The sequence below is a fragment of the Triturus cristatus genome, chromosome 3_1, assembly GCF_964204655.1.
Source record: "Triturus cristatus chromosome 3_1, aTriCri1.1, whole genome shotgun sequence".
Classification (NCBI taxonomy): Eukaryota; Metazoa; Chordata; class Amphibia; order Caudata; family Salamandridae; genus Triturus; species Triturus cristatus.
In genome coordinates, this window is record NC_140583.1 from 610618765 (window position 1) to 610690853 (window position 72089).

The window sequence follows — 72089 nt, forward strand, 5'->3', positions numbered from 1 at the left end:
CACTGATTGATTTGATTTTAAAGAAAAGAGAAACAAGATAAAAGGAAGATAAAACTTTTCTAATTTTTCAAAATCTCTGGTGTGGCGTCATTTTTAGTGGTGGTACGCTGATGTGCTGAAGTGAGTGTGATGCAAGCACGACATGCTACTCTGGAACAAGGCCTTTCCACCTGAGCCAAGCTACCGTAGGTCCCTAGGTCCAACAAGTTGGTGTTCAGCGGTGGGATTCTGAGCTTGTGCTTGTGTCCACTCATCAGCAGTTCAGTGTGCGCCACGCACCCTACACCTGATTTTTGTTTTTATTGGAGTTTTCTCCAGGTTGTCTCCCTGATTGGATTTTTTGAATTTTCCAAAAGTATCCCTGTCCTGTGGTGGGTTTTTATTTAAAAAAAAAAAAAAGAAGGTTCATCTTACCCTCTGAATCCTGTTCCGCATTGTTTAGGGCCCCATCTGGCGGGATGGAGTTTGAGCTGGATAGGCTAGAAGAGTATACTGTAATCCAGCTAAAGGAATTCTGCCAGGAGAGGGGGGTATTTCTCAAGCAGGGAGCAAAGAAAGTGGAGCTCCAGACTAGCTTGAGAGCCTGGGTGATGGCCCACCATAGCGGGGAACGGGAGGAGGAGGGACCGGAACCAGAACCGGACACCACGGAAGGGACAGAATCACTTTGCCCCCCTGAGAGCGGCAATATGGATGTAGGACCGAGGCCACCCTCAAGGGCCGGTAGTAGCGCTTCAGGGGGAAGCCTGTCTTCGGCTGATTTAGCCGACAGGAGGGAGGAGAGGCAATTCAGAATGGAATTAGCCCGCTTGGAGAAGGAAAGGGAAGAGCGGAGGTTCCTTCATGAGCTCCATTTGAAGGAATTGGATCTCAAGGCCCTTCAGTTCGGAACCCCCAGTAGTCCTGTTGGTGGCAGCGTACAGAAAGAGGTCACCAGGGAGCCTAGACCCCACTTACCAAAGGATGTAGTTGCCAGCTATGGTGTTGGGGACGACATCGCCAAGTGGTTGGCTGCCTATGAGGTCTCCTTACGAGCCCATGGGATTCCGGAAGCTCTGTGGGGGGGTGGTCTGTACAGATACATGCTTCCGGTGGGGAGGGATGCCCTTTTAGCCCTAGAACAACGGGAGCAGACCAATTACCCCACCATGAGGGTCGCCTTGATTAGGAAATTTGGGCTGACCCCTGAGAAGTACAGGCAGAGATTCCGGGGTAGCCAAAAGCTAGCCAACCAGAATTGGGTGGACTTCCTGGACTACGCCAAAAAGGCTTTGGAGGGGTGGGTGCAGGGCAGCGAGGTAAAAGACTACGAGGGGTTGTATAACCTGTTCTTGAGGGAGCACCTCCTCGAGAAAAGTTTCTCGGAGCTGCGTCAACACCTGGTGGACAGCAAGCTGACTAATCCTAGGAAGCTTGCAGAGGAGGCGGACATCTGGGCTAGTACCCAGGTGTCGTCAAAAGGAACTGGGGGGAATTTCCAAGGGACTGGTCAGGGCGCTCCCCAGAAGAAAGGGGGGGAAGACAAAAAGAAGGAGTTCCCTAAAAGCCCCCAAAAGAATTTGCAGGGAAAGGGATCAGGATTCCCTCCTAGGGTTGGCCCCCACAAACCCCCTTATCCTGACCGTGGTCAGCAGCCTAGGGTTGTCCGTTTTTATGAGTGTGGCGAGATTGGGCACTACAAGGGGGATACCAAGTGTCCCAAGAGACCACACCCTCCCACTGGAGGAAAGACCCCTGGGGTGGTGAGTGTAGTGCTCGGGGAGGAGTTGCCCCTAGATAAGGGAGGTGAGTGGGCAGGGCTAACATTAGTGTCCCTGGGAGATTGCGAGATGGTTCCTAAGACCCATGTGCCCTCGAATACTGCTAAGTACAGGCAATGGGTCACCATCAATGCCCAGAGGGTGGAGGCTCTGAGGGATACAGGAGCCAGCATGACTATGGTAAGGAGTCAGCTGGTGTCCCCAGAGCAGGTGGTTCCCAACGTAGTCCACCCAGTTGTGATGGCTGACAACCGAGAGGGTCTCTATCCGGTGGCTCAGATTCCCTTTGAGTGGGGAGGGGTTACGGGTCCTCTACGAGTTGCGGTAAGCCCTGCCATGCCGGTCGACTGTTTGTTGGGAAATGACCTTGAACATACGGCCTGGAAGGAGGTCGAGTTCAAGGCTCATGTGGAGATGTTGGGGTCGCCCGAGTGGACTTGTGCCAACACGCGGTCCGTGACTGCCCGGAGAGGGAGTTCACAGAGGTTGGAGCCTGGGACAACGGCCCAACCAGCTGCCAAAAAGGGTAAACGGGGACAGGGGAAGCCTGCCCCGGCATCTGTACCTTGTAAGATGGATGGGGCAACTGAGGTGGTCCCGGAGTCCACAGAAGGGGATGTGACTTCCCTGGAGGGTTTGCCTACCCCTGCAGAATGGCAGGTGGAGGGAGTACCTACCAGGGAGGAGTTTTGTCGGGCCCAGAAGGAGTGCCCTACCCTTGAGGGCTTACGGCGGTAGGCCGAAGCCCAGGCAGCGGGTAACGATTCGGGGAACTTCCACATATATTGGGAAGGTGGTCTACTCTATAGCGAACCCAAGGCTCCGGTGCATAGATCATCCCGGGACTTGGTGGTTCCCCAGCGTTACCAAGCCTTCCTTTTGGAATTGGCTCACGAAATACCCTTGGCAGGACACTTGGGACAGGACAGGACCTTTGCTCGGCTTGTCCCTCACTTCTACTGGCCTCAGATGAGGATTTCGTCCGACACTTTTTGTAGGACATGTGTCACCTGCCAAGCTAGTGGGAAAACAGGGGTAAAGCTGAAGGCTCCTCTGGAACCACTCCCTGTCATTGGCACCCCCTTTGAGAGGGTGGGCATCGACATTGTTGGGCCATTGGATCCACCAACAGGTTTATCCTGGTTCTGGTGGATCATGCCACCCGGTACCCATAGGCTATTCCTCTGAGGACCATTACCGCACCTGCGGTGGCACGGGCCCTGATGGGAATTTTCACCCGGATGGGGTTCCCCAAGGAAGTTGTGTCTGACAGGGGTACCAACTTCATGTCGGCATACATGCGGGCTATGTGGAAGGAGTGTGGGGTCACCTACCGGTTCTCCACCCCTTATCACCCTCAGACCAATGGTCTGGTGGAGAGGTTTAATAAAACCTTGAAGGGCATGATCAGGAGTCTGCCCGAGAGCCTGCGGAGGAAATGGGACGTCCTCCTGCCTTGTTTGCTGTTCTCCTAAAGGGAGGTACCACAGAAAGGAATGGGCTTTAGGCCCTTCGAGCTGTTTTATGGACACTCTGTTCGTGGACCCCTCAGCCTGGTGAAGGATGGATGGGAAAAGACTCCCAGAAAACTTCCCCCGGATGTGGTGAGCTACATGCTGTCCTTTCGTAGCCAAATGGCTAGGTTGTGGAAGCACAATGCAATAATAACTTCCTAGGCAATTGACATTATTAGTAAATTGATATTTAGGACGTGTCCAAATAGTATAGCCAAAACAGTTTTTTTTAAAAAAAGTTCACATTAGTGTTTATTGTTAATATGATTCTCACAGAATCAAGGACCAAATCAGTAAAAAAAGCAATTCAACAGTGCATTTATACATAATGTAAACATTCAATGTAATAATATTCATCAAACAACAGTTAAAGTTAAAACAAATCAGTGGCCATATGGTTATCTTCTACGCGCGTTTCGGCGAAAAGTACGCCTTCGTCAGGAAAAGCCACAATTCCTGTACATTAAAAAATCAAGTATTTACAAAATTGATGTTACATGAATAAGTTTTTCACATCTTTAACATTAGATTTGGCTATAGACTAAACAGGACACTTTACATATAGTGAGAATCATTTGTTCTCACACGAGGATGGAGAGAAGGATGATATTTACATATAAAATAGTTATACGTGTGAATGATAGATATCTATCTAATAGGTAAATATGAAAATGATGGGATATCTAATAATGAGTGAGGATAAAAGGATGGCGGGGGGAAAAGAAAAAGAAAGGGGGAGGTGGGGGGTTTTAGAAAGAAGAAAAAGGGAAAAGGAGGGAAAAAAGAAGAAAAAGGCAAAAGGAAAAAATTAGAAGGGGGAAAAAAGGAAATACAGTGAGAAAGAAAAGAGAAGGAAGAGAAAAAGAGGGAAGGAGAAGAATAGAAACTGGATGTGAAAATGATTGGGTAACTGGGAATAAGGTTTCAGATATCGACACAGTGGATTGTTTGTGAAAAACAATAATCAGAATAGATGATCAAGATGGTAAACATTGGAGGGATAACAAAACAGTGCTTACTTCAAAAGGCAGCCTAGCGTATGGATAGCAAATGAAGGATTTGTCAGGAGGTAGCACAAACAGCCTGTAATGACCAAGAAATAAGGGATAAGACAAATGATGGTAATATTAGATAGAGACTACTGCACTTGGAGAAACCTCCAGTACCTGATAGTTGGTGCAATGCTATTGGCAATGTAGTTTCATGATAGATGAAAAATGTTGCAGGGTATTACTAGTGATGATCGTAAAACCTGTAAGGATAATAACATGCATTTATGTGGGTATAGATCAAACAATGTGAGCATCCCTGGCAGGTATGTATGAGTCTTCTTGGTGTAAAATATAATGAAAATACCAGTTCTATTTTTTGGATGACTTTTCAGGTATAGAAATCAATTGATTTGAACGGACTGGGTATTCATACATAAGTTCAGGATATTTTCTTTATGCAGCAAGATTCTGGAGTAAAAAACCGCAAAGTGTATCAATGGAATACGTTAGTTTCTGTGAGGGTCAAACATAATTAATATCATGGCTGTTTCCCTATTTACCTTTTGCTGTGTTAAACGAATGAACAGTTCGCTGATTGATGTTTAAAATGATGCCGTGTGGATGACGGGCGTCTCGTTTTAAGAACAGATATCTTAGAACAAATGAAACAAGGGGTGAAGGAGGGGGGGAAGTAGAAATGAATAGAACTCGCTTCAAAATAATGTGTGTGTAGCGATTATTTAATAAGTTAAATGGGTAGGTGTGGCTGGACTCAAATTATTGTTGTTAATTACGGTATGTTTATAATAATCTTTTTGAGGCAAGAGATAGTTAAATGTCAGCCACGAATGAGAGGAGGGGAATAATGTGAAGCTACGGAAGGGATGTGATGAGCAGATCTGTTACATGAGTGAATTAAAGTTATACGTAAATGATTACAGGGTTTCTAAGAAAAAACAGGGTTTGCAGGTATAGCTTCGAGGTGCTGGAAATGCTTGTTACCTGATCTGCAGCGTGGTGAAATACTGATTGCTTCTTCGTGAACGCTAGCTCAGCAGTAGGTCGGGCGGATAGGCGACGATGGCGCGATTCACATTCGTTTAAATATTTAGGTTAGGCTAGTCTGATTGGATGTGGCTAATTGTGCATATTACGTGGGTAATGTGTGGGAGGAGTGATAGTTTGTTTCGTGATGAATAGTGACGTTTGAACTGAATCGTGGTTTAATTAAAGGTACATGGGCAGGAATTTTGATAGGGCTACTGCTGCAGGCTAAGGTTTGATACCCGAGCTGCCTTTGGATTGAAATATGTATATGTAAATATTCGTGATGAATAGTGACGTTTGAACTGAATCGTGGTTTAGTTAAAGGTACATGAACGGAAAGTTGATAGGGCTACTGCTGCAGGCTAAGGTTTAATTGTGGAAGCAAGCTTTCGAAAACCTAGAAGCCAGCCAGATGGTCATGAAGGAATGGTATGACCAAAATGCTCACCCGGTGGAGCTGGAGCCTGGCCAGAAGGTGTGGGTCATGGAGCCTGGGGAGCTTAGCGCCCTCCAGTATCGCTGGTCAGGCCCCTTTGAGGTGATTGAGAAGAAAGGCAAGGTCACCTATGTGGTGGATCTTAAGACCCCCAGGCAGCCCCATCGGGTGCTCCATGTCAACTGCCTCAAGCCCCACCAAGAGAGATCAGAGGTCACTTTGATGCTGGTAACTGATGGGTCAGAGGAAGAGGAAAGTGAACCTCTCCCTGATCTTTTCGCGTCCCAAGAGAAGGATGGGTCGGTAGAGGGAGTGATCCTCTCACCATCTCTAACTACCGAACAGCGGAGAGACTGCCGCCAGGTTTTGGAGCTGTACGCTTCGCTGTTCTCACTTATCCCGGGAAGGACTCATCTGTGTACCCATGATGTGGACACAGCGGACAGCCCACCTGTGAAGTCCAAGTCCTACCGTTTGTCGGATAAGGTGAAGGATAGCATCCATGGTGAAGTCACCAAGATGCTGGAGCTTGGAGTGATTGAACCTTCAAGCAGTCCCTGGTCCAGTCCGGTGGTACTGGTACCCAAAGATGCCCCGCCGGGCACCACTCCAGAACTCAGGTTCTGTATGGATTACAGGGGACTGAACTCTGTGACGAAGACCGATGCTCATCCTATCCCGAGGGCGGGTGAGCTCATTGACCGGTTGGGAGCTGCCCAATATCTGAGTACCTTTGACCTTACATCCGGGTACTGGCAAATCTCCCTGACAGATGGAGCAAAGGAAAGGTCAGCCTTCTCCACACCTGAGGGTCACTACCAGTTCTGCGTGATGCCCTTTGGGCTCAAGAACGCCCCTGCCACTTTTCAGCGGCTGGTGAACCAGGTCCTCTCCGGGATGAAGGCTTTCTCGGCTGCTTACTTGGATGACATCGCCGTCTTCAGCATCAGCTGGGAGGACCATTTGTGTCACCTTCAGGCCCTGCAGCAGGCGGGTCTGACGATTAAGGCCAGCAAGTGCCAGATCGGGCAAGGGTCGGTAGTGTACCTCGGTCGCTTGGTGGGTCGGGGCAAGGTGCAACCCCTCTAGGCCAAGATTGAAACTATCATTGCCTGGGAACCCCCCAAGACTCAGACGGAGGTCCGAGCCTTTCTGGGCTTCACCGGTTACTACCGACGCTTCGTCAAGGGGTATGGTACTATCGTAGCTCCCTTGACTGAGCTTACATCAAAGAAGCACCCTCGATGGGTAGTCTGGACCGAGGTGTGTCAACAAGCCTTTGACACCTTGAAACAAGCAATGTGTGCGGCACCTGTCCTCAGGGCCCCAGACTTCTCCAAGGAATTCATTGTCCAAACGGATGCGTCGGAGCACGGCATCGTTGCGGTGCTGTCGCAGCTCAATGAAGAGGGTCTGGACCAGCCTGTGGTTTTCCTATCTAGGAGACTACTCCCCCGGGAACAGAGGTGGAGTGCGATTGAGAGGGAGGCTTTTGCGGTGGTGTGGGCTCTGAAGAAGCTGCGGCCATACCTGTTTGGCTCGCACTTCCTGGTTCAGAGCGACCACCGGCCCCTCAGGTGGCTGATGCAAATGAGGGGCGAGAATCCTAAGTTGTTGAGGTGGTCCATCTCCCTACAAGGAATGGACTTTAGGGTGGAACATCGCCCAGGAGTGGACCACGCCAATGCTGACGGTCTCTCTAGGTATTTCCGCCTTAGTGAGGAGAACTCCCAAGGGATTGGGTAGCTTTCCCCACTTTCAGCTGGGGGGGACGTGCGTTAGACCTGTCAGCCCTTTGACTGTTTCCTCCTAATTTTTTTTCCCTTTACCCTCTGTCCACTAGTTTTTTTGGGTGTTGACGTAGAGGCTCTGGGTGCCCCATTTTCACTAATTGAGGGTGAGGCGCAAGGTGTTCCTCTAAAATGGAGGGAGGGAGAGAGCTCCACCACAAAATGGTGGCCTAAACTGCCACCTCAGAACCTGGGCCATAGGCTGTCATGAGGGGTTCTAGAACCTTCTGGGCCACTCTGGCCAGTCAGGGCCCAGGCTATAAATAGAGGTGAGGTGCCTCGGCCATTTTGTGTGGAAGGTGTGAACTGAGGTAGTCAGGAGTGAGGCACCTGAGTGGGAGGTAGGAGTGCAGAAGGGGGGGAACTGACTGTTCTTAGGGCCTGCTTTTTCACCCCCCTCGGTTGACACTACCCCCTACCTCGTGACCTAGCCTTGCCTTTTACCTCTGACCCTGGGATCACGTTAACTGGTTGTGATCCCCGCCTAGCCAGGACCTCTGAGGAGAATTGAGGGAGAGAGTGGCCATCTCCAACCTTGTCCACCATTTCTCTGACTTTGCTTGGGTCCTCCCTTAGCTGTTCTGCCACTGGCGTGTGGCCTGCCACCTCTCTACCTATCTGCCTTGAGCTGGGGCGTTACTGAGAGAAAAAGGGGGCGCTGTGCGCCAAAGCAATCGCCCCCCTCACGCTGCAGGCCAACCCTTAATTTCTACCCCCCCTGTTAAGGGGGACCCGAAGAGCGCTCACCGCTGTGGCCCGGGGTCGAGTAGATCATCCCCTAACATTCCTGGGGCCCCCGGGGAAGACCGGGGCCCCACCGCGACCAAGGACGTCCACGCAGCGCCGTCCGTCACAAAAAGAGGGCCACTGAAGGGTAAAGCAGGCCGCGCTAGGCCTTGAAGCCGAAGTCAGGGTCACCTGACGGGGGCGGGCTCCTCTACGCCGCCCCCACCGCTTCAGGATTGGTTCTCTGGGCCGCGCCCCCAAAGCCTTCCCTGCCCCGGACGAATCCGGGAAACTCATCCAGTGAGCGGGAGGGGCTCTAGGAGCTAGAAGAATAAGGTAACCCCCCCCCCCGGGGAAGAGGGCGGGAAGCCTACGTAAGGCCCGGAGCACGCCCCTCCCCCGGGGTGATTCACCGTCAGATCGTTGGCCCCACATCACCCGAAAAGGGCCCGACACCGGCCGAGAGCGGCCATAACTCTGGAGGCATATTTTGAGGGATAGAGGAGTCTGTACACCCCCGCCGGGTAAGAGGCCTCGGGCCAACTCTACGACCAGACCCCGGCCTCAGACTGTCAGAGCTTAATGTGCCAACTCAGCGCTCTGCTTGCATACCAGGGTTAAGGCCCAAATGAAATGCTGGGGGGGACCTCTGGCTCTGATATAAGGCCTCATCCAATGCTCGGAGGTAGTGCTTTGATTCAAGGCCCCGATGTCATGCACTGTCTCCCTATTCTAACTCCATGTGCGGTGGAGGTGATGTTGAACGCCTCAGGGAACTGTGATGCCTAGTGCCTCAGGGATTGTTAATGGTTAGCACTGCAAAGTTCTGTAAGGTTAGGGCTTATGTTGAAATGCCATGGTATAAAGCGCTATATTTATTGACTCTATTTGAAGCACCATGTCATTGCTATGTGCGGCGCTATATTTATTGACTCTATTTGAAGCACCATGTCATTGCTATGTGCGGCGCTATATTTATTGACTCTATTTGAAGCACCGTGTCATTGCTATGTGCGGCGCTATATTTATTGACTCTATTTGAAGCCCCGTGTCATTGCTATGTGCGGCGCTATATTTATTGACTCTATTTAAAGCACTGTGTCATTGCTATGTGCGGCGCTATATTTATTGACTATTTAAAGCACTGTGTCATTGCTATGTGCGGCGCTATATTTATTGACTCTATTTAAAGTGCTAAGTAATTGCTATGTGCAGCGCTATGATTGATGACTTAATTTAAAACGCTAGTGAATTTGCTGTACTGTCAATCTAGTTACAATGAAATGTTTTGACCCAAATGTGTTATAACAAACAAATGATGGACGGAATGCTGACAATGCAGACATTCTCCCCCAGTCAAGAGATCTGGGTTAAATCCATCATTCTTTTGCCCACTACACCACCCCAGTTTAGACATGGCCATATGCAAATCAGTCTTGACCCTGTGCCTCATGGGAGAGTGGGCTAAAGAACGGCTTGGCAGTTCGGGCTGGACTGTTCCCATGAGGCACAGGGTCAGACTGATTTGCATATGGCCATGTCTGAACTGGGGTGGCAGAGTGGGCTAAAGAACGGTGATGGATCAAACCCAGATCTGTTGACTGGGTGTGAGTGTTTGTATTGGTTCTGATGCTCCGTCCATCACCACCCCCTTTTGTTCCGCTTTGTTCGCCATAAGTTGGCAGGGTATGCTCAGACGTGAGTCCCTTGCTCACTCTGCCACTGGATTCGAGCAAGCCTGGCTGAAGACGGCTGAAATGCCAGAAACCGGTCCTAGGAAGCTTGTTTCCGGTCCAGGGAAGGCATGGCTTGGCAGTTCGGGCTGGACTGTTCCCATGAGGCACAGGGTCAGACTGATTTGCATATGGCCATGTCTGAACTGGGGTGGCAGAGTGGGCTAAAGAACGGTGATGGATCAAACCCAGATCTGTTGACTGGGTGTGAGTGTTTGTATTGGTTCTGATGCTCCGTCCATCACCACCCCCTTTTGTACCGCTTTGTTCGCCATAAGTTGGCAGGGTATGCTCAGACGTGAATCCCTTGCTCACTCTGCCACTGGATTCGAGCAAGCCTGGCTGAAGACGGCTGAAATGCCAGAAACCGGTCCTAGGAAGCTTGTTTCCGGTCCAGGGAAGGCATGGCTTGGCAGTTCGGGCTGGACTGTTCCCATGAGGCACAGGGTCAGACTGATTTGCATATGGCCATGTCTGAACTGGGGTGGCAGAGTGGGCTAAAGACGGTGATGGATCAAACCCAGATCTGTTGACTGGGTGTGAGTGTTTGTATTGGTTCTGATGCTCCGTCCATCACCACCCCCTTTTGTACCGCCCAAATGTGTTATAGGCAAACACTGATTGATTTGATTTTAAAGAAAAGAGAAACAAGATAAAAGGAAGATAAAGCTTTTCTAATTTTTCAAAATCTCTGGTGTGGCGTCATTTTTAGTGGTGGTACGCTGATGTGCTGAAGTGAGTGTGATGCAAGCACGACATGCTTCTCTGGAACAAGGCCTTTCCACCTGAGCCAAGCTACCGTAGGTCCCTAGGTCCCATCGAGGCACAAGGTTTAATCCCTAACATCATCCTCATACTGAACAATGGGTAACACACGTACATAGACTGAATAAATACAGCACCTCTTGCTATCAGAAGGCAGGAGGGACCCGAGACTTCAAGGCCGACACACTGACCAGAGGCGCTGCGGCTCCGGCATGACATCGCTCCAGCTGACAGTGGTCTGACTATCCCTTGCGGGGTGTCCAGCTCAAGTCCAGGATGAAGTCCCACATTCTCACTATCCAGGTATGGGGGTTCGACTCAATCCTAGCAGGATTCTTGGCTCTTAGATTCTAGGCTATCAGGCTTCTAGGCTCAGTAGCTCTTTCACACCTACTTACAGGCTAGGTACACTCAGGTACATCTAGTCAGGCATCTTAGGAGTACGCACTTTATTTTGATAAATGCATTTCATATTAATGTATATGTTCGTGACTATTGCAAAAAGGTAGAACAATACTATTCCTTTTTATTCACTGTACTGCTGGTTCTATATCTCTGTTACTGTGTTACAGTTGTAACAGCGCATTTATTCTACATGAGAAGAACTACGGTACAATAAATTCTTATTGTAAAAACGCCCGACTGTTTTTTCTCTGTATCTCTCAGAGCAAAACAAGCAAGCACGAGGGACTGGGTGAAAAGTAATATATTGTTTCCACGAGTCTGAGATTATTGTGTTCTGAGGTTGCAAAAACAAATCTCTCTGATAACAGGAGATTCCAGTGGCACTACGAGCTAGCTAATGCGAAAACAGGCTAACATATTCGGTGGGGGTGTACAGAGTCAGTCTGCCACCAGGCCCACAATTTATGTTATCCTCAAATGCGTAGGTCCTGCATAAAGGATACTATTGGAACTACACTACATGGCGCCCAACATGGTATATTGATGGCGCACTTACTCAACAATAGAATCTGAGTAGCCCAGTCGTCCTTATTCTCAGAGACCCTCCTTACAAAACCCAGAGACGTCTGGAGTAAGTGGGCAAAAAACTCCGCCACAGCTGCATAGGCGAGATATCCTATGTATTGGCTGTTGGTTAATCAAGCTTGAAAGGACAATATTCCCAAAATTGTGCATAAAACCTTTGCATACAGCCTTTTTATCCTTTCTTTGGACAATAATTCTGTGTCTTAAACACAATGGCGGACGAGGAAGGAGTTTTAAACTAAGGACCTAATCAGACTGGTGAGGTCGATGCAGATGCAATACAAATTGCACCCAAAGTAAGACAAATTCTGACAGTTAAACTTGTCAAACATGGGTTATCACCCAGAGGAGGTGTAGTAATATTCGTGATAGAGGCGCACAAAGATTTCAAAACAGAGGTATTCTACTCATGGGTTATATTCCCAGCAGCCGATGCTGTAACAAAAACTTTTCATTATTACATAGATGATGACATTCCAGCGGTCTACACTCCTTTTGAGGAGACTGAGATACCGCTTACTTTCCAGGAACATATTTTCTGGTTTAATGGCGCTCTACCCCACATAAAAACAAGAGCAAGGCTTGGACCTTTAGGGATTCCAAGAGCAACATGACCGATATTAGCGACCTATGCACCACATCCAGACATTGACTCAATGCCACAGGATGAACTACTTCTTCAACACAAAGAGTTGATAAAACTCTACAGAAACATGACACACTTCGTCTTGAGGACTTTAGCGGTCCAACCTACAGTAATTGCACCTACTGCAGCTCCTACACAGAGCTCAGGTACTAAAATGACACCACAAACATTATACGCGGTAATGGGCAAAGTGCCCACAAAACGTAAACAAATTCCTTTCTGGATAGCTCAGTTAGAAGCAGTATTCCCAAATACCACACCATTTGAAAAACACAGAATGTTAACAATCTGTTTGCCCATGGGGATTACACCACAGTTAGAGGATTGCACCTCTTGGGGTATGGTCTTTGCTGCCATATGTACCAGAACTCATGGTATTCCTTCAATAGCAGTAGTACCAGATGTATTAAGATAAATACAAAATGACTATGGAGCAGAACCTGCCCTGAACTTAGGGATGAAGTTGTTAAACAACTATGACCAGGTATCAGCCATAATACTAGCTAACATTAAAGGGGAAGCAGCATCAGTGGCAATACTCTAACTCCTAAGGGATTTCTCTCCATTAGAACAGGAGAATGAACTAACCAAAATAATTGACATTGCGTATGCAGAATTAGGCAGGGATAGTTTGGGGGGGAAAGCTTTAAAACCTCAACTACAGGGCAGTCCTGAAAAGGACCCTTTTAAACAGACACCTATATTTTCTAAGAAGAAGTGGGATAAAAAAAGAAAACTCTAAAGTCAAGAGATCTCAGTCTCGAGGTAGGTCTCCTCAACAGGAGCACTCTGAAAAGAGATACAATCTCAGGAATAGGGATAATATTAGGAAACCTGACAGTATACTGATACACGTTCTTCTCGTTCCTTTCAGGGCTCGAAGAAAGGCTCCGAAAGAGAAGGACGGTCAGAACACAGAGAGGAGCGCACACAGTCCAGAGACAAGCAGTGCGCTCAAGACTTTACTTCTAAAAAAGAAGATAAACAAAATCAAAAACCTGAATTTAAGAAAAAGAAAGTTGCTGGTCTAAAAATCAGACATGCCCAGAATTCTGAGGACACAACTTCTGAACGGGGAATGGGCTCTGACGATGCTAGACAGTACGGCAGAAGTAACAATAGCTCACCTGAACCTGAAGGAATTTCTGGTGACAGCGAAGTTGAATGATTACCTCACAGTGGAAACACCAGACACCAGGGTGAGCGTCCCACATAAGTTATTTGAAATAACACTCCGGATGGAGGTGGACAACCCCAGTAAAGTAAAAGGTCTTTTTTGGAAGAACTTATCATCTAGTTATGACATCCTGTTAGCAGAACAATATTGGCCGCCTGCATTCGAAATAGAGTGCCCTAGGGGAGAAAGTATCATTTTTCCTGTATTTTCCAACCACTTTCCCGTTCACCTTAAACATACATATGCACAGGAGTGGGCAGTAGCCCAAGCCCCTGCATTGTACAAAAATCACGCAGAGTGGGATGAGAACTCAGCCTACCACGTGATTCCATTTAAAGTTTCACCTAATGCTCAGAGGCAATACTCAATAAAGCAAGAAGCTAAAAAAACAGGTCAGGGAGATCTTAGATCAACTTGAATAACAAAGGGTCACTGAAAAATGTACCCCAATGAACAATCCTTTGTTTCCTGTTGCTAAACCCGACAATACATATCGTCTAGTACTAGATTACAGACATTTAAACTCATGCACAAAGATATTTATTGTCCAAAATGCACATAGTGCCGCATTAATGAATAACATTGTGCGCAAAAAATTCAAAACCACACTTTATATCTCAAATGGATTTTTCTACCAAAATATAGCGCCTGAAAGCAGGTATCTAACAGCCTTCAGTGCGTTAGGGTCCCAACGACAATTTTGTCGGCTGGCACAAGGGTTTAAAAACAGACAGCCCAGGTGTATTTTCAGCAAGAGTAACAGAGTTACTTCAAAAATTTGATGAAGAAGCGTTGTCCTATGTGGATGATATTTATCTGACTGACGACGACTTAGAGAGGCACTTGACCAAGGTAAGCACCATTATTATGGGATTTGCCGCAGAAGGCAACAAATTCAACTTTAAAAAGTCAAAAATAGCCCACCTCAATGTCCTATTTTTGGGATATGAGCTGTCAAGTGAAGGCAAAAGTCTGTCAGCTAACTTTTTAGAAAAGTGTGCGCTGCTCCAGCCTCCAAAATCATTGAAAAATTTACAAACAATACTAGGATTCCTAAATTTCGGCCGAACATACATTTTAGATTACACCCAGAGGGTAAAACCTTTCTATGAATTAATCAAACCTGACTTTTCAGCCTGAGTTTGGACACAAGAACATACTAATATTCTTTGTTTACTCCAGGAAGACATGATTTCTTTCAAACACCCGTAAACGTACGCCACTTGGTGATCCGAATGATTGCGGGTCAAAGCGGGTACACTTATTTGACCTTTAATGAGGGAGAAACTGTACCAATCGCATACAAATCACACCTGTACACAAATGCAGAAATGCGTTTCACTTCAACAGAAAAAATCCTGACAGCCGTTCAGACTGCTGTAGCAAAAGAAAGAGCACTGGCTCAGGGGAAAAGCATTATTGTCGTAACTCCGGTACTATCTTTAGAAGCTGTTACAAAAGCCAGCATCCCGAATGCGAAAGCGTTACATCCAAGATGAATACAATGGGCTAATTCTCTTCCTGCAACAGATGTTGAATTCAGATTTGATCCAAGTTTAAAGACACTAGCATTCCTGCAATATGAACAAGAATATCCTTTACCAAATGAAATATTGCCTCTTGACCGGTATGAATATATTATATACACTGCAAGCAATATTTTTCGGCATGTGCTATCGTTAAAGGTCGCATGCGTGATGGCAAGTACCATCCTAGCTGCACAAAGGCTCTCTAGAAGACTGCACGGCTCAATTGGCAGAATTAAAAGCACTGATACTGGCACTTGTAAATACGGATCACGAATTGAGTACTTACAACATTGGGAACAAAACGGGTTTAAGGATGCAAAAGGTGGCACAATTAAGCACAAAATGCTATGGGAACAGGTAGCTGCGTTGAAAACTGAGCTACCGAGGACTCACGTGATCCATACACTGAGTCACCAACGTGATGGCATTCACGTTGAAAGGAATTCATTGGCTGATGAAGCCACAAAGGGGGCTGTCCGCACAGCTTCAGTATCTGCGCTGACTCGTTAGAAAATGACAATAGACGGAGATATAATGGTAGCTGTCATCGCTTCACGCAAAGGCAGCACAGCAGTACCTAAAACATTTCCACTGAAATACTCCTACAAGTTAGATGCACAAAACATTCCATATGCTCAGATTCCTAGAGTGGGGGATAGAGTAATACCGGATATGGATCGTAGGCAAAGTTTAATACTAGCTGCACACAAGGGTTTGGGCTCTGCGCACACAGGCGTTACGCCGACTATTTCTTTACTGAAACAGCGCTATTGGTGGCCAGGGCTATCCAAGCAAACTAAAGACTATGTCTTGAAATGCGACATCTGCCAGCAGATGAAAGGCTCCACCATTGCACGCCTGGCACAGACGCCATTACTAAAGTCAGACAGACCTCTCGCATGTGTGTACTTGGGCCACTACGGTCCCTTACAAACAGACGGGGCTTACAGGTATATCATGGTGGCAGTGGATTCATGCTCAAGATTCCTATGGGTTTGGCCTCAGCGTTCTGCTGTCGCTCGAACTGTTATAAAAGATTTGCAAGACTTTATCGGTACATATGCAGTTAGCACATTACACTCCGGCCCTGTATTTAGCTCACAGGCTTACAAAGAGGCCATGGAAGGAATTGGCGTAGCATTGTGGTTCTCGTCTCCGTATAATCATCCTGAGGGAAATTCTGTTGTGGAGAGAAAAAACCGAGACCTAAAGCAATCTTTAACAGCTAGGGTATTAGGCAAGGGCGGTAGTTGGGTCACACACCTTTATGGGGTACAGTGGGCATTAAATAACCAGCCAAGAAGCTCTCTAGAGGGTGTTACTCTATATGAGGTCCTCTTTGGGGCACAAATGTGGGTACCTGATCTTGATTGTGAATGCACAGTGGCGGATGACAAAACATTTGATATCTATGACCGTTTGGCTGTTTTGCAGGATCTACAAGAATCCAGGACAAATCAGGCAATCTCCATCTGAAGCAGACCACCACTGAAGAAGTCAAGGTAGTCACGGCAAGACCTGTCTGGATCCCAAAAGTCTGGTCAGAGAGAAAATTGCAGACGAAATGGAATTTGGACCCTCTCACAGAAAACCTGTATCAATCCTTGCAGTACACAGAACAAGAACTATGCTGCTCACACCTCTTGCCGGTAAAAAGGAGAAAAGATTTGTCTCAATTGACTTAATCAAACCACACTATGTGGCCGATACTAAACAGTAGGCCTAGGGGGCTCCAATGTAGCAGACGTCCTCCTCTAGCTACAATCCAAGAAGTTCAAACGGAAAGACTCATCACATTTGAAGAGCCACCTGTAAGGAATGAAGGACTAAGCAACAATGCTATGGAACTTGTTCCACTTGAACCAGACATTCAAATTCTAAATGAAAAACAGAATAATTCACAAGTTGCAATTAGACCTAATACAGACGTCTACGTCAACATGCATTGTCAAGTTGAAAATAACATTTCAACTAATCCCGATGCAATTCCAACAATAGATCGAACTGCTTCTGGCTATTTCATTGCACAGAAATGTGCATACTTTTCAGGATTTAACACAACAGATCCATCCTCATTTTATTATAAGGTTGTACCAACAGCAGCGCTGAAAATGATGTTGACAAACACTAAACAGATTTACTCTGCTTCCTTTTTAGCCCAATTGTCTGAACAGGGTTTCGACCTATGGCAAGACGAAATTGACGCAAAATCTATTTGAGGTTCAAAGGACTGGCAAGTCCAGGGTACAGAGGCACTATTTAGAGCATGCCTTATTCCACAGCAGATGATCTTTTTAAATAAAACTGTGTGACAGACATCCTGTCAAGATAAAGGACCTGAACGCTCCAAGGTTACCTACACCAACACATGGTTGGCAGAATTCTTCTATAAAAGAAGGGGCAATAGTTGATGACATCCTGAAGTACAATAGAACAGACCCCAATTGGAAGTAGTGGGTGGTTTGGCCCTTGGACACAAACACATCTAATGAACGGTTCCTGCATATCACCGAGGGACTCAGCATGCATAGGCCAGACCCACGTTATGTACAGAGAGAACATCCAGGGGTAGTGACATCCTATTGTGTTGGGAAGTTGTGCCTACAATAGATAGAAACCTCAACACTTGCAGAAGTAAAACAACACTTATATTTACTCTCACAAGACATGGATCTTAGAGACTTTTTACAAGGACCTAGGAAACAATGTCTTGTGCCTTGGTGTTTTATAAACAGTACATCTGTTTTCAGAATACAATCTAACTGATACACATATTGAAATGGCACAAAGGGGAGCTAAATATACAATGCTGCAAATTGAAAAACTGGGCAGACTACCATTTACAGTAGCTGAATTACCATCAACTGAGTGGCTAATCCATAAGTGATGCGCTAATGATGTTTAAATGGATGTATACTTGTATGTGAAAAGAAATAAAAATGCCAATAAATTCTGTTTAAAAAAAAAAAAAAGACGGAGTGGGTAATCCATGGCTAAATAACTCTCCCGGTCACTACATTTCAGTTCCACTATTGCCTTGAGCAAAGGCAGGCCGGCAGATATGAAAAATTGGGTAAAGAGTACATTAAGTCATCCTGGGATTTACCATATAGATTTTCATGCCGGAGTGGGGATCGAGAAGTGTTTCTTAGTGGTACCAACAGCAAGAACGCTTTAAGCGGTTCTCTCATATGCCAAGATATCGCTTTGCACGGAGCCTGTAATGGTTCAGGTTCGAATCTGTCTTGCCGCATGAAAGGAACACAGCTGCCGTAATATCGCCAGTGTTCGAGTTACTTTGGAATGGGAGTTACTTGATGATGAACGATCAAGGTTGTTGTGGCATGCTTCCAGGCATTGCATATCTGGTCACCGTGAACACCACGGTTACTTGCTGTATGCAAGTATTGTTTCCTCCGACAAATACAGTCAGGGAGGCGCTAGTATGGCCTTCACTGAATGTTTCGTTGACACAGTTTGATGCTTTGAGCAGAATGAAAGCCATGCTTTTACAGAAAACCGTGCCACTGACCTCCGCTCGAGAAACCTTTGAACTTCAAGTTGTAAGGACCTCAACCGAGATACAGGTGCTAATTCAAACAAGCTCCCCCTACATTTCGTAGAAATGGTGGGACGTATCTTTAACATGTCTGATACGAGTGGCATTATACACCTATTTAGGACCATAGGGTCCGGATCCCTTAGCACTTTCCAGACTTGGAGTTATTCCTAACTTCATACACTCCATGTTTGGAAGCATTTTCGGGGGTCTACCTCTGATCCTGCTCGCTGCAGCTGGAATCCTGATTATCGTCTACCTGCTGCGCAATGGACGGACCATCTGCCAGCGAGATTGCGAAGGCTCTCCTGGAAAGACATTACCGTGAGCGCATCTCGGTGCACCTCGCCTACGAGAACTAAGTGCTTCTTGGTTCTTATCCTTCAGAACAGTCTTTGAGGACTGCATCATACCTGTCTTCCGATGCATGTTCTGCAGAAGTGAATGTGAGTTGGACATCTGTCTGACACCTCTGACGGAGACGCCAGCGGACTTAGACTCCATGCTGGAACCCTTGTGGTCCCATGCACGACTCTGTCCCCAGTGTATTCCCATCTTGACGCATGCCTTCCTTGAGGAACCGCAGGTGCCTTTTTACGACTGAATTAAATTTCAGCTCCAGCATTGACACCGAGGTTTTGAATGCAGTACCGGAAGCCTACACACCAGCTGTTGGCACACTTGATGTACTATGCGAGGTATTGCAATGATTGTCCCCTGCTGTAGCAGGCAGCGATAATGTTATGTCTCCCAGCTAGGACATTTATTCTGAATCTACCTCATTGTGTGCTGGGAACAAATTCTGAACTTTTCCCCTTTTCGTTTTCAAAATAACTTTTCAAATTGACACTTTCTATCTCAAAGCATGGCCTTTTAAGTACGCTTGCAGTAGTTCAACTTGTTTAAGACTGTGATTTGCGGGACTTTACAACAATGTCAAACATTACCAAAGAACATTTTTCCTAGTTTTTTAAACTGTTTTTAAATGATTTTTAAAACATTTTTAGATACGTTTTAAATGACTGCTTGATAATTTTATACACTGACACTGTTGAGAAAATGTGTATCTCAGAATGTGTATTATTATTGTTAAGTATAAGGTGGAGTGGGTGTTATATTTCGTAACGGTGCCCTACTATAGGTCCAGGGAACATCGTACACTTTCCCTACCTCAGCTCCCGTTATTTCATATGAACGAGCCTTATAAGGACATAACTCCAAATAAGGACAGAATGCCTTATAGGGACATCACGCCTTATAAGGACTGTAGCCTTTTATGGAGTAAACCTTTCACCTAGTTCCATGCCGAGGGTGAGTTTTTCCTAATTGATATTGCTAAGACGTCATCCTTTGCACATATGAATAATTGATGAGTACAATCTCCAGGAGGTATACTTCACCTCTCCCATTGATGCACAAGGTTTAATCCCTATCATCCTCATACTGAACAATGGGTAACACACATACATAGACTGTATAAATACAGCACCTCTTGCTATCAGAAGGCAGGAGGGACCCAAGACTTCAAGGCCGACACACTGACCAGAGACGCTGCTGCTCCGGCATGACATCGCTCCAACTGACAGTGGTCTAACTATCCCTTGCGCGGTGTCCAGATCAAGGCCAGGACGAAGTGGCTCTTAGATTCTAGACTATTAGGCTTTTAGGCTCAGTAGTCATTCACACCTACTTACATGATAGGTACACTCAGGTACATCTAGTCAGGCATCTTAAGAATACGCACTTTATTTTGATAAATGCATCTTATATTAATGTATATGTTTGTGACTATTGCAAAAAAGTAGAACAATACTATTCCTTTTTATTCACTGTACTGCTGGTTCTATAGCTCTGCTACTGTGTTACAGTTGTAACAGCGCATTTCTTCTACATGAGAAGAACTACGGTACAATAAATTCTTATTGTAAAAACGCTCGACTGTTTCTTCTCTGTATCTCTCTGAGAGCAAAACAAGCAAGCACGAGGGACTGGGTGAAAAGTAATATATTGTTTCCACGAGTCTGAGATTATTGTGTTCTGAGGTTGCAAAAACTAATCTCTCTGATAACAGGAGATTCTAGTGGCACTACGAGCTAGCTAATGCAAAAACAGGCTAGCATATTCGGTGGGGGTGTACAGAGTCAGTCTGCCACCAGGTCCACAGTTTATGTTATCCTCAAATGCGTAGGTCCTGCATATAGGGTACTATTGGAACTACACTACTCAGGTCATGCAGGGAGCCAGACTTGCAGGCTCTAAGAGATTTTAAAGAGTCTTCCAAAGAGATGCTAATAAACTCTGTCAGAGAACAAGAGTGGGCGATAGAAACAATTAAAGGCTGAACCTCCAATCCTCTGCCCCTCCTACCGTCAAAAGTTGCCAAAGCCTGGATGTCAGTTTGACTTGCGGCATCACCATGGGCAATGGTTCCAGCAACATTTAGGGACTCAACAATGTTTAAAATCTTATGTTAAAAAAATTAGAGCGCTGAGAACAAAGTTTCGAGGAGGAGGATGTCACTGATTGAGAGAGAGGCATGGGACTAACAAGCTTGTTTGTGATTTTAAAAATCTCATTAGATTTCTTACTGGAACTGGCAATTTCCTTAGCAAAGGACTTTGCTTGAGCATTTTTTTATTTCTCGATGGTATGAACTTAGCTCCATTTTGTAGAACTCTTTATCCTGAGGACACATTCTTTCAAGTTTTTTGCAATTCTGACGCATAAGTCTAAGTTTGTTATTAAACCAGGTTGCTGAGGGGCGTCTGTGGGCCTGAGACCTGGACTTAATAAGAGCCACTTGATCTGCCATGCTCCCCAGCCAGACATTTATTGACTAACACATCTGCTTCAACACCACCTGATGGTATCGGGGCACTGTTTTTGAGAGTACAAGTGTTCATGTTCAAAGTTTATTGTGTGATTACTTAAAATCATTACAAGGTACATAAAATGCAAATATCACAATAAGAACACCCAAAGTGCCACTGGACCGTGACGTAAGTATTTGTAGGGCAGCTACTAACAATGTACAGTTTATAAAATACAGACAATATGTAAAAATGAGTGATGCATGTTTAAAGCTAAGGGTAAAGTGCAAAGTTCTGTGCCTGAAGGCATGTATCTTTCTAAGTGCAAATAACGTAATGAAGATTCATAAACAGAAGCCATAAGCGGTCACTGTTTGATGAAACACAAGCAGCAGGGTTGGTTAAATACTGCCACGACAAATCAAGCCGTATAGTTAAAGTGCGAACGTGCCTGGGAGAATAGGGTCTGTAATGTGCGAACAGCCTATGATGCTTCATATATCAATCAATCTTTATTTGTTTAATTAATAAAGCTCATACTAAAAGTCATTTAAAAAAAAAAAAAGAATCCTTAAAAACACGAAGTTCAGTGCATTTTATTTTGTTGAATGGTTAAAATATTGATCCTACTTCTAAACCTGGTGTGCATATGACCAATAGTTACTAGTGCCTAAGACCCTTTCCAAAAAGCTATTCCTTCAGCTAAAACTCTTATTTTCTGAGTCTTCTTGCCAGAGGAGTTTCCTTATTTGTGTAAAATATTTTACACCCCGGCAAGACAAAATAATTGAGGATCCCTCTATCCAGCTAATCACGGCTTGTCTACATGTGCGAATGTTTAGCTCATTGAAAATAGATTTTAAAAAGGATTTCCTTAAATCCTTAACTGCGGGACATGCACACAACAAATGAGTTATTATTTCTTTAGAGTAACCACACAACAGTTTGCAGCTTGTTTTTTGCATTTCCATGATGGCAGTAGATCCTTCGAGTCATGCATTCCTAAATGGTGATGAATGAAGCTGTTTTTTATCTCAATACAGAAATGGGCTGCTAGATAAGCTTGGGGCTTTGTATGTGTGTAAGAGTTTATCACTGTCCACACGTGATGTCGTTTGGACAACGTTTTTTTGTCTTCCAAGAGGGTATTTTTTTTGCAGAATCATTGCTGACTTTGTTAAATTTTGCCTTTTCTACTGTTCTCTCCCATACTGGTTGAATATCTAATTCCACCAAAGATAAGTGAGAGAGTACAAGTGATTTCAGCCATATTAGCTTTAGCCCAGTTGCAATAAGGCAGGGGAGGGGTAAGTCCTCTATGACTGGGGCCATGTTCCAGAGACCAAAGAAATTGAATAGAAGAATGATCTGACCAGGAATTGCTTAGGACCTCTACAACATTAATATAAACAAATTAAAAAACGGGATCCAGCAAATGACCTGCCGAATAGGTAGGCTTTTCCACAAATTGCTTCAAATTCCAGTAGGACATAGCATCTAAGCAAAGGCTGGCTTGTTGGTGCTCTGTAATATCAAGATGAATATTGAGATCATCTAACACAGAAAAATGTGAATATTTTAGCAGGTAGTTGGACACAATTCAGTGACCGAGCAGGGTGGCCAATAGATTAGTACACTGGCTACCAACTTCTTAGCTGTGGGAAAAAGGCAAATGCCCAATGATTTAGCCCCCTGGAGCTCAGGGATTGCAAAATGTGTAAGCTTTAGTGAGTATTTTGTGACAATGACAATTCCTCCACCTTTATTACCCACCCTATCCTGATGATCAATCGAGTAACCGTCAGGAACTGCAAAATCAGTATCCGGCACGGAACTGTAGTTCTTCCAGGTTTCGGTGAAGAAGGACATGTCCAAATGTTCTCTTGTAGAAGGCTCAGAAATGTGCAGTGAATTTTTGTGAAAGGACTGAACATTTACTAGTGCTCCATTAATCATCAAAGTATTGGCAGGATGATGCCTAGCCCGGAAGGACTTAAAATTCACAGGGGGAGATAATGTAATGGTGACTGGTCAAGAAATATTAATGTCATGAGTATTGGTGTGTGCAGGCACCTGAAAGTCTTGAGCACCCAAAGTTTTGAAAGGACATAGATGGCAAGACAGGGGCGCAGGGCAGGCATGACTAAGTCAAACTGGTGGGAGCATGCTGCCCCCTGATTTTGGGCCAGAACCGTATGAGTGGAATACCTGCAACAAGGACTACAATGGGAGTGGAATTGGGCAGCATGGCTGGTGCTGAGCATGGCGGGGCATGGACAGGCGCAGATAGGTACAGATGGGCGCAGATGGGCTTGCCTTAGGCGCGCTCACTGCATGCATCTGCTGCGCGCTTCTGCGTAGCGACAACTAGACCACGAATTACAGGTATGTCAGCCGTAATCTTAATGCTCAAGAACACACTGAATATGGCATTTCCCAGTGACAGTACAGATAAAAGAGTAACGTCAAACACAAAAGAACAAGTGTAAATAAAATATTCCCACAAGAGTTGTCAGAAATAGCCCAGATTCGCAGTATAAAATAATAAAACTGTTACCCAGAGGGAGACAGTACCAACTAACCATATGCACATCAGCCTTGGTCCTTCTCGAATAGGAGCAGTCCAGCCTGAACTGCCAAGCCAGGTCCTCTCGGAACATTTAACACAAACAACCAAAGACTGTTTTCAGCCTATTTAAGCCTTTTCAGTTGGGTGCCGCTTAGTTCCAGTTGCATAGTGAGTACGGGGGCCACATCTGGGCAGACCCATCACAATTAGGGTCCCACAATGAATGATTGAAAAAGGTGATGGATAGAACGCTTAATTTAATCTCAGACTGTGGCAATTCCCACATCCCAGTCCATTGGTATTGTTTTTCCCCGGAGGTGAAATTGCACCATTAAGGCTTTCACACTTTTTTTCATCCCTGAACTAAGCAACATTCAACCACAGAGCTGGATCTAAGGGCACCATCTCACTAACTGTGCTCCCACTGCAAGACGGCCACAATTGACACTCAGAACACTCACATTGGAGCATGCATTGCTGTCTGAAATTCCACTGTACAGCTGTGTATGCACCAAAAGAACAGAACAGTATGACTCATACTAATTGGCTGTATGTATATTGTCTGTATGTTTTTCACTCTGGGACACAGTGCACAGTTATAGTTTTGTTTACTGCTTGTACTGTTCATTTTGTATGTAATTCTTGCCTGTGGTGACCACTGATTAAATAAATAAAAAAGACAGAGTTCTGAGATCTTTTAGATTCAAACAGAAAGTCTCCGCAATGGGGTGATGAGTGAATTCAATTTGCAATTTTATTTTCTATATCCACATATCAGGTGAACATCATAGGCCAACATGTGTTTCACGACAACTAGTCACTTCATCAGGGCCAAAGCACATACACAATTTTGCATACACTAAACGTGTGCATAGTTATACATAAGTGAATTCAACAAATCAGAAAAAAATAATCAAAGAAACATCACGCACAAACAAGAGAAATGAAAAAGAAAAGAGCCAAATGGGAGAAAATGAAACGAGACATATATGATTAATTCAATAACTTGACATATTATACTTCGACTAAAATCAGAAAATGCAAAAATGCAGTGGAGCACATCAGAAAGAAACAAAAGTGGCATAGGTAAAAACCTAGAGCTAACACACCAAAAAAAGGTTACTGGCAAGGTGTAAAGGAAATGGTGGAGAAAAAAGGATAGTACCAAAATAAGAAACAAGACATGCTCTGTAGAATAAATAGCGAGTCCTAGTAAAGGCTTTACATTGTAAGATAAAAAAACAGTAAGAGAGGAAAAAAGAATAAAGAGAAAACTCAATGATGAACTGGCTGAGTACAAGTGAAAGACCAAAAAAAACAGTAACCTGTGGCGATAGATATTATAAGAGAAGCAATATAATTGAACAAATACTGATCATATATCTATGTGATAACTAAATCACTGTTTTCAAGGCAAAGGTATAAATACAAAATACACAACTTGATCCCATACGGCTTCTGTAAATATACTATTCACAGGGGAAAAAAATTCAAGCACGACCATTAAAAAAAATGCAAAATATCAGGGAAGAGCAATAGGATTCATTCTGCTTCACATGACCAAAAATCAATTTTTTATGCGTCACAGATAAACTGCTGTGATGAGTGTTACACTCACAACACATGTGTGTACTTATTATGATTGACGAACCACAATAAGGGCAAAAGTGTAAAGCTGGCAGTGATGTGTGATTAAAACCTAAATGATACAATTAGATGGGGTATGCACTGCAAATTTTGGCTTGGTGGATACTAGAATAAATATAGTTAGTGGGTGGTAAATAAAATTCACAATTAATTGTGCTATATGTGTGAAATAGTCAATTAGAAATTACACGCCAGATATGATAAGTAGTAGTGAACATTGGAATTAAATTTCTTACCATGTACAGAAGCTAATAATTATAACTGGCGGGTCAATTACCCTGCATGACAAAAAGAATGACCGTTATAAATCTCTCTTGAACAGTGCGAATGAGTAAAAATTAGGTAGAACTCTGATAAGTAACGGATGCTGCTAGTGGATGTCAGCTGATAATGCGCAATTATAAAACACTATTGGTAACAAGAAGCATCTCACTCTCTATGCAGCATAGAGTCATTTAGTGAAGAAAGGTTCCATGTGCTATAATTGTTCCAAAAACACACCAAGAAACTCATAAATTCTTACCGACATGATAGCCATCTGGAGCAATTCAGCTAGGGTCTGTAGACGTCGATCTCCCAATACACGGCCCTTTTTAAACCATGTTTTCTGGTCCCATGGAAACATCATGTGAGCAGCACCTACTAGAATGTCTAAGTGTACTGAAATGTGGCCAAAAATGGCAACCAACGTACAAACCGGAAAGCGTAAATATAAGATCACCTGTAAGCTAAAGAATTATATCATTATACCCACGGCATGCCATAGTGTTCTCCATGCGAACAGTGCCCATCCTAGGTCGACAATCAATAACATACCCTACGGGGAAAGATGTGTGTTAGGTGCAATTGAAACAGAGACCTTTGCAGCTAACATAGAGGATGTAAAACAGCAATTTTAGATCAAGAGGCTATTAGGACAGGGTTTTACAAAAGGTTAGACAGAACAGAGGGAAACAGTGCCAGTTAGCAGTTATCACCAAGTATACCAAGCACAGCAATGACATCTATAGGATCCTATGGAAGCATTGGCACTTGTTATTGGCGTTTTCAGGGGTCAAGGAGGATATACCCACTAAACAGAGAATGACATACCGTAAGAGCAGGACAATTAAGAATTTGGCTCTGTCCCAGTTATGTAACATAATCTAAGGTGACTAACACGTGGTGGCCCAAACCCATACAGGGTTTTTTCACGTGCAATGACTAATATGGTAAGAACAAGATCAAACAGTTTTGCTACAATACTAGATGTACTCACACCATATGTTACCAGATTAATTGCAAAATTAAGTTTGTGATATATGTTATTGGTTGCAAATGCAATTTAATATACATTGGCTGTACTGTAAGGTCATTGAAAGCCAGGATACAGGAGCATGTCTGAGCCATAAGGATTAATGATAGGAGGTATCCTATGACCTTTCACATGACAGAAAAACATGCGGGCAATGTCAATATTTAGTTTCATGGCATTGACCATATCACCCAGAACACCTGGGGTGGGGACAGATAGCTGATGTTAACACTCAATGAAGCAGGGTGGATATGTAATTTGCATTGTATTGAACTGGGTCACAACACAGATGAGGAGTTCCATTAATTTCTGTAATCCCTTGGTGACCCTCACCATAAGGTCCAGTGGCTTGGGACCTATGTAGTGTGACTATGAAGTGTGATATGGTTATCGGTGTCACTTTGTGAGAGGGACAACTTATCAAATTGTCAATGGGGACCCAGATCATGGTCACAAATGGATTGTACGATATTCCAGAAATTTGCTTCCCTGAGGATGTCACTTATAATTTTCAATAGGAGGGAGAGTGAGGAATTGTATCTTCTTTTGGATAAGCACTGCTGATGGGTGGATATATTGTATATGTATACTAGGTGAATGAATATTTGGGAAATGTCACTGGGCCTCTGGCTGCCATGATGCAGAGTAATATGAGGTGGGTCAACATAGTAAACAAATATGTTGGTGGATCAGCGATATGATGAGAGTTGGACCGATCGGGTGATATTGGGTTAGAGGCATCGAAGAGATGAGGAATTCGGATGACACTCTGTGTAGTTAAGTGATTTGAATCATCTCTGTTGCTATTCTTCGTAGTTACGTGACTCCCAGTAAGATAAGCGACTCGAATAATGTTTGTTGCTACTGCCCGCTTTCCTATCTGGGTTTCTACTGCCAGAAGACAACATTATTAGCCCATGTGTAACCACGTGATCATAACTATTGTTGGTCTTATCTGCTTTCTCTCTGTTGGTGTTATTATCATTAAGAGGTAGGATGATTCAGCTTGACTCGATTGAGTAGCCCCTTCTGTAACTCAATTGGTTGGGGGAGGGGGGGGGGTCACAGTTACATTATCAATATGCATATTGGCGTATGATGAAAGAGAGTTTTAAAATTTAGCTGGTTATCATATTTTGATGAGCAATTTGGCCTATTCATTAGTACATATTTGTATTTGCTGTGCTGCCCAGTCCTGCATTTATAATAAAGAGGTGAGACCGGTTGATTGACCCACGTCAGTTGGAGACATTTTGATGGTACCTGTGTGGAGGTACAGATTAGAATTTTCACCTCAAACAAGGCTTGTATTTTGTCCTTTTGGAAGATTAGAAATGCATTTTAATGAGATGCGGCAGGCAGTTTTGAATGGGTGTGAGTTGCATTTGTGACGAAGCGATTTTGTTTTGGTGAATGTCATGTTCTGTCGGGTCCATGTGCGGACTGAAGCATTGGTAATATGTGCTGGTTGAACAAGGTGGGTGGTTTTGTAACAACCGTAATAAAACAGGGTCACTTTAATGGGTAGAGTATTCTATTGGGACAATGTAACCACCTGATTTGGTATAAGTTGACGCAGGTGTGGGGGGCTGGCCCTTTGTACGCTGTTTGCAAGACACAAAACCGTAAGCAGCGATAGCTGGATATTTGAGGACATGAAATAAGGTACAAGGGCAAGTGGGTGTCTGACACATGGGTTGGTAATGTAGGTTTGGGGATGAGAAATCCCGGTAATCAAGTATGGGTAGAAGTGTTTAGGGGATGTCTGATCATTATGTGGTTCTGTGTAACCCTGGGCGTAGTTCGCGAAGTAGCACTTCGTGAAGCTACGCAAAGTGAAGTTCGCACTATGCGAGCTACGCGTAGCACTTTGCGAACTGCGTAGTACCTTGTTCGCACTGTGCCAGATGTCGTTTTCAATGATTGCACAGTGCGGACAAGCAACCGGCACTGTGCAATCATTGAAAATGGCATCTTGCACAGTGCAAGCTGTAGTTGTCTGCTGCTCGAGTAGATTTTTACTCGAGCTTCAGCTTTCTCAACGCGAACTGGTAGTTTCTCATCGCGAGCGGTCGCGAGCATACGCGACCACTCGCAATGAGAAACCTGACCTCCTCGCGTTGGGAATCTCGCCGGGAGGTTTATTTTCCATGCTCGCGATCGCCAACTTGAAGTTGCTGATCGCGAACAAGCAAAAAGTCTCGCCGGGATGTCATTTTGCTTGCTCGCGGTCGCCAACTTAACGTTGAGGACCGCGAGCAAGCAAAAAATGACCGCAGCACTACGCAACACTACGCTACACGTGTTCGCACTGTGCTACGTGCAGTTCGCGTAGTGCGAAGTAGCACGAACTTCGCAAACTACGCGAGCGTAGCGTAGTGCTTTGCCTAGGCTTAGTTCTGTGCAAACCGCTGACTGCTGTTTTTGTTTATGACGCCTACCGCACTTGAAACTTTGTTGTTGTGCGAACTGCTGGCCGCTGCTTTTTTTTTTTTACGCTACGGCACTTGAAATCATGCTTCTTGGGAAGAAGCCTTTTGATGTTGTATGCTTTTGATCCTTACCACAAATTGGGGCGAATCACTAATCGCCGTTTGGTTTCGACACTATGGCACTTGAACCCATGTGGGTAGGGATTTTGTATTATTAAGTCACCATCTGCGCAAATACAGTACGCCATAGTATTGTGATTTCGTATGGTAATTTAGCCTTTTGATATTACGTTCCCCTAATCCTTACCATGTACTGGGGTCTCGGCATGACTGTGTCTGACTTATTCACTGAGGGCACCGCCTCGGCTGTCAATAGTAAATCTGATGGGATTGTATGAGGAGGTGATGCAACTTTGAAGTGATTGGCAATGAACTCTAAGGAATGCAATGTTGCACCCCTCCGCTAATCAGCAGTGGGCATGTGGAATTGATCCATTCGTAAGGAGAATATATTGTGCATGGATGCTGAAGACACGAGGTGATGTAGGGTAATAGCCGACACTGACTGACTTATTGAAATCAGAAGTAGATATAAGTATCTGATGCACATAGGGGACCAGATTCACAAGGGGTGGAATAGGGAAACGAGCTGCGTATTTGATGGATGCATAATTCCAATTGGTATGTGCTGTACTTGCTATGGTTAACATGACCTGGCATGTGATACTGTATGGGGAGGCAATAGCTAATGAAGAATAATGTATTATTGCCCATAACCCCATTTACAATGCTTTGTCTGAGAGAGGGATATTGCAGGCTGCCTTTGGGGATGTTTCTATAAATATTACCTAGCAGAGGTGGAGGACTGCCCAATTACATGTAAGACAAACTGCCACTTTTTATACATCATATAACATTTCAACTTGTCCCATATTTATACTTCATTTCAGGTCTTAAGGATACTATGATACATAACTTGATGCTGAGGTTCTTGGCTGATGAGGGATGATGCCCCGTAACTGGTCCCAAGATGCTTGTTTACGGTCCAGAGAGGACCTGGCTTGGCAGTTCGGGCTGGGCTGTTCCAATGAGGCATAGGGTCAGGACTGATTTGCATATTAGGGTCTAAACTGGGGTGGCATAGGAAGCAAAAGAACGATGGATTTAACCCAGATCTTTTGACTGGGCGTGAATGTTTGACTTGCTTTGCATTCCGTCCATCATCTGTGTGTCTTTTGCTTTCTTGTCCTAAGTGCACTGGATATGACCAGACGTCGGTCTCGGGCTCACTATGCCACTGGATTCAAGCTTGCCTGGCTGATGAGGGGTGATGCCTAGAAACTGGTCCCAGGATGCTTGTTTCCGGTCCAGGGAAGACCTGGCTTGGCAGTTCAGACTGGACTGATCCCATGAGGCACAGGGTCAAGACTAGTTTGCATCTGGCTTGATCTAAACTGAGGTTACAAGGTGAGCAAAATAATGATGGATTTAACCCAGATCTTTTGACTGGGGTTGAATGTTTGATTTGCTCTGCATTCCGTCCATCATCTGTGTGCCTTTTGCTTTCTCGCCTTAAGTGCGCCGAGTATGCCTAGGCATGGGTCCCGGGCTGACTGTGCCACTGGATTCAAGCTAGGCTGGCTGATATGGGATGATGCCCCGAAACCGATCCTAGGATGCTTGCTTCCGGTCCAGAGAGGACCTGTCTTGGCAGTTCGGGCTGGACTGTTCCCATGAGGCACAGGGTCAAGACTAATTTGCATATGGCTTGGTCTGAACTGGGGTGGCATGGTGAGCAAAAGAACAATGGATTCGACCCAGATCTTTTGACTAGGGGTGAATGTTTGATTTGCTCTGCATTCCGTCCATCATCTGTGTGTCTTTTGCTTTCTTGCCCTAAGTGCGCCGGGTATGCCCTTACGTGGTTCCCGGGCTCACTGTGCCACTGGCTTCAAGCTAGCCTGGTTGATGAGGGATGATGTCCCGAAACGTGTCCCAGAAATGCTTCTTTCCGGTCCAGGGAGGACCTGGCTTGGCACTTCGGGGTGGACAGTTCCCATCAGGCAGAGTGTTAAGACTGATTTGCATATGACTCGGTCTGAACTGGGGTGGCATGGTGAGCAAAAGAATGATGGATTTAACCCAGATCTTTTGACTGGGGGTGAATGTTTGATTTGCTCTGCATTCTGCTCATCATCTGTGTGTCTTTTGCTTTCTTGCACTAAATGCACCGGGTATGTTTAGACAGGGGTCCTGGGCTCACTGTGCCACTGGATTCAAGCTAGCCTGGCTGATGAGTGGTGATGGCCCGAAACTGGTACCAGGATGCTTGTTTCTGGTCCAGGAAGGATCTGGCTTGGCAGTTCGGGCTGGACTGTTCCCATGAGGCACAGGGTCAAGACTGATTTGCATATGGCTGGGTCTAAACTGGGGTGGCATGGTGAGCAAAAGAACAAAGGATTTAACCCAGATCTTTTGACTGGGGATGAATGTTTGATTTGCTCTGTATTCCGTCTATCATCTGTGTGTTTTTGAGGTTCTAGCGCTATGCATCATTGATGATAAAGATATTGTTTGGCCAATATGTTCCAAACTGATACCAGCTGTTTTATATTTGATCACAATATGTATCACAGTATGTACGCTTATAAGGTAACACCTTTATGAGCATGATGGACTGAATTGATTATATATGGTCCTAATTGCAGCAATCATTTTGCTATGCCATGGCATCTGCCATCTTGCATTCGTATGTTTTGGTGCGTTTTATAGATTTTTATATGTATTAGTCAATATATGTATTTTTTTAATGGACAGGGTGTGTAATTGGGGGTTCTCTCTGTGAAAGTCTTTTCTATCCTTGTATGGGTATTATATAGTCATTATAGTTTGTTAGATGTTTATGAAAAGGTACATGTTTTTTTAATATGTGAATTTATATGTTTTTATGTGAGTTTGTAAATACATGTTTTTTTAATGTATTTTCTTGCAGCCCTGGGGATGTTCACATCTGCTGAACAAAACGCATTGGCTGCCTTCTGTTATTACCAAAGAAAATAAAGACAACTTGGAATACAGATAATTTGAAATTGGACTTGTATCTAAACGGACTTTAACTTTTCAGTGCATCACCATTTGTGCATTTGGCTAGTAAGCTAAAGAAGTGTTTAGAAACTTAATGTAGCTAAATGAAGTGTGACTTCTTTTTAGCAATCCACAAAGTGAGAACTGCTAAAACGAATTGATGGCCAATGATCACAAACAGACAAAATAGAGAACCGCATTAAAGCGTATTACCAAAAGTTCTCAGAAAATAATTACTGGTCACGATCCTCAAGGTGAGAACTACTCATTATACCATTAAATGGAGTAAAATATGCCACAGAGTCTGATGACTTAAAGTAATTAAGCCTTAAACCCTGCAGCAATACGGTGAGAGCAGGCAATTAAAGATAAAAAAAATAATTCTATCTAAAGGAGTCGATTTGAACATGCATAAATTAATTGAAATAATACAAAGCTTATTAACCTATGAATTCAAAAAATGGAGTGTCTCAGTGGTACCACCAAAGTACTAAGAGCTTCCATAAAAATAGGGGTTACTTATAATCATTTGCTCCTACTCATAAACAGAATGCACAATTTGTATGTGCATTACTGAACATCCCGAATATTGTGCAGTGATTAAGGGTAAAATCCCCATCCGTGACCCTTACCTTGAGTTCAACAACAGTTATTCAATAACAACTCAAAGCATAGTAAAATGATCTTTGTTAAGATGTGAAGAATTATAGTAGGTAATGTAATTCTTCTTCCATATTGAACCCCAACTTGAAAGATTGGAGTTTAAACAATCCAGAAACTTTCTCTGTCACGCAAACTCTGTATACGATCCCCTCCTCTTCTATGTGGTTTAATTGGTTCAATCGCTGCAAAAAAAATGTTACTTAACTTTTGTCCACATGTAGAACCTCTCAAATATATCAGCACTGGATATTTGTCATTAGAATTCTTAAACTCCCTAAGGTGTTCTTTGACCAGTCGATAGTGGAACCCACATATATTTTAGAACAAACACATGTAATTACATAGATACAAAAACATGTATTGTAGTTGAAGAAATCAGGTATTAGAAATTATTTCTTTTGTTCAAGGTCACAAAAGTGAGTCTGTTTGCCACATGTAAAGTCACAGCAGATACAATGCCCGCCATTGAAAAGACATGGTAAGTCTCTTTTTTGGGAATCAGTTTCAAGTAGCACACAGTGTCACTGGGACATAAAATGTCCTTCAGGGATGTCTCTCTCTGAAAAGTAATGTCAGGTCACTTATTCAGGTGTTTACTTAATTCATTATCTAATCTAAAAAGATGCCAGTGGTTACTTAATATTTTGTGTACTCGCATACTTTCTTGATTGTCTTTGGTAACAAATCTAATGGTGTTCCTACTGGCTTGCCCTGTCAGTGTGGGTCTATCTTTTTTACATGTGTTGTTATACAGTAACTCTTTTCTCATTATGTGTCTGACTTTTGTAAAGACTTTCTGAATGACTTGTGAGCTGTAGCCTTGTTATATAAAACTTGCTGGAATATTAGTCGCCTCATCGTTGAAATCTGAATCTTTAATACATATTCTTCCAGCTCTAAGTAATTCACCTAAGGAAATGTTGTGAAACTATTGTGTCGGGTGTGCAGAAGTGAAATGTGGTTTACTATTAACTGATGTGGGCTTCCTTTATATTTTACTGACGATTTTCGGAATCTCTGAATATAATGTACAGTCAAGAAAATTAATGGTTTCTGTATTGTACTCAATGGTCAACTCATTGTTGCATGAATTGTAATTTAGAGTGAAGTGAAACTGTAATAAAGTTGTTACATCACCTTTCCTTATAATTTAAAGGTTGTCAATGAATCTAAGCCATAGTAGAACATTATTGTGAAAAAAGTGTGACAATTCATCGCAGCTAGTTTCATTTTCAAATTCACCCATAAACAGTGATGCATTTGATCGCACAAAACGCGAACCCATTGCTTTTCTATGAACTTGATGATATAGACTGTTCTCATAGAAGAAAGAATTGTTGCTAAGTACAAAATTGGCCATTTCTAGCATTGTACTATGTGATAAAAGATTAGCTCTTCTGCTGTTCAAATAATGCTCCAAACTATCAATCCATCTTTATGTGGGATACATGTGTAAAGTAATTTCACGCCACAGTAACTAGAAACATATTGTCTTCCCAAGTAATGTCAATTCGCTTCAGGAAATCAGTGGTGTCTTTAATGGAAGATGGTAATACCTTTATGAAAGTTGCAATGTAAATATCAATGAACTCTGATAATCGTTTACTGAGAGAATTGTTACTTGAGACTATTGGTCTACCCTGAATGGGTCACGGGATTCTTATGGACTTTTGGCAGAAAATAAATAACCAGTGTCCTAGGATTAGGAATGTTAATGTAATTATATTCCTCATCACTATGTAATCCTAAATTACTCCATTTTTGTAAATGACTAGATAGCTCCTTTTCTGCATGTTTCATTCTAGTCAGGATAGATGTTTCATAGTATAGGCGATCAGATAATTGCCTCAGCTTATTTGTTATAACCACAGTAATTTTGAATAACAATAGAGCAATCTTTATCCGCTTTGCGGGATTACACTGTCTGTGTTACTGTGTAAAGATGAAAGAGCTGGACGTTGTGTCTTAGTCAAATAAAGAGCCTATGATTGCACTTAAGGTTGTTGATATCTCACAGTATGCATCTTTCAAAAATGTCAATATTTCCTTCATTACTAAATTTGGGGAAGCATTTTGATTTAGTCTTCATTCTGCTCTCTAATGATTCATCAAATATAATATCAAGATCTGTTGCTATCTTTTCTAATGTTGTTGGAACTTGCTCAGACACTGATAATAAAGTTTGAATGTCTTTCAGATCACTGATAGATTGTTTTGAAGGGGGCCTGTAAAATCTTTCGGTGGAGTTATTTTAAAAAACGTCTGAAGGTTCACGTTACCCAAATCAATTCTAAATGTGACAAAATCAATATGTTGAGATGGTACAAAATTCAACCATGTATTCAGAATGTACATTTGGTCAGGTGTTAAAGCATAGATAGAAAGCTTAAACACTAGATTTAATTCTTGCTCTTGTCCTGTTTCATTTGCTGTCTTGTTCTGACTTCTGTTATTTCATTCTTCCTCTGTTTGTTTTTTTCTAGAAGAGATTTCTTTTCAATGTCTTTGCTTGCCAGGGATGTTGCTGATTGTTCTACTTTCTGCATCCTGCATAGTTCCTCTAAAAAAGGAGATTTGGATAGAGAGAGAGAGAAGCTTGTGGAAGGTTCACTATCACAGGTTACACTTGTGGTGCTACTTAAGTAGAGATCTGAGGTGCTTTTGTCTTTCACTTGGCCAGGATCTTAGTTTTTATCTTTACCTTTTTTGTCTTTAATTGCCCACTCCCAGCATATTGCTGTAGGGTTTTAAGAGTTAGTTACTTTAAGTCATCAGTCTCTGTGTAATATTTTACACCATTTAATGGCATAACCAGTAGCTCTCACCTTGTGGATCGTGATCAGTCATTTATTCATTATGTGAGAAAATGAGGTATTTATCTATTATGATATTGTGCGAGTTCTTTATTTTGTGCGTTTTTTAGTGTAATCATTGGCCGTCACTTACTATTGGCAATTCTCACTTTGTGGACCGCTAACATTTATTCATGCTTCATTTATCTACATAAGGTTTCTAAGCACATCTTTAGCTTATAGGCGATTTTACATTTATGCTTTCGGGTTATCTATTGGTTGCCATTGTTTGGTCACATTTCAATACACTTAGATGTTCTAGTTACCTAGGTACTGCTCACATGATGTTTCTCTGTGACCGGAAACTGCGCTATAAAATGGGCCGCGTAATGGGAGATCAAGGTCTACAGACCCTCGCTGAATTCCTCACAATGTTTATCATGCCGGTAAGAATGTATCAGTTTCTTGTTGTATTTTTGGAAGAACTATAATACATGAAACCTTTCTTCTGGTAAATGACTCGTCACGTGGTAGAGAGTGAGATGCTTCCTGTTATCAATAGTGTTTTATAATTGCACATTATCTACTGACATCCACCAGCAGCATTCATTACTTCAAGGTTCTAACTAAATGTGACTTGTTTGAACTGTTTAAGAGATATTCATATTGGTCATTCTTCTTGTCAGGCAGGGTAATTGACCCACCACTTATATTTATTAGATTATATACATGATAAGAACTCTCCCTCCAATGTTCACAACTAAGCATGTCGGGTGCGTAATTATCAATTGACTGTTCGACACGTATAGCACAAATAATTGTGAATTTTATTTACTACCCTCTAAGTATATTTATTCTATTATCCACAAGGCCAGTATTCTCGGTGCCAAAGTAACACAGAAGAGGGTCCCTGAAAATGTCAATATTAAGGGGAGAACCAGGGAGAGGACCAACAAAGAACAAAAACTACCCCTTATCTAATTATTTCCACAATTCGTTAAGATATCAGGAATAAGCAATGTCCAACAGAAATAGAGTATACTTCATTTATTATCAAAAAATATATTTTTCATTTGATCAAAGTCGCATCATACTTGTATATACAATAGATGCATTACTGAACAAATAGACGAAATACATATGTAACATAAGAGCCCCAAACATGTAGAAAAATACAAAGTCTGTTCATGTCTCCAAAACATAACATACAAAAAAAAACATGTATTATTAAAAAACAATATAGTGTCACAATAAACAGGAAAAACACAAATTAAAATTACACACAATATATTTAGTACATAAACAACGAAAATGCACCAACGTGTGTTTCGGGGGTACCATGTACTTTAAGCCATCCTTCATCAGGGCGCTGAATTAATACTTTCGTTTCAGTGGTAAGGAGCCATCTGTCACCATAAATATGTAATAACGGACTCTATACAATGTAAACACAATATTTTTCCAGGACTGTGCTATTCCGAGTAGGCTCAAGGGGAACCATCTAGAGGAGATTGGAATATTATCTCAGTGGAGTCACGCTGGGTGCCTAGGTTACACCTAGTCCATTATGTAAAAGAGAGGAATTGAATGAAGTGAAATAAAATTTGGCAGCAGTGACCCCAGAACCTTTCTCATAGTCTGTAGTCCCTCGTGAATGTTTCTCAGGTAATCACTCGTATCATAGGGGATATGATCAGCAGGCCAATCTCAATGTGGAACAATGTTGTACTCTAAAAGGTTTCAATGATAGTGGCTGCCATATCGGAACATCAAATATATATAGCACAAGTAGGAATAAGGAGATTCCGTCGACACTGGAGATAACGCCGTCTGGGTCGTCTATCCTCCGGGAATGCGGACCATCCTATATATATACATATATATATATGTACTATATATATTTTATGTTCCGATATGGCAGCCAGTGTTCTCGGTGCTTACTCCCCCTTACTGTATAATTTGGGTTTTAATCACACATCACTGCATGTTTTTCACTGTTGCCCTTATTGGGGTTTGTCAGTCTCAATAAGCATGTATTGTGAGTGTAACACTGTAGGACCTGGGGTCTCCAGGCCCTATGGGGCGGTAACGTGGCACGAGCCGGTCGGGCAACCAGAGGGCTGTGTGTTAAGCAACCATACACCACACACTTCTCATGGACGGGGGACACACACAATAAGGGACGCCACACAGTTGAAATTATGCAAATACTTCAAGTTTATCCAAGTAGAGCTTGATAGATGCAGTTCAGGAGATATCAGTGCCATGCATGAGTTGTAATACAGTCAATCAATATACACAGGCCATCCATGAGATGTAAATGCAGTTCCTACCCTAGACATGCAGTTCATGAATATGGCTAGGCACGGGTGATTATAGCGCTGCGTGCGTTAAGCAAGGTCTTTCCCTGAACGGGGCATCTATACCAGAGCAATACTCGTAATGGGTGACATTGGAGACTTCAACACGGAGCCTGTAGAACAAAGCGCTCCTCGTAGTCAATGGCACTAAATACTTTGAAGCAGGGCATATAAAACAAAGTGCTACTCGTAGTTGAGGACACGTAACACTTTCCAGTACAGCGTGTAAAACAAAGCACTACTCGTAATCAATGGCATGTAATACTTTGAAGCAGAGCATGTAAAACGAAGCGCTTCTCGTAATCAATGACAGGTAATACTTTCAAGCAGAGCATGTAAAACGAAGCGCTACTCGTAATCAATGACAGGTAATACTTTCAAGCAGAGCATGTAAAACTAAGCGCTACTCGTAATCAATGACAGGTAATACTTTCAAGCAGAGCATGTAAATCTAAGCGCTACTCGTAATCAATGACAGGTAATACTTTCAAGCAGAGCATGTAAAACGAAGCGCTACTCGTAATCGATGACAGGTAATACTTTCAAGCAGAGCATGTAACACTAAGCGCTACTCGTAATCAATGACAGGTAATACTTTCAAGCAGAGCATGTAAATCTAAGCGCTACTCGTAATCATTGACAGGTAATACTTTGAAGCGGAGCTTCCAGCGGGGAGCGCACCGGGACTCGAGGAGCGAGTCTCTAGGCTCCGGTGCAGTTCGTAGGGCACCGCGCTCAGTACCGCTCGAGGGGGCACACGGAAAGGATCCCTCGGCGGGGTCTCTCCGTCGTGAAGGCAGGGGGGGACTCCCACGGAGGGGAAACCCGGGCCAAGAGTGCGGTGTGGCTCCCAACCAGCAGGGGGCGCACCGGGGGTGATCTCAGCCTCCGGGCTTACCTCAGTCTCGGCGTCGGCAGGCGTCCGCTCCCACGATGATGGGGGAACTTGGCCCCGGCCTTGCGCACCTCCTCACACAGCTGCGACGGCAGCGACGGGACCCCGGGATTCTCCTGGGCCTCGTGACACGACAGGGCACTTCTCCTGGCCTCCAGGCCGCGGCGGTGAGCGCGCTGGCTTCGTCGTCGCAGGGGGGGGGCTCAAATTAAGGATGAGGATGTTGTGCTCAGCGGAGCACGCTGCCGGGGATCCCAGACCAGGGCAGGGAGCGCAGGGGTCACAGCGCTAAGGCCTGGTCGATCCCTGGTGGTTCAGCAATCTGCTTTGCACAGAGTTTGAAGGGTCAGGCTGGACACGCAGTCTCAGCGCTTGCATGTAAGGTTAAAGTTCAGTCTGGACACGCAGTCTCAGCTCTTGCATAGAAGGTTTACAGTTCAATCTGGACACGCAGTCTCAGCTCTTGCATATAAGTTTCTGTTCTCAGATGTCAGATGAAGTCTTGTTGGCGCAGATGTATCTGGCGCCCTTAAGGGGTTCTGTTACAGGGGGTTAGGAATGGAGAGGGCGACTAGATCCTTCCTAGTCAGGCTGGGCAGAGATTCTCTGGGTCCTCCTACTGCTGGGCAAGATCAGTGGGTTTCACAGGGTCCCTCACTCACTTAAGAGGCAGCACCTAAATCCTGTCACTCTCAGAGGCATAAGTCCCTGGCTAGGCCCTACCGCCTACACTCCTGGTGGATTCTTCCAGCTCTGCTTCACCCCAATGGCCAACTCCCCACAAAAAGTTCCCTCCCTCTCTTAAGTAGCCCTAGGTCAGGTGACCTCTAGCCAAGGCGGCAACAGTAAAACCCCACCTCCCTTCTAGAAGGTTCCAGCACATTCCAGGAGCTTCCCCACTCTTACCTATGGGACAAAAAGGCGGGCTGGTGTCGCAACATTGTTGTGGGTTCCAGCCAGCTCTTGGCAGCTAGGGTGCTACTATGAAAAAGACCACTCTGCAGTAGCAGGGGTCGGTGGCAGCCATCTTGGGAGAAGGGAGCACCTGCACCTTAACACTGACTGGCAATGAAAAGGCGCCCGGAGACCTAGTCCAACATAAAAATGAGGGTGGAAAAAATGAGGCACGATACAAAAATAGAAGGGGAGACCACCCTAGGGCTGACAGGTCCAACAAACACTAATCACAGTGGTTTATCGTTGACACATAAACAATTGAGTTCTGGTCACTTAAGGCAGAATTAATCCTTATGCTTGGTTGTTATCTTGTACCAACTTATAATAATGCCACCTTTAAACTTATCTAACAGTACGGGCATGTGGTCGATAGCGAAACCACTTAGATGTGTCCATCTCTTTTCTCATGTTATTTGTTTGTTCTCTGGTTTTCACTCTGAGTGTGATTAAGATGATGCATTTCTGCCATAAAGACCTATCTTTCTCTTGACTCTGACCTATTCAGCAAAAGTCATAATTATTATTTTTCTGTTTTCGCAGCACACAGCACACTGTCTTTTGTTTCTCTGATTCAGTAGCTCTCTCATGCAAACGTGGTGATGCAACCTTAAACCTGGGTGTTCATATTTTCTTTTGTAGCTAATGCTTAAATTGATGGTTAGTCTTGAACACCTGAAGCACTATCAAGAACACTCGATCCCAGAACATATCTTTAAAGGAAATTATTGCTGTAAGTATTGTACTTAATTTTGTGGAGATTGTGTACAGCTTATCACATTGCTCTTCCTTCATATTTTGCATTTTTTTAATGGTTATATCGTGTTTGAATTTTGTTTCCCTGTCAATACTATTTTCACAGAAGCCGTGTAGGAGCAAGTTGTCTATTTTGCATGTATACCTTTGCTTTGAGAACAGTGATTTAGTTATCACATGAGTACCATCAGTTTTTGGTTGATTTATATTTCTTCCCTTATAATATCTTTTGCCACGGGTTACTGTTTTTTCTGGTCTTTCACTTGTACTCAGTTAGGTCATCATTGACTTTTCTCTTTCTTCTTTTTTTTATCCCTTATTGTATTTTCTATCTCAAAATGTAAAAACTTTACTGGGACTCTCTATTTATTCTATAGAGCATGTCTTGTTTCTTATTTTTGTACTCTCCTTTTCCCACCATTTCCTTTCTACCCAGTGACCATTTTTGGGTGTTTTAGCATGAGGGTTTTAATCTATGGCACTTTTGTTACTTTCTGGTGCACCTCCACTTGCGTTTTCTGATTTTAGCTTGCCATGTTATATGACAAGTTATTGTATTAATTCAGATTTCTCATTTCATTTTCTGCCATTTTTTCTCTTTACTTTTTTCATTTTCCTGTGTATGGTGTTTCTTTGATTATTTATTTCTGTTGTTGAATTCCTTTATATATAACTATATACACGTTTAGTGTATGGAACATCGTGTATGCGCTTTGGCCTTGATGAAGCGACTAGTTGTTGTGAAACACGTGTTGGCCTATGATGTTCACCTGATATGTGGATATAGAAAGTAAAATTCCTATTTGAATTCACTTATCTATCCATTGTGGAGAATGTCTGTTGGAATCCAAAAGAACTCTGTCTTTGTTTTGTACAATTTTTTATGGGATTGGAGGGTTGTGCCCCATAAACATCCCTGAGGTCAGTGTATCAGACCTTTGAAGAGCCTCTGTTACCCTCCAGCTCACTGAACAAGCTAGTGTGTATGCAATTCTTTACATTAAATATATGCATGGTTATTTTCCTCCTGCACAAAAATGAAATTTGACTGCCAGTGAATTCCAGGTGAATTACTGTACAATATATAGATTATATGCCCAGGTTCCTACTGGTATAAGAGTTGTTGTAGTTTGTTGATATCATACTAACTGTGTGCACTGTCACATAGTCAGGATTGGACTGGAAGGTAATACCACCATTTAAATGCTCATGTTTCTTAAGTTGCCTTCTCTTTTACACACAATTCATTTTGTCATACATTTGCTTGCTTGACAGTGCAGGATAACATTATCTGAACCGGCATTACATACATTTCTATTTCGCAGGCACACTATCACCAAACCTTGAACATTCAGTACAAGGGATAAAGTTCACTGCGTAAATGTCATTATCATTTGAGTCCAGTATGTGGCGAAGCTATCAAACAAGAATAAACAATTGTGCCTGCGACATGGCCACATGGGTGCTGTTTGTTATATATACAGAACAACTTCCTTGTTTAAGGGAGAGGAGCCCTCAGCTGACACTGCAAGGTCACTGCATGCCGGAATTCCAGCTCAGCTGATTCCCTTTTACCAACATAACGGATGTCCAGCTCTACACCAAGATGGAGTGCCTGATGACACTTACCAGCAGGTAATGGGGAATTAGCCCAACAGGCGAGGGTTTGGCAGATCACCCACCATAGGCAAGACTAGGTTATGGAGCACTGAGTAGGGGTACACTATACACAGTACTTTCATGTCCGCATATATTCACTGTTCTAGAATCGTTTATCCTTCTCACTGGTCTCATAATGCTGATTATGCTAATATGTTTCATTCTACTGATTATCGCAGCACACATATTTTATACAGGGATCGCAATGCTTCAATAAATATTGAAACTCCTCGTTGATTATTTCTTATGTATTTCATTGGGTATTCCTGAAAGTCCAAACAAAAGGATTCTAGATCTGTTACCACAATTTAATTGGGAGATCAGAGGAGTCATTTTCTGAGGTTGCACATACATTTGTTACCCTGTAATGTTAAGGGTCCAGATGGTGCACTGTGGGCTATAAGGGATACAGGCCAACATATCCTGAGGATGTGCATGGAATCAGTCTGGCACAATCCTGATGTTTATGTTGTCCAATGAACTCACAGTTTTACCAGAGAGGTACAAGCCGTATGACATGGGGTCGCCAAAGTTCTAGGTTTGATTCTTATTTAATGGATCAACTGAGCAGTTTTCTTTTGTGTACCCACCAAAGACCCCTACTCACCTCTTAACTAGAGAAGAGATGTCCTTGGTTTTAGGGAAAAGTCCTCCTGAGCTGAGTAGCTTAACCCTATGTATTGGCTGTAGGTTGTTCAAATTTTAATTTTTCAAAAGATCTCCCTGTAGTGGTACCCTTTCTGAATTCAACACATTATTATGCCTGAACCGGCAGCACTAAGCATACCTGAAAACTGCAGACATGCAGTTATTCATAAGCTGGTACAAAACAATCTCAAACTTGAGGGTTGGGACGTTACCTTCCTGGTTGAAGCACATGAAGCATGGGCTATTTTTCCCAGCAGCAAACAACTGCTCACAGTTGTTCCACTTACACTGCAACTGATGTTCCAAGAGACTATACAGCTTATGAAGCTTTAGAAATACCAATAACTTACAAAGAACATCAAAATGGGTTGGAAGGCGTCCTACCATACACTACTGAGGAAGTTAGACTAGGTCCTCTTAGCAATGTGGGAGTGACATGGCCAGTCTTAGCTGGTTAACCACCATACCCAAACGTAGCTAATATGTCCGCAGCACAGTTATGAAGACTATGTGAGTCTAGTCCGAATATATAGGAGTCTGACAGATCATCAAGCGAACAATACAGTAAATCGTTTGAGGACTGCTCAAGCTGCAAAACCACAATTAGGTACAGCAGGCATTAGACCACAGACTATCAATGCTGTTATACAGTGGCCCTGATCCTCCTTGACCTCTCATCTGCGTTTGACACCGTATACCACCACACCCTCAACAAGACACTCCACCACATCGGGCTCCAGGGAGAGGCGCTCAAATGGATAGTTTCCTTCCTCACCAGATGTACTCAGAGAATCCGCATCCCACCCTTCACCTCAGAACCCAAGAGCATCATCTGCGGCATCTCCCAAGTCTCATACCTCAGCCCTACCCTGTTCAACACGTACACGATGCCACTAGCCGACATCGTTAGAACCCATGGCCTCAACATCATATTCTACACTGATGACACCCAGCTCATCCTGTTGTTCTCTGAAGACCCCTCCACCTCTAGAACCAACTTCCATAACTGCATGATGACAGTAAATCCTGTGAGGACTGCTCAAGCTGCAAAACCACAATTGGGTACACCAGGCATTAGACCACAGACTATCAATGCTGTTATACAGAAGCCCTGATCCTCCTCAACCTCTTGGCTGCACTTGATATTGTATCCCACCACATCCTCATCAAGAGACTCTACCCTGTCAGGATCCAGGGAGAGGCCCTCAAATGGATAGCTGCCTTCCTCACCAGATGTACCCAGAGAATTTGCATCCCACCCTTCAACTTGGAACCCAAGAGCATCATCTGCGGCATCTCTCAAGTCTCATACCTAAGCCCTACCCTGTTCAACACGTACAAGACGCCACGAGCCAACATCATTAGATCCCACGGCCTCAACATCATATCCTAAGCTGATGACACCCAGCTCATCCTGTCACTCCTGAAAGATCCCTCCACCACTAGTACCAACTTCCATAACTGCATCCGCAACTGGATGAAGACCAACTGCCTGAAACTCAGCATGGACAAGACGGAAGTGCTGATCTTTGGGAAGAACTCCTCCCCTTGGGACGACACCTGGTGGCCTACTGTGATGTTTGTTGCATGGTTTGCATAGCAAACATTTCTCAGGTTCGTACAAGAGCTTTTAGACCCAATCCAGACCCTTCTCTTGGCTCAGATCTCTCTGTTAATTTGTAAGCTCGCTAGCCTCTAGATAACAAGCTGGATGCCTTTGTGTCCCTCCATGACATTGGCATTTAGGTGTTAGGCTCCAGAAATCTCCCAGTCAGCATGATATTTGAACAAAAAGAGAGAGGAGAGAGCGTGAGCTTTTGTCTTTGTATATATGTAACAAAAGTAGGCGAAATCAGACGGGGACCTTTCCTTACCTGACTGAGTGCATTTAGACTCAACCACTTACTAGAGAATACATTTGTTAGTGGAGTATAACACCACAAACACCCTCCTCCTTCCCCCAATTCATTCTGTTCAGTTTAAATAAGTACTTCAAAGATTCTTATAGACAAGCTTCTAAGTCTCCAGTGCTTCACATTCCAGGTGAAATCTTGCACCAGCATACCCAAATGCGAGTCCTTGGATCCAAGTGGCTAATAAAAAAACATATTTATTAAGGGGGTGTAACACCCCAAACTCCCCCTTCCTCCATTGTGAAGGCCCTGCCATAGACTTCAGGTCCCAAGATTCTGGGGACTTTTTTTTTATAGAGTTTTATATAGTGTGAGCTTGACCCAAATCGGGTATCAGAGTGCTTTACATAGCACCAGTTCCGTTACATTAGGACACATTCATTTTTGTTAGGCACGGGGAGATTAAGTGATTTGCCCAGAATCACAGGATGTTCAGCGTCATTGCCAAGACTCGAACCCCGTTCCCCAGATTCGAGGTCGACCACCCTAGCCGTTAGGCCAACTTCTCTCCCCAAAACTTGGCTAAAGTCGACAATCAATTAGACCTAGTAAGGGACTAAGCCTGACCAGGCCGGAAAGTCAAGTTAATTCCAGTCTTGTTAATTCCAGCAGTATCGAGGAGGTGGGCAGAGTGCAAGTTTAAATGGAAGCCTGTCTAATTTCTCCACTCTTTTACTTTGCCCTACGCTGTTGCAGCAGTTGTGTCTGCTCTATAGTTTTCAAAATCAATGCTCTCATTTCTGTTTCTTGGTGACTGATTGTCAACATTGTTATAGATTTGTATTTTTGTGCATCATTAACAGTAATATGCATTTAAACACACAAATGCGCAGACTGATATAATATGATTGGTTTTGAAATGATTTTCCTATGATGAGTAGAAGAAAATAGTTTACAGTGAATCCTGCTGCTGATGGTGATCAGAGTTCAAGTCCATCTTGCGTATGTAAATTACTGATTTCCAGAAGACCAGCCAGAAAGAGAACTTTAAATAGAAAGTATGCATCACCTGAATAAGTAGATCTAGCACCAGTGTCTGATGAAGAAGAATCAGAACCAGAGATTCATAGCACAATAAATCCTTGCTAATACACCTTTGGAAGTTAACCTGAAACTGAATCAGAAGAAGAATGACCCTGAAAAGTTTGAAAAGAATATTTATAAGAAGACTCTCTTTTTAAAGCTTATTTTGTCTTTTTGATTATGATTATTGGTTCAGATAAATAATAAGAAAATAAGAAAATGATCATTGTTTTGAAGAAAAAGTTTGTACATTTTTGGAGACTTTTTTGTCTCAATAGAAAATGGCTTACAGTAGATGATGTGAATGTATTGGTTTAATTGCCATATTAATTATATTAATAGTCTTTTTTGTGCCTGTTGTTGTGCCTACTTTCTCTAGTGGTATATGTCTCCACAAAAGTTAAATTAGCTTTAGTCCATAATGAAGTGAAACATAACACATTGACACATAAAGTTTAGTTAGTTGATTTCAATATAACATTTATGCTTAAATGCTGGGGGAATATGTTGATATTATGAATGTTAAAAACTGCTATGTATGCATCATTCTCCCCTCTTCTGCAGGTGAATGTGCTACTTATTTAAATCTTTTGCTCTCCTATAGCATGTCCTGAAATGTTTTTGTTAGTACATATTCAACAACAATTAGTTTGTGTCCCCTTGTTTGTCAAATTTCAATTCCTCACTGGAGTATCTGCGTATATCTGAAGATAAACATAGTAACAAGGGTCTTAAATATGGTAAATGTCTGAAAACAGTTGCACAAATTAAGCATGAATCTAAAACTATTAACTGAGGGTATATATGTGGTTTCAGTAAAGAGGAACATGAATGTTTTAAAGAATACAATGAGAGAAGAGTGACGATTTGGAAAGATTAAAGAATTTAAAGAAAGATAAAAGAACAGATTAAAGCTGAAGGAGAATTTACACTGTCAAGTCTACATCTAAGATTGAGAATGAAACATGAAAGAATGAGTGAGATATGTACCGTGCATCGTGAATGTTCAAAAATTGGAAAGGATGAATATGTGGGAGAGAGTGAGTGCGAAAGAAGTTATGTGGTAAGACTGCTTATTTCAATTTGCCACGTAAGTGTGTTGGATCTTGTTATCTTGCTTTAGTGTTTCCTAGAGTCTATCATAAGAGTGTAGTGGATGATGCAGTAGGTTTGAATAGAGTGAAATGTGGATTTGGTGATATATTAGTGATATATTAGGTGCTATTAATCCTCCCATACTTGTGGCTATGAATGATGTGAAATTAGTTGTCTACGCTTGTTGACCAGCTTGCTTCTAATACTGCCAGAGCACTTACCCAAAAAAACTCTTAGCTACTCGCTATGTGTGCAGTGGTCCTGCAAAACCATTTAGCGATAGATATCCTTCTTGTGAAGGAAGACCATAATTCCAAGGTTTTGAAGGTTAAGAAATGTTGTTCCTTCATACCTGATAACAGAAGGGTTATTAATGTGTATATAACCAACGTGACTAATATTTCTTGGGAAGTTCAAGTTTTAGAAGAGCATGGTGTGTGGGAGATCGTAGGTTCCTTGATTAGTGAGATAGCGAAGGGTTTAGTAAGGTTGATGAATACATTGACAGCTTGGGAGAGGGAACTGTGAGACTAATCCTTACTCCTGTAATAATCACAAGGATGTATGAAATTTAGTTTTCTTTTGTTTCAAATGTTTGGAAATTATTACAACTTTAGAGATGGGAATAACTTGAACCGAAGAATGTTGAGGATTGTGTCTATGAACAGCTAAAGTTGATGGAGGAGACTACTAAAATGAAGCTGAACACTTTCTGCTTCATTCTAGTAGTCTCCTTCATCATCCTTTGCAGACTGTATCATAACTTCATGATTAATCAATTCTTATTAAATGTGTGTTTTTATTGATTATGGAATAATTAGAGAGGGATTTGTTAGAGATTTTTATGGGTTTGTATTTTGTGTCAAATGAACAGCTTGAAGTATGTATATAAGCACACATATTCACATGTGCAGATTGATGTAACATTACTGGTTTTGAAACGATTTTCCTATAATGTGTAGAAGTGTGTTTTCTAATTATGTTAACTATGCCATTCTGTGTAAAATGCTATCTTCTCCAAGATGGAAGTAATCTCTGTCATTCATTCAGTGCTTCTGCCACTGCACACATCCTCCTCCCACAAGTTTCACAGAGCACAGTCAAGTTGCAGTTTACTGAGTTATCTTTCACTGTTATTAATGTTGCCATGTTCCTAATGAGCTTTCCAAGTTCAGCTATAATTTTAAATGGTTTATTTCTGCTGGTACACTCAGACCTATTCATTCACATACCACTTTGGGGCCTATTCCGATTCCGGTCACAAATCGTACCGACCGACACAGACCTGGACCGGATACCGACCGAAACAGACCAGTGCCGTACGACCCGTGCAGTACGATGCGACGCGTGTGAATTACAACCGACATGTACGGAATACAAGCCGTACGACCGAGCCGTAGGGAAAATAGTGAACCAGCCGGAAAACCGACGCAATTTTCACCGACCGACATGAACCCGGAATGAACCCGACCGAACCGTACCCGCGATGTCTGACCCGCGCAGTACAATGCAATGCGTGTAAAACCAGACCGACTCGCACAGAGAACAAGCCGTACGAACGACACGCACAGAAAACCGGGCCCACAAGTAACACAGATCTCGGCGACCGACGCGTTTCAAACACAGAAGATAGTCAGCGTGAACGAGGCGGAGAAGCCAGCACGAGCCAACATCAGCGTCCGTTTCCATCAGATGAACGTCTCCTTCATGCCTACAAAACCCAAAGGAAAAAAGACAAAAAAAGGACCAAACAAGCAATGACAAAGCCAATAAATATCAAATAAGAAAAACCTGGGATGAAGACACACCCACAACTCGAACTATATAAAGGACCACAATCACTACCATGATCCCTTGCAAACAAGAGACACAGCCAGCAGCAAACACCATTACACAGCAACCACAGACACACTCACAACTCACCCATCACACAACTCACAAACCATCAGCACCTCATCCAAAAGCACACACACATACAGCCAGCAAAACCAACACCAACCCACCCTCACTTGCACCCTCACACACACATCCCTCACCACCACCACCCATCACCATGCCCCCAAAGAAGAATCCAAAGTTCACAGATAGTGAGTTAGAAGTGCTGGTAGACGAGATCATCAGAGTAGAGCCACATTTGTTTGGTACATTGGTCCAAAGGACCCCCATGTCACAGAAAACCAAGATGTGGGCGAGGATTGTTGGACAAGGTGAACGCGCAAGCACCAGCAAGGCGCACAAAGGACGATATCCAGAACAGGTGGTATGACGTGCGCAGGAGGGTCAAGAAACTCATTGAAAAAGATCACACCCTGAGTCAGTGCACCGGCGGTGGCCCTCCTGCCAAACCAGTCTACTTCAGGACCTGGGAAGAGAAGGTGCGGGACATCCTACCACTAGAGAGCGTCCATGGGTTAACAGACATACCAGAGCCTGGTGAGTACACAAACAACAGTCCCAAGATTGTGTGGCAAGGGGACAGTGAAACCATGCACCGCAAGCAAAGCTACAGTAACCAATAAATAATCATCCCAAGATGTGTATGCCAGTCAGATAAACACAATACCTGCCATCTCATAGTGACTTGGAACTGTGTCATGACATTCACCAACCTACAAACAAATAGAGCAAGCCAGTGGCACAAAGCTAAATCGACACTGCCAGACAGTTTGCCACCACAAACACACTACCTCACATTGCAGCTGACTGAAAGGAAGGAATAGTGGGGATGCAGGTGAAGTGAGTGTATCCAAAAGCATGATGGGGTCTGTAGTCACAGATAATGCTCCCCCTCCTGATTGGCCCATCAAGACCTCTCTGAAACATGCCCACATCACAGGGAGTGGAAAATGACTGACAAGATGGCTGACACTGGGTCCTACTGTGGGGAGCACAAGGCCCTGGTAGGGCATGTGCGCAAATCAGAAGCAGGACACCACTGACTGACATCCTGAAAGACAACTTGCACGCCCTACAGTGGAAGCACGTTTCATGATGGGAAGGAGGACTGACAGCTCTGACCATACTTACCAGCATGTGGAGACACAACCCCCACCTCAACACAAACTCCACACAACTCACCGGGTAGAATGCATTGACCCACACCTCTGTGAAATATCAGCAAAAGATACCCCGTACTGGGTACTGCTGTGTGCAGCACAGGGGCTCTCTGTGGACTTGTAGCCAAACAAACACCAGGATTTCACAGTCAGCCATCTTGCCATTGCTGTCACACCCCCTCACAGGGAAGCAGAGTCAAGAGGGAGGAAGTATGGGCATGCTGGGAAGGGGGGTGTAGCCAAGAGTATGATGGGAGTCACAGTCACAGACAATCTACACCCACCCACATGGCCCAGCAAGCATACACTGAACCATGCTTGCCTCAAAGGGAGTGGGAAGGGACTGACAAGATGTCTGACACTGGGCTCTGTTGTGGGGAGCACAAGGCCCTGCTGGGAAATGGGCAACAACAAACACCAGGACTTCACAGTCAGCCATCTTGCCATTGCTGTCACACCCCCTCACAGGGAAGCAGAGTCAAGAGGGAGGAAGTATGGGCATGCTGGGAAGGGGGGTGTAGCCAAGAGTATGATGGGAGTCGCAGTCACAGACAATCTACACCCACCCACATGGCCCAGCAAGCATACACTGAACCATGCTTGCCTCACAGGGAGTGGGAAGGGACTGACAAGATGTCTGACACTGGGCTCTGTTGTGGGGAGCACAAGGCCATGCTGGGAAATGGGCAACAACAATATCAAACTCTGTCCATGACAAGCTGGAAAAAAGCTGTGTACAGGCAGGCATCTGTTCGTACAGTAGAAAATGTCATGTTTGTGAACCATTGATGCCTGCAGAAACATAACTCACATTGTGTGTCTCCTCCAAACACAGGTGGTGCTGGGGACCCAGCACCAAATGAAGAGGATTCCCAGGCCCAGACTCTGGTGGACACTGAGCTCTCTGGTTTGACTCTGTCTCTGTCCTCTGGGGATTACGATGACCAACCTGGCCCCTCCGGTGTGAGTCATCATGCAGCACCAGCAGCATCAACATCTGCACCCCCTGTACCCATGCCTCCAGCATCTGGACACCGACAGGGCACCCCCACCAACACGGACAGGCCAAGGACACTGAACACCCACAGCACAGGGACACAGGAACCCCCGGAAGCTACTGCAAACACCACCAGCAACACCACCCAAGGGGTCTCAATGTCACCTGTGCGTCCCGCCGCTGGTCCTGCCTGTATGGATAGGGGTGCTGGGAGGGGTGGGAGGCAGAGGGCGCACCTTCGCAGAGGGGTCTGGACTGCATGATGACCCCTAACTGGCATGCATCATAGATGCGTACCAGGATAGCACTTGAGGATTTGGCCAGGTAGTGGGGATCCTCAAGGATATGCAACAAGAGCAGGTTGCCCACCATGCCCGCATGGAGGCCAAGTGGGATGCCCTTACTGCGGTGCATCGGGACATACTCCAATGCCTCCGCCAGATCAACACAAACCTGTCCACACCTCCCTGTGTGGCCACAACATCTGTTGCAACACTATCTGCCAGTGCCACAGGGAGGGAGGAGGACTCTGGCGGAGAGTCCCCTGCACCACAGAGGCCTGCACGTAAGGACATCCCCCCCCAGGAAGTAGAGGGGTCGTCCGAAGAAGGACATGTGAGAGGCAGATGTCCCAGCACATTCCCCAGGGCCTCTAAACCTGTTCTGGACAATGTTCTTTGTGCGCAACCTGTTCACCTTGTTCAATCGCACACAACTCACCCACATGACATGGAGGATTCATGTTGGGCCAATGTAGCAGATGACTGTGGACTTTACTCTGGACATTTCATCTGCCAGCACTTTCAACTCTAATGTGAACTTTAGATTCCAAAACCAATGTTCAGCACCCACCATCCTACTTACCTCACACATGTTCGAAAATAAACTCACCAGTACACCATACTTGCCTCTGTTGTGATTCCAAATTGTCATGTGTTATGGAGATGTCGATCTGCTACACAACACAGTGCATGCCAAATACTGCAACAATGTGACCAATGCAGAGGTCTAGCCCGGGACCAGGGTTCAATTCCCCGCCTCGGCGGTTCTTGGGCTCAAAATTCCACGGACCTGATAATTCTCGCCTCGGTGCCATTCCAATCATGGAGTCCCACTCTGCAACTCTGGGCAATAGCTTGCTTAATCTCCACAATGGCCCCCACAACGCTAAGGATGCCTGGCCTCCACCTTGGGGGTGCCCAGGAGTGGACACCTCACAGGGAAAGCCAGGATGGGTTCCACAGCGGTATTCGTACAAGCGCCTTGAGACCCTTGCGGGTGAGTAGTGCGCTATGCAAGTATCAATTTACAATTTACAACGTTAGGTGAGTCATGGTGATGTGACACATGTGAGGGAGACACACCACTTTGGCAACACAACACATACTCACCATGGCCATGTTACTCATCACTCACAATGATGTTGACCTGAAACACATAGGTATGCACAACCACAACACCTATCCACAGTCAGTGGTAACAAGTCCACAGGTGACGTAAGCAAATGTCACTCAGATGTGGGAAGAGAGACAACGCACCTAACAAAGCATAGCACAGGTTCATTACACATCAGCAACATCTTTAATCAAAAATAGTTGCAAGGCAATTGTACGTTACGGTGGACACACGGTCACAGACTGTCTGAGAATTGTAGTCCAGGGGTGTGTGGCACATCACTTGATGTCAATTGACTACTCCCACACTGGTGTCGGATTCTGGGTGTTGGGGGCCAGTGTTGAATAAACAACAGGCAAATTACCCTGTGAAGGACAGACACAAGACACAGTCAAACGCACAGCAAAACAGGAGAGAAATGCAATACACATGCACAAAACATATCACAATAAACCTACACAAAAACAAGTTAGCAGTACTACCCTATTGTGGAGTACACACCACCTGAATGGACACATCACTGCACGCATCCAGTCAAGTGGCACACAGACACACTCAGACAGCAACAGAGCAGCCACAACACATTCCAGGCTAACTCCATACATTGACATAACAACCCTGGAAACTCACATTCAGGTGAAGAAGTTGTTGATGAGCTGTGAGCGGACGTCACCCTCATCATCACTGGCATCTTGGCCCAGGCTGGGATCCTCCACAGGTGCCGGAGGTTGGTCATCGTCATCGTCATCCTGGATGAGAGGCACCTTCTTCCGCACTGCCATGTTGTGTAGCATGCAGCATACAAGGATTATTATGCAAACCTTTTAAGGTTCTTATGGGAGGGCCCCTCCGGTCTTGTCCAGGCACAAAGCGGCTTTTCAGAGGGCCGAATGTCCGCTCAATCACCCTCCTGCTCCGACCATGTGCCTCATTGTAGCGCATCTCGGCTGGTGTCACAGGATTCCTGAGGGGTGTCAGCAACCACGGCATGTTGGGGTATCCGGAGTCACCTACACACACAAAAATGAACAAGTAGCTGAGTTTTGTAGGAGTGCGGAATACAACATTGACAAACACACACAATGATAAACAGTCAGTACACACCGACAAGCCAGGCATGCTGAGCTGGCATCTGTGACATCATCGTTGCAATGCGACTACTCCTTATTATGTAGGCATCGTGCGCAGAACCAGGGAACCGTGCACACACATGTGTGATACACATGTCTGCAAGACATACCACCAGAGCATTGATCGAGTGGAAATGTTCCTGTTACGGTATGCCTGCTCATGTGCCTGTGGTGGTATCAGGGCCACATGTGTCCCATCAATAGATCCGATGACATTCGGCATCCTCCCCAGTGTATAAAAGGCATCTTTTATTTCAGGGAGTTCAGCTGGGCTAGGTAACTTGATGTACAGGTCAAGGAAATGCAACATCCCCTCCAAGACATCGCGTAGCACACGACTAAACATAGTTTGCGACATCCCACCTGCTGTAGCCACAGTGTACTGGAAGGTACCAGTAGCAAAGACGTGCAGGGCTGCCATCACCTTCACCTCTGGGGTCAGTGCTGTAGGGTATGTCCGGCCAGGTAGCAGATGTGGCGCCAACTGCTCCGCCAACTCCTCAATCAGTGGCCTGGTGAAGCGGTACCGTCGGATGCAGTTCCTGCATGGTTGCAAGGTCTGGGAACGGTCGATGGACAGCTGGTGCCCTGCAGAACAGAGATGAACAAAGGAAGACTGTTGGTTCATCCACCCATGTGGTCATGACCAGGCTCAATATCACATGATAGATCATGACATTACACAATGTACTGAGGTGTGTGCTGTTGGGCATGGACACATATGTCACCTACATGACCATCACCTCACATTCCACATGAGTCCCATGTAGTGGAATGGCCAATCATCTGGCTGTGTCACCCGACCTATGTACTGCTGTGACGTTACAAACACACACCACAGTGACAAGTATGTCCATTACTGTACATTTGCACATCACAGTGGTAATGTGCAAGACACACAAAGGATTCTGTCCCCATGTACACGTGCACAGCCTGGGAGAGGCTGAACAAAAGTGCCACCTAACAAACCAAATGTGCCCCCCAACACACAGGGGATGCAGCCTTACATGCCATGTGACACTGTGTCGCCAATGCTGTAGAATGGTAGGCGTGCACATGAGTCCCTGGTAAGTAATTGTGTGTTGAAGCTGTCAAATAGTCACAGCAATGAGGTCCGACGTGGGTGACAATGCGTATGCATTGCACGGTTCATGACCGATCCGTGCGTACGCTTTGACATTGACTGCAATGAGGCCCGACGCGGGTGACAGTGCGTACGCATTGCACTGTTCATGACCGAGCCGTGCGTACGCTTTGCCATTGACTGCAATGAGGCCCGACGCGGGTGACAATGCGTACGCATTGCACGGTTCATGACCAAGCCGTGCGTACGCTTTGCCATTGATTGCAATGAGGCCCGACGCGGGTGACAATGCGTACGCATTGCATGGTTCATGATCGAGCCGTGCGTACGCTTTGCCAATGACTGCAATGAGGTCCGATGTGGGTGACAATGCGTACGCATTGCACGGTTCATGACCGAACCGTGCGTACGCTTTGCCAATGACTCCAATGAGGTCCGACGCGGTGACAATGCATACGCATTGAACGGTTCATGATCGAACCGTGCGTACGCCTTGCCATTGACTGCAATGAGGTCCGACGCGGGTGACTATCATGCATGCGCGTCGGGCAGGCATGGTCCGAGTCAGGCGTACGCCTTGGCCTTAGAATCGTATGGAGACGGGTGCATGTGTATTTTCAAAATACGTGTTGTAATGTCAGTTGACCGAGCCGGACGCACCCATTGGCTCTGGACTGTCATGGAGACGGATGCGGATTCAAAACTTGTACGAGTTGTGCGCTGGAAATTCAGTTGGATGCCTACAACAATGTTGCAATTACTAGTGTTTCATGAAGGTGAAGATTTGAACGATGCGGAAGGCGTGTACGAGTCGTACATTTCCATGGATTGGCCAGATTCATAGAATGCAACCATGTTAGACCTATCACTTGGGACACATGGCACAGATTCTGCCTCTGAAGCACAGATATAAGGCTGGCTGGCCCCCAGGGAGCTCACTTGCCTGCACTACATGCTCCTGGACCACATCCCTGCTACCACTGCTGCTGTCTCTGCATCCTCTGGCTCCTGCTATGGCACATACTCTGGAGAGGGCCCCAGCCTTCACTGAGGAGGAGAACCAGGCCCTGCTGGACGGGCTCCTTCCACAGTACAGCAAGCTGTATGGGAAACCAGGGGAGCAGGTGAGTGTGCAGTCCACTGCCTTCCTAATTGTGCATGTTGTCTGACTAGCAGTACTAGCAGTGTGTACACCAGTGGCAAGCATTCTCACTGACTACTATCATCCCCCAAAGTGTGTAGGTACATGTAATGAACAGGTGTTCTGCTGTTAAAGTGCATTAGTGCAAGCTTAAACTTCCCAGGCATTGTTAACATGTCAGACATGCAGGTGATTTGTCCTCCCCCATGGTTGCACTACCTTTGTAACTCATTTCTCTTTGTGATGATGACATGTATATCCAAATGTGTGCATCACAAATATGGGGCATGTGTGTTAATGTACTTTTAACTTTGTCATCCTCACATGTTGATGCCCACCAGAAGCAGGAGATATGGCTGACCATCGCCCGGGCAGTTCGTTCGGTGGGGGTCTACAAGCGCCGGATCCGCAACTGCCAGAAGAGGTGGCAGGACCTTCGGGGCTGTACCCGGAGGATAGCTAGAGTCCAGCTGAAGCTGTCACCTCCACGCAGGAGGGGCGGACACCGGACTCTGACCCCCCACATGCTCCGGATCCTGACGGTGGTCTTCCCGGACCTGTATAGGCAGCTGAAGGCCAGACAGCAGCAAGAAGGGGGTAAGTCCATGCCTAATCTGTGTACTATGTCTGACATGCTAATTGCAGTCTTTTGGCCTGGTCACACTTCCACATTATGTAGGTCTTATAGTCCAATACTCAGGTCCCTCAATTGTGTGATGCACCCTCCTCATCTGTTCCACAGGTGTGGCCCCTACAGTCTGTTGCTTGTGTCACTAGGGCACTGTGTCCTTGCAGTAAGCTATGCTTCAGCTACTGGACAGCATCTGTTTCCGTGACTCTATTGTGTGTTTCATGGGTGGTTCAATTGTTTCCCCAATGCCTGGGATCTGACATGTGATCTGTGTGTGCCCTTGATATGAGTTCCAATTGCTGGTCTGACTCGCAACCTGTGGCTGGGGTATTTCAAACAAACCCATGCAGCAGGGGTCATGCCTCCTCAAGGGCATTTAGAGACACTCTGTAATCCCACTCCTGTGTATCAACTTGCAGTTTGTGCTTCGTGACATGTGCCTTCAGGTGTCTGCCTCTGTGCTCTGTGTCATTATGGTTGGGCTTCCTGTTACGTGCAACTGGGTGTCCATGATTTTGAGGGTCAGCAGGACATCTGAGATGTGACTGTGAGAGACAAGACCTGTGTGACATATAGGTGTGTGATCATCTGACAGCGCACAATGGTGTATGCAACTGTGTACTTCAGGCAGCTGGGTTACATGCAGGGCAGACTGTGATGTGCTAATGTACATGGAGTTTTGTTTGCAGAGACTCATATGTCTTATTTGCATGATGTGAGGTCTTTTGGGTCCTGGATATGTTGTTTGCAGGGGATGAGCAAGTGCACTTGTCAGCTGCAGAGTTTGCTTTACCCCTGAGCTATGATTGTGACGCAGTGCATACTGTTGTTTTCTGGATGCCCTGCCCCTGTGACAGGAGACAGTGTTGACTGACTTTCCAGGCATGCCAGTGCCATGGCATTTAATTTGCTATGAGTGATCCTGCACTGTGTTCAAGTGTGCACCATGCACCCCATTGTGGCATTGACTATCAAGACATGAGAACATCATAGTGTGTGTTGCTGGCATGCCTCACAAGCATGTGAAATGAGTCTTTGCCCATCCCTTCATCCGGACATCTGTACTGAGTCAGTGGCAAGAGATGTGCTGTGTCTATAGTGACATACTCCTACATGTTCACTTGCATGTCCAACTGATGTGTGGGTGGTGCATGTCGGGACATTGGGGTATTAGCATCCAACATGCAACAGATATATGGGTGCAAGTCATGGAGGTATATGTGTGCCATGGTTGATGTTGAGAATGACAATTGGCTTATCCTAAACAGTGTTGGCACTTTGAGCAGTGTTCAGCTGATGATGCCAGGGCTTGACCTGTGATGTGATGTACTCACTGTGGTGTGTGCAGTCAGTGCAGGTGACTGATGTTGTTCTCTTTCTTCCTATTCCTATCCAGATACATCCACGGCCACAGGAGGGGACAGCTCCACGGATCAGGAGGAGCCACAGAGCCTGACATGGACAGAAGGAGAGGAGTCGGGGGACCCAGTGGCACGGAGGGCGAGTGGAGCCACACCGAGGAGTCGTCAGCACCATCCACCCCAGCTGAGGGCCACAGCAGCTCTGAGGATGACTCCCTTGTGGAGGCGGGTGTCAGCAGCCACCAAACCCCAGCTAGTGATGCTGTCCCCACCCCCACTATCATCACCCACCCATCGGCTCCCATCCCAGAGGTCCGTGGAGGCTCCCGTGTTCGGGAGCATGTCTCCTTTGTGCCAGGCACTGCACCCCCTGTCCCTGTGTCCCCTGCTGCCCCGAGTGAGGAGTCTGTGGACTTACTTAGACAGATCCATGTAGGGCAGACATCGATGCTGAGTGTCCTCCATGCACACACCACTCTGTTGACGCAACTGGTGTCGTTCATGAAGGGCATTTCATCGGGCATGTCTGGCCTCCAGAGGACCAATCAGTCCGTGGCCTCCTCCCTGATGGCAGTAGTGTCCCTCCTCCAACAGTCCTGCACCCCTCCTACCCCTGCACCACACACAATTCCTACCAGCCTACCTATCCCAAGCACACACACCTGCCCATTCTCACAAAACCACAAACACGGGCAGCACACAAACACCCAAACCAAGGGCTAGACGTGCACACAAGCAAGCGCAGGGGACTGATACCACACTCACAGGGGATGGTTTGCAGACACACACACAGTCATCCACAACCACCCCGCAGTCCTCCGAAACCTCTCCCTCCCAGCCCCCCTCCCTTGCCTCACCTGCAACCCCATCTCCACAGAAGCTCTTCCTCTGTGACCTTGGCTTCTTCCCCACCGACCCAGTAGATCCAGATTACAAGGTGAAGAAGAAGTCCCCACACACAGAGGGGAGTGCCCCTCACACCCAGACACCCCACACACAGAGGGGAGTGCCCCTCACACCCAGACACCCTCCCCTAGGTGCAGTCAGACTGAGACCCCCACAAGCAAGTCCCCCAGGAGCCGGAAGAGCAAGACCCCACCGCCGCCACGCAGCTCCAAGGCAAAAGTCTCCGTCCTCCATCCCCCAGGCCACCACTCCAGAGGTTCCACCGCCACACCCTGCCCCAGGTTCCCCCACCCACAGATACACTATCCCCAAAATGCTGAGGCCCTCCCCCCCTACCACTTGCTCCTCCACACCCGGTCAGACAGTTAGTGCCACTGATGTGGGGACCGTGTCCCCCACCTCTGTCCTGCCGACCTCACCTGCACCCCATTCCGCTCACATGGATTTAGGCACTGCAGTGGAGTCCACAACCACCCCGTCTGACTTGGGGACCCAATCAACTCCATCTGACCTGCCCACTGATGTTGTGCCGGCACCCACCCCATCTGACTTGTGCCCCACAGTTGTGACTGCACCCACCACTTCAGTCAGCTCCACTGCAGTTGCAAGTGACTCGCCTGCATCCACCACCCCTTCACTGCCTCCTTCTGCTGCGCCCTGATCATGTCCCTGCGGTGCCTGGCCTTCCCCCATGTATGCCCCTCCGAGGTGATGCCCCCTGTCCTTCCAGTGCAGTCAAGCAACGTGTGACAGTTGTCTCTCAAGTTCACTCCTTGTAATTTGATGATGGACTGGCCATTGGCCTTTTGTTTTAACGGACGTTTCAATTTTCATATGCTGAATTAAGCTTTTTTCTTTATCCTTGTGAACTTGTAGACCTTAGGAAAGTGGTATTAGGTATAGGTGTAATGGCGCCACTACGAAGAATCACACATCAAATCTCCCTACCCTCAATTATCATAATGGTGCTGTAAGGTGTGGAGAACCACAAAACTCCACAGAAGAAAGCATCAGCTAACATAAAATCAAATTGTTCCTCAGCACACGTAAATTAAAGCTATAGTTTTCACGTTTCTTTGAAAAAAATACAATACTGAGAATGTATCACAGAATGAATCACAAGTATCTTCTTCTTTTTCTTTTCTTTTTTGGTATTTATTCATGTCGGCCTGCGCAACAGCTTTCAGCAGCTAACAAAGCTTCCAACAGCCAACACGTGTTTCGTCGCGTAAGGAATGTAGTCCTGCGACTTCCTCAAGGCTAATTCTTCCGTGTTCGAATCCTTTAAACTGTGGTGATAATTCCAGACCACAGATGGTCTCTGTATGGGCGGTATCAATCGTACTATTCTCTATTCCGTTCTCCAAATTGTCGTCAAGCCAGTCTTAATATTGCTCCGTTCCATCCAGCGTTACGTATTCTCACACCACCATCAACATATGGACATGCACGCCGAGTTCATGCTGCTGAACTCGGCGTGCATGTCCGTATGTTGAAGGCGGTGTCAGAATACTTAACGCTGGATTCCCCAAGTCACTTGTTTGCTCACAATATCATGTAGTTGTCCCTAGGTCATACCTTTCAGTGGTTGAGACATGTGTATGTGTGTGTGACTGCTCCCACTTGTCCGGTTCAGGGCTGCAATGTTTGCAGGTGTCAGCATGTGTGCCTTGTGGTTCTCCTTGGGTTTTGCATTGCCCTGGGACTGTGGCAGGTATTCTGAAGGCTACGTGAGCTTTGACGTCATGGCCATTTACCACATGCTGTGCAGTATGTCTGTCATTCACCAGGGTTGTAAACTGTCCTTGTGTGATGAGTCTGTGCACCATAGTTCCTCCCAACATTCCTGTGTTTGTCATGGGTGCATGTGCAATGTCACCTGTCCATGTGGGCTTCACAGATGCACATTATTGCAGTTCAGGGTGTGTGGTGTTGAGGGTGGACTGATGTAAATGTTTGCATGGATGGTCCCCTAGCTCCCGTTTGTCCATGGATGACGGGCCATGCTGAGTGATTTGTGTTTGTGTAGGTGTGATGTACGTTTGTGGCACAGGACACATGTCTGGGTTTCCCAGTTTGTACGACATCTACCTTTGTCATCACAGTGGAGGTGTCATGTATGCTTGTGTCACCCCAATGTCTGGTCCCTGGGGGTAGTGCTGTTGTGTGTCAGTCTCTTGCTGTGTTAGTTTTTGTTCATTCCAGCTTGTGTCACATGTGTCTGTTGTGCTCCCTCTCATCTCACAATGCCTGATTGCCCACTAAGGGTGTCCCAATGATGGTTTACTTTTGTATGGTACTGTGTCCACATCTGTGTCACTGTGGTTCAGCCCCCCTCATGTGTTGTGTAGTTGCCTGGGGATACTGAGACACACACACACACACACACACACACACACACACACACATGTTGTGTCAGATGTGCAATGTGAGGTTGCCTGTTTGTGTTTGTGCATCTGCATCAGTGCATTGTTATTGCTGTTGGGGGCCATTGTCTGGATGCTGTGTCTGTGATTTTCCCCGCAGTCCCTGTGAGTCATATCACATCATTTTGCACATTCATCCTGGTTGTTAGGTGCTATTGCTGGCATGGAATGGGAGATTGTGAGCTGACACCTACAGTCTACACAGGTTGTTTTGATTAGTGTGTCTATTTTCGAGATGTGTGTATGCTTTGTGATGGTCACTTCTGCTCTTGTGTCATTGTACACTGTATGCATTTTCAGCCCCCATGTGTGGTGCTTGTCTGCACATGGCCGGGAGTATGTTTTGTTTTCACTGCACTGTTAGCCTCACCACATCTCTGTGGGTATGGGACACAACCACTAGTTTGCCCCAGAAGTGTTTAATGTGTTGGGAGCAGGGATCATACATGCTGTTTGTTATTTGCAGCTTTGACCATGATGACACTTACCTTTTGGTCACTGTGATGAGGGGGGGTTTAGACCCCATCACCACAATGCTCGACATTTGCTGCAGTTTGGAACCCCACACTTAACTTTTGTTCTACACAGTGAAGGGGTGTTATTTTTACATTGACACAGTGCTATAGTGATGCTTGTCTTGTGTAGGGCACACTCGTTTGTTGGTCACACATGTGCTGTCAGTTACACTGTATGTTTGAAGTCATAATCACTGTTGTGAGCATTTGTCACAGACTACACACTGTTGTCATGATGTTAGGGGGGATGTATTTTGCTGACATACCTAATGTTGGAGTATGATGGATGTGTGGCGCATCACCCATCCTATGAGTGGGGGTGGCAGGGGTGATGGGCAACATAAACCCTAGGGGTGGGGGTGGCAGTAGTGCTGGGCAACAGGTCCCCTATGGAAAGGGGTGGCAGGGGAGATGGGCAACATAAGCCCTATGGGTGGGGGTGGCAGGGGTGATGGGCAACATAAGCCCTATGGATGGGGGTGGCAGGGGTGATGGGCAACATGAGCACTATGGGTGGGGGTGGCAGGGGTGATGGGCAACATAGGCCCTAGTGGTGGGGGTGGCAGTAGTGCTGGGCAACAGGTCCCCTATGGGTGGGGGTGGAAGTAGTGCTGGGCAACAGGTCCTCTATGTGTGGGGGTGGCAGGGTGATGGGCAACAGGTCCCCTATGAGTGGGGGTGGCAGGGGTGATGGGCAGCAGGTCCCCTATGAGTGGGGGTGGCAGGGGCGATGGGCAACATAAGCCCTATGGGTGGGGGTGACAGTAGTGATGGGCAACATGTCCCCTATGAGTGGGGGTGGCAGGGGTGATGGGCAACATAGGCCCTAGTGGTGGGGGTGGCAGTAGTGCTGGGCAACAGGTCCCCTATGGGTGGGGGTGGCAGGGGTGATGGGCAACATAAGCCCTATGGGTGGGGGTGGCAGGGGTGATGGGCAACATGAGCACTATGGGTGGGGGTGGCAGTAGTGATGGGCAACAAGTCCCCTATGAGTGGGGGTGGCAGGGGTGATGGGCAACAGGTCCCCTGTGAGTGGGGGTGGCAGGGGTGATGGGCAACATAAGCCCTAGGTGTAGGGGTGGCAGTAGTGATGGGCAACATGTCACCTATGAGTGGGGGTGGCAGGGGTGATGGGCAACATAAGCCATGGGGGTGACAGTAGTGCTGGGCAACAGGTCCCCTATGGGTGGGGATGGCAGGGGTGATGGGCAACATAAGCCCTATGGGTGGGGGTGACAGTAGTGATGGGCAACATGTCCCCTATGAGTGGGGGTGGCAGGGGTGATGGGCAACATAGGCCCTAGTGGTGGGGGTGGCAGTAGTGCTGGGCAACAGGTCCCCTATGGGTGGGGGTGGCAGGGGTGATGGGCAACATGAGCACTATGGGTGGGGGTGGCAGTAGTGATGGGCAACAGGTCCCCTATGAGTGGGGGTGGCAGGGGTGATGGGCAACAGGTCCCCTGTGAGTGGGGGTGGCAGGGGTGATGGGCAACATAAGCCCTAGGGGTAGGGGTGGCAGTAGTGATGGACAACATGTCCCCTATGAGTGGGGGTGGCAGGGGTGATGGGCAACATAAGCCATGGGGGTGACAGTAGTGCTGGGCAACAGGTCCCCTATGGGTGGGGGTGGCAGGGGTGATGGGCAACATAAGCCCTAGGGGTGGGGGTGGCAGGAGTGATGGGCAACAGGTCCCCTATGGGTGGGGGTGGCAGTAGTGATGGGCAACATGAGCCCTATGGGTGGGAGTGGAAGTAGTGATGTGCAACATGTCCCCTATGAGTGGGGGTAGCAGGGGTGATGGGCAACACAAGCCCTATGGGTGGGGGTGGCAGGGGTGATGGGCAACAGGTCCCCTATGGGTGGGGGTGGCAGTAGTGATGGGCAACATGAGCCCTATGGGTGGGGGTGGCAGTAGTGATGGGCAACATGAGCCCTATGGGTGGGGGTGGTAGTGGTGCTGGCCATACAACCCCTATGGTGGCCTGTTGTTAGTGGCCAGGATGTGGATCCCCTGTGTGTGTGTGTAATTTTGCTGGTACGTGTCGTTTGTTTGTGTGGTAGGTGTCTGACTTACCGTCTGCGCCGTCGACTCCTGATCCGGTCATAGATGTAGAGTACTGGTATGACCTGAGTGATGGGATTCACGATGTTTTCGTGTTGTGCACGCTGCTTGTTGCTCTGTCTCATACCCGTTGCAAGCTGGTCCGTCTCGTTACCGTGGATTGAGTTGTGGCGCGAATCGTAGCTGATATGCTTGTTTTCCAGATGCTGTGACATGCCGTACGTGGCGACCCGTCTGGCGCGCAGGAAGTACGCATCGTACTTGTCAGGGCAGAAACTGCTATGGATACTGCTTCCGGGTGACTCGGTTCGGCGTTCGGAGTTGCGGCTCGGATGGAGAATGAAGCTTGAATTACAGCCTGCGTGTCGGTCGTGTTTTTGGCAGGTATGCGCATCGTACTTCATCTACAGGACGGACCGGATACGTGTTGTGATGTTTACCTCCTCTGTATATCTCTGCATCAGCGAGCCTTTATGGCATTAACTCTGCACCACTTTACCTTTGAATTTGTACACCAACGCTTTAACTTTTCATTGATCTAGAACTCTGTTATTGTTTGGGCCCTCTGAATGTACGTAAATTAATTCAAACAGGAGTTATTTCATGAAATGTATTTTCTTCTAATTGGGATGCTCTGGGAGGAGATGTAATACGGGGACACATTGCCTCATGAAATTGAGGTTTAATACTGTCTCAGACCCAATCCAGTCCAAACACTTTTTAAGTTAGATTTAGGGTGTCTTGATTTTGGGGTACAGAGTTTTGCTCTCACAACTTGTCCTTGCATTTTTATCAGTGTGTACCTTCTAGATCCCATGATACTTCAATTTGCCCCAAATTCTGAGAATGGCCCTGCTTTTTAAGCGTCTTCTTTTAAAAAAACAAGTGTGCTCTCAGTAAAAGCTAGTGTTGTGGTATTTATCAGTGATGGTGTTAAAGTGACTGAAGCATGCTAACTGTGTTCGACAATGCCCTTTAATTGTAGCAGATTTTCAATCTCTTGTTGCTGCAGAGTGCAGTGAATAGATCTCCATGGAGAAGAGGTGGGAGAGCAACTTAAAGCGTGAGCCAGCTCAGCTTGAGGTCCTCTTGGAACCTCTAACCCAAAACGTGCTGAGCTTTTAGGTGGCTTAGGCCTGCCACCCATGCTCTACTCGCTGCACAAAGTTTAAAACAAAGCTTTACGTTTGAGGTAAAAAGGAGAGAGAAATATTTGCCCATTTAGTGGCTGATCTATACAAAGTGAAACCAGAAAACCTGGAATTAATCCCAGCTTCCCTGATTAACAAACTGTGTGATGTTAGGCAAATATTTTGTTTCCCCAATCCCCCTTTTATTTCCATAACTGTCAATGAATCCATAATGTGACTTGTTAATGTCAAAGCTATCGCATGTTAAAGAAATTTGCTTTTTAAAATTTTGAAGAGACTTTATCATATTTTGCATGTTTGTTGCATGATTTACATAGCAAGCATCTACAGGGCTCAACTCGTGCATAGTCTCTTAGAGTCAAGTCTCTCCCTGTTAATTGATTGGCTCGCCCACCTCTCCCAGGGAGCGACTTTCATGCGGTTGCATCTTCTCATCACGTCATTCGTCTTGCACCAGCCTGGTGCTGCCGCGCAGTGGACACGCCACCGTCAGCGGCAGGACTGCGCCAAGCGTCAGGACCCCTGGTTCTCCCACCATCCAAAGCTATTCCATGGCAGAACTCCTAGAAATTGGCAACAAAGGTAAATGCCCCTCATGCTCTCTGTATAATTTCAATGCATCTTCTTCTCAGTATCAGTGCCAAAATGTTGCTTTAACCCTGCCTTGCGGCCTCGATATGGCAAGGAGGTCGACCAGATATTGAAACGCCCCCATGCTAGCCTCAGGCTGCCAGACCATAAATTTGCCTGTCTGCTCCTCAATACGAGATCACTAATATAGCACAAATATGAATTTGCTGATCTCATGGAGTCAGAAAATCTAGATATTGTGTTTTTAATGGCGACCTGGGCAGACTTGGCATATGAATCTGATTTTAAAATAGTGATGCCTAAAGGCTCAGAGTGGCTAGACAATATAAGCGGGCTGGTGGGATTGCTCTCATATACTGTAACCACTTTAAAGCCACGTTTAAACCCCTTTCACATCTTAACTGTGAAGCCCTCTGGTTCAATTGAAAGATTCAAAATACTTATTCCTTTGATGGCCTTTTGATTTATCGTCCTCCGGGCCCCAGGGAGAACTTTATTCATTCACTGCTAAGATTCATGGAATCTTGGGTAGAAAACTCCAATTTTACAATCTTAGAGGATTTTAATTTTTATCGGGAATGCATGGATGACAAGGATACAGAGCATTTTGTTGATATTCTGCAGTGCTTCGACCTTTCTCAAAAGTTGAAACTTCCAACTCACAAAGCCAATCACACACTTGACTGCATTTTTTCAAATAACCCGGATATAGTAGTTGAAAAAATCTTGCCTCTGGTCTAGACAGACCATAGAGACATTATGTATAAATTAGTCATCCACACAAAAAACACTCTCAATCCGAATGCACCAGCAGTAATAAAATATCGCCCCTGGAAGAAAATTGATAACTTAAAATTAGATAAATTGCTATATGAGTCCCAGCTAAATAATAAACTACGACGTTGACCAAGCATCTGCCAACTATGCTGATTGGTTAGATGCAGCAGTTGAACAACTAGACTCCTCCTAAAAGCTCCCCTAAAAAAAGGCCAAACCATATGACTACACCCTCAGCTCCCTGGTATTCCCAGGAACTTAGACAACTCAAGCAGACATGTAGGCACAAATAGTAGAAGTTAGAGGCTGAATTATAGCACAGAAAAAAAAAATCAAAACCCTGCTAAAAGAATACAAAACACTAATTGCAACAACAAAAACTACTTTTCACTGGAAAAATTAAAACAGCCAGTAACTTAACTAAGGAGCGGTTTAATACAGTGAAATCATTATCTAATTTCTGTAAGAAAAGATGCTGTCACACCAGATCAACAGCTATGCAGCAAACTAGCTGATTTTTCACACTAAAGTAAATAATATATACTTAGAATTTACAGCAGCGTTGGACAGTATAGATTCTCAATCAACAACAGAGTTGGTTGAGAAAACCATCTCTGCTAAACCAGAACACTTTTACACCACCCACTGAAGAGAAGGTAGCAACCCATATTAAAACTTCTAAATCGGGAGCTCCATCAGATCCCTGCCCCCTCAATTTCTTCACCCTGTCTCAAACTATTTCAGCTTACCTCATGCCACTACTAAACTGGAATGTTATCTCGGATTGTTTTCCAGTGACTAGGAAATAGGCGTCCAACTTTCCCCTTCTAAAGAAACCTTCTCTTGATCCTTCTGAGGAGAAGAATTACAGGCACCTCCCTCTTCCTGCCTAGATCCTCGAAAAGGGCATGAACCAAGACATCATGACTTGAACCCCCCAATCTGCTCTATCTGTCACAACATGGGTTCAAACCCAAACCTTGCACAGAGTCTGCCCTAGTGGCAGCCACAGAGGAAATCAGAGGTATTGAAAATGGAGGTGGCAAGGTGGCCTTGATCTTGCTTGATCTTCCGGCTGCCATCGACATGGTTGGCCATTCCATTTTGGTTAAACGTCTTGAAAACATCAGCATTAAGGGTATGACTCTAAAATTGATCAGCTCCTTTCTGTCCAACAGGGAGCAAGTGGTTGCTCTGGAAGATTTTACCGATGGCCCTTTTTAGGTCTCGCCTGACCCAGCGCATGCGCTGGTCTGGCAAGACATATTGAGAGGGCTCCAAAAAGTGCTACCAGGCCAGCCTAGAGGTACAGTGCATGTGCGCGGGCGCGCGCGCCGCGATTTACCGTGATTACTTTCACTTTCGCGGCCGCACGGCCGCTTTGATGTTTGATCGTGATCACGATCGCGATCACTTTCACTTTCGCGGCCGCTTTGCATAGCCAATAGGTCTCGCTTTTGGGATCTTTATAAGTATTTAGTTATGCAACTGTTGCATGGCTAAACACTTATAAGGTCCCAAAGGCGAGACCTATTGGCTATGCCAATGCTTGTTTCCCTTCCTTGTGGAATTCCTTAGGGCTCCTGTTTGAGCCCTACCCTTTTTTATGTGTTTGTCAGGCCTTTGATTAAACTTATTTGATCATACGGGTTCGAAGTATTTTTCTTTGCTGATGACACACAAATAGGAGTGTCTGTCTCCTCTGAACATGAGAAGGTTGTCAAACAATTCAATATCTGTATGAGTGGCATCGCTGACTTGATGCAGAAGAACTGTTTAAAACTAAGCTGAGAAAAACGGAGGTATTACTCTTTGGCAATGACACCTCTTACTGGAATGCCACGTGGTGGCCCACTAATCTTTGGTCCCTCTCACCCCTGTCCAGAAAGCTAGTAACCTGGGGTTCATCTATGGCGCTAAATTAGCATTCAATTACTACACCAATCAGATAACATCTTTCTGTTTTCTCACTCGGAGAACATTAAACAAAATTCTTCCCTTTTTCCCAGTGGAGCTAAGAAAAACAGTTATAATTGCCCTTGTTGTGTCCAAATTACACTACTGCTATGTCTTATATGTAGGCTCCCAAAGTCGTAAATAACATAAACTGCAGAATCTTAAAAAAGCTGCAGCCCAGTTACTGATGAAAATCTCCAAATTCTGTTCAGTTTTGAAAACCTTTAAGGAATTGCACTGACAACCAATGGTATGTGCCTACTCATTCCCTGCGGTTCAGCGCAGCAAGACAGGTAAACATTCCCAGAATCAAACAAGCATTGGCATTGCCAATAGGTCTCGCTTTTGGGACCTTATAAGTATTTAGTTATGCAGCACAATATCGTTGGTGCAACAACATCAACTGTTGCATGGCTAAACACTTATAAGGTACAAGGTTTAGCCATGCAACAGCTGATGTTGTTTCACAAAGGATATTGTGCTGCAAAACTAAATACTTCTAAGGTCACAAAAGCAAGACCTATTGGCTATGCCAATGTTTGTTGAATACAGCCGTTGAAATAAACTTTTCATTAACTTGTGGCCCTTTACTCTTTTGGACTTTACTCTCCTACCAGCCAAAAGCCAGTACAATTTATTAGACTTGTAGTTTGTATTGAATCATGAAATACTTTGAAAACAAAAACAAAAAGATCGACCTCTTACATATCCAACTAAATTGTGGAATTTCTTCTAGACAGTGACATCAGTGACTTTATTTTTTTTTTAAAGTCCTGATAAAGAATGAAAAACTGAGATTAGAGGTCAAAACATTTAAACTCTTGCTAATGTATACTTCGAGTATGACTACAGAGATAGTAGTCCTCTAAAAGTGAGCTATTTTGTGTTCTGCTGTATAATTGGATTAATATAATATTGTTTAATATATGTGTAGCTTTGGACTCTATATCCTAAACATAGCATCATTTGCTGGTATTCTGCAATATAAAATGTCTTGATATGCTTGAATCAATTTCTTGCCATTATAAACAACTGAATGTTTTTGATTATTTGGATTAAGGGTGAATGCCAGGGTGACATTAAGGACCTCTTTAAATGAGGTTAACTTAAACATGGGCGAGATACTTGTCTGAGAGACTAGCCTCAAAACTATTTAGCAGCCCACATCGGATTGATGTCATCGGTTAATTATAAGTTACAGCAGGGCTTTAAGTGGTATGTAAAAACTGGGGGTCTCTCGGGCGTGGCTGATGAATTTAAGGGCGTGGCTTAAAAACACCTAACCTAAAAGTCTGTGCTCAGCATAGTGTGCCGCCCGTCTGGTATTTTGCTGCTTCTGTCATTGCATCCATATATATAATACAACAAGTAACATAACACCTTCAACAAGGCAGGTCTGTTGGCTTTGCCAACGGTTGTTAGTTTCATAAGATAAATTAGCAACAACTATGACTTTGTTCGTTGTATATAATATTGAAAAATGCTTCAGTGCTGAAATGATGAGACTGTGAAAGAACTGTAACGAGGCTGGTACAGTAGACATGTCCATAACGTTACCCCAGAAAGGCAAGCGTTCCGGACTAGCCGATCGGTCTGCACATTAGCACACTGCATGTAGAGTAGTCCTTTACTGCCCGTGATCACTCCATCTCAGCCCAGATTAAGTGTTTACCCCCAGACTGCTGTCTTTAATGACCTTTCAAGGACACGAGATGGGCAATCCAAGGGCGGAATATTGAAAAGGTTAGCGGCACGTACAAATCTGTAATTGACAGATCGTGCGGCTCGCAGAGAGATTAGCGGCAGAAACAACCTTAAGAGCCTCATTAGTGTGGAGAGAGGAAAGGGGGGCAAACGGGAGCAGGGAGAGAAGCAGACTGCATACGGTAGGGCTTGTCCTCGAAGTGGCTTAGGGGGTGCTAACCAGAGCTCGAGTGGCTCTCTCGCCCCCACGCACAAGCACGGGCCCTCATTGGTATGCGACATTTATTTGCTGCTATAAGCAGCTTCTGAGTACACATCAGCACCGGAAGATCCTGTATACTAATGCTGCACGCGCAAGAGGCAGGCTGAGAGTACACTGTTTGTGTGTGCGTGTGCGTGCTTAATGAGCATGACAAGGAAAGCCATATGGCACCTCTGCTCGTAAGTGCGCGCCTGCGCACATGCACGCATGCTTTAGGCTGACCTGGTAGCATTTTTTGAGCCCTCACTAAAAGTCTCACCAGACCAGCGCATGCGCTGGGTCAGGCGAGACCTAAAAAGCACATTGGGGAGTAAGACGTTTCTCCTATTCCACCTGTAAATGGTGGAACTTAATGCTTGACCATTTTAGAACTCAGTCAGATCTTCTAAGAATTAGGAAACAACTGATAACATGGCTTTTATGCTCCTTTGTTTAAAACGCTGTTCCCTGCATTTTTTCTGTCATCACATTTGACACTAGTGCCAAGGTACCATTTGGTATTCGTGCGCCTTATACAATTAACGTAATTAATATTGCAGCCATATTTCACTCTATCCATGTTTGTCTATGAGCTGATGTCTTCTGATGACACCACTCGAACTGGTGTCATCATAAGACATTTGTGCTGCAAAAGGTTGCTGTTTATAAAACAAGCAGGGAGAGCCAAACATGCACCACAGTGGCTTAGGGTGGTAGTCTACAACAGATACATGTTATGGATGAAAGATAATGATCCAGCGCTCTGGGCCAACCCTCTTACCATTCGTGCTCTGATCGACCTTTTCTTTCCCAACTGAGAGGTGATGAGAGTTAACATTACATCAAACAATTTCAGTTAACAGTGAAATCCTTTTGGCTACACAAAATAGACCAAGAATCAGTAACTGTGATTCAGAAGGTTTATTACAAATTAGCAATCAAGTTACGGTACACGAGTCTCCACACCATGCTGTAAATATACAGAATAACAACTGGGAAACCCACCCTCCCAAAGTAGTTTAGGCGTACCAGTATAATACAAACAACAACTTAAGTCATAGCAATACAAAAGATCAGTAGTAAGATCTGGCGTTCAGAGAAGAATTTCTGGCCTTCTCTTCTATACATGAGTAAAATCTAGAATCCTCTAAGTTAATGTCCAAACTAAGGAGGTTGGCTTTGGAACCAAAAGAATCTCAAAATCAGGGAACTCCAGAGTACTAGGGAAATACAGGAAGGTGCGGAAAGAGCGAAAAGGTGTCAGCATTGCAGAAGCTCGGTTAAGAGTCTTCTTGGGTTAGGGGAATTTTGAGTATTAGCCGAAGTCACACTCAGCATATGTCAGAGGGAATAAGCATAGAGGTCTGAGCTTCTCAAAGTCCAAGGAAAAGTGGCATTACTCTCAGAGCATGTAGACTCCAGTTATTTGCATCAGAATCACTCAGGTACCACCCGTCAGTTTACATAATCAGGGGTTCAATTGAACTTTTCCATTCTCACGTTTGCTAAAATATTTACAAAATGTCCCACACTGCACATGAGAACGACATCGTCCTTGCACAACCAAGCCATGTTGTAACATTGCTGAATAAGACTCTTCATTTAACGCTCTGGCTCTCCATTCTCCTTTGTCAAGGTCTTCTTCTCAGGCTCTCTCTCTATCGCTAGTACAATGTTGTATCTCTTCTCAAACTAACAATGTATGT